The following is a 60541-nucleotide window of genomic DNA, read 5'->3' on the forward strand; positions in this document are numbered from 1 at the left end:
CGAGTTCCAGGCCGAGTTGCAGAAGGACCCCTCCCTGCGGAAGCTAAGGGGCCTGGCTGACCTCAGTGTGGTACAGACCATGAGGAGAGGATGCAAGGAGAGGTTCCTGTGGGAGAAGGGGTTCCTGTACCGAGAGTGGGCTCCCCCAGGGGAAGTGGAGTCGTGGGGGATCAGGAGGCAGCTGGTGGTTCCCCAGAAGTTTCGCCACAAGCTACTGTACCTGGCCCATGACATCCCTCTCGCAGGGCACCAGGGGATCCGGCGCACCAGGCAGAGGCTGCTACAGAACTTTTACTGGCCCGGGGTCTTCACCAACGTCCGGCAGTACTGCCGATCCTGTGACCCCTGCCAGAGGGTGGGGAAGGCCCGGGACAAGGGGAAGGCAGCATTGAGACCTTTGCCCATCATAGAGGAGCCTTTCCAGAAGGTGGCCATGGACATAGTGGGACCTCTCAGCAAGACGACCCGGTCTGGGAAGAAATACATCCTGGTGGTGGTAGATTTCGCCACCCGCTACCCCGAGGCAGTGCCCTTATCGTCCATTGAAGCAGACACTGTGGCGGATGCGCTGCTGACCATTTTCAGCCGAGTGGGGTTCCCCATGGAAGTCTTGACGGACCAAGGGTCCAACTTCATGTCGGCCCTACTCCGGTGCTTGTGGGAGAGATGTGGGGTCCGGCACAACTGGGCCTCAGCATATCACCCCCAATCCAACGGGCTGGTGGAGAGGTTCAATGGGACGCTAAAAATGATGCTGAAAACATTTATGAATCAGCACCCGCAGGACTGGGACAAGTACTTACCTCACCTGCTGTTTGCGTACAGGGAGGTACCCCAGGAGTCTACCGGGTTTTCGCCTTTCGAACTGCTATATGGAAGGCGGGTGAGGGGGCCCCTGGACCTGATGGGAGACGAATGGGAGGGGAAGGCCACTCCTGATGGAGAGTCGGTGGTGGAGTAAGTCCTGACCTTCCGGGAACGACTTGGCGAGCTCATGGGCCTGGCCAGGGAGAGTCTGGCCAGAGCCCAGAGGAAGCAGAAGGTCTGGTATGACCGCACAGCACGGGCCCGCGCCTTCGCCACTGGGGATCAGGTGATGGTGCTCATTCCCGTGAGGAAAAACAAACTCCAGGCCGCCTGGGAAGGGCCCTTCAAGGTTGTCAAGCAACTAAATGAGGTAAACTATGTGGTGGAGCTGTCGAACCGGGCACACCACCACCGGGTGTACCATGTGAATATGATGAAGCCATATTATGACAGGGGGAATGTGGTGTTGGCCGTGTGTGGACAATGGGAGGGGCAGGGAGATGACCCTTTAGTAGATCTATTCCCTGGGACAGGAGCTGGCTTCCCCCTGGAAGCAATTCCCCTCTCTGATCGGCTAACCCCTGCCCAGCGAGCTGAGATCGGAGGGGTGCTGCATCTGTACCAACAGCTGTTTTCCAACCAGCCTGGACGCACTAATCTGACTGTCCACCGGGTGCAGACAGGATCGCACCCGCCTATAAAATGCTCCCCCTTCCGAGTCACAGGGAAAACTGCTCAGGACCTGGAAAGAGAGGTCAATGACATGCTGGCTTTGGGGGTGATCCAGCCGTCTTCCAGCCCTTGGGCCTCGCCGGTGGTGCTGGTCCCCAAAAAGGACGGGTCGATCCGGTTCTGTGTGGACTATCGGAAGCTCAATGCCATCACTGTAGCCGATGCCTACCCCATGCCCAGGCCGGACGAGCTCCTAGACAAGCTGGGAGGTGCTCGGTACCTTACCACCATGGATCTTACAAAGGGCTATTGGCAAGTGCCGCTGGATGCAGATGCCAGGCTGAAATCGGCCTTTATCACCCCTCTGGGGCTCTATGAGTTCCTGACCCTGCCCTTCGGCCTCAAGGGAGCGCCGGCCACCTTCCAGCGCCTGGTGGATCAGCTACTGAGGGGGATGGAGAGTTTTGCCGTGGCATATATCGATGACATCTGTGTCTTTAGCCAGACCTGGGAGGACCACATGTCCCAGGTTAGACAAGTGCTGGACCGACTCCAGGAGGCTGGGCTGACCGTAAAACCGGAGAAGTGCAAGGTGGGGATGGCTGAGGTATCCTACCTAGGCCACCGGGTGGGAAGCGGCTGCCTAAAGCCGGAACCAGCCAAAGTGGAGGTGATCAGAGACTGGCCCGCTCCTCAAACCAAAAAGCAGGTCCAAGCCTTTATTGGGATGGCAGGGTACTATCGGAGGTTCGTGCCCCGCTTTAGCGCCATAGCCGCCCCCATCACTGAGCTGTGCAAGAAGGGGAAGCCAGACAAGGTGGTCTGGACTGAGGAGTGCCAGGAGGCTCTCCGGGCGCTGAAGGAGGCTCTGGTCAGTGGCCCAGTGCTGGCAAACCCAGACTTTGACAAGCCCTTTATGGTGTTCACCGACGCCTCAGACACAGGACTGGGGGCGGTGTTAATGCAGGAGGATGAAAAGGGGGAGAGACACCCCATTGTGTACCTGAGCAAGAAGTTGCTACCCCGGGAGCAGAACTACGCGGCCATCGAGAAGGAATGCCTGGCCATGGTGTGGGCCCTCAAGAAACTAGAGCCATATCTCTTTGGGCGACACTTCACCGTGCACACCGACCACTCTCCCCTGACCTGGCTGCACCAGATGAAAGGAGCCAACGCCAAGCTCCTGAGATGGAGCCTGCTCCTGCAGGATTATGACATGGACGTGGTCCATGTGAAGGGACGTGACAACCTGATAGCGGACGCATTGTCCCGGAGAGGGAGCCCTGAACTTTCCCAGGTCACTGGTCAGAGTGACCCCGCTCAGTTCAGTCTCGAAGGGGGGAGAGATGTGACGGAGCAGGGAGCAGGGCAGATTTGACCTGGGAATGTTGCAGGGGGGTTGCAGTGGGGATGTGGGACTTCCCTTGAAGGAAGCTACCTGAGCTGTAACCTGAGCCAGGAACGGGGGTGGGGAGAATTATCACCTTCTGCCCGGGAGACCGAACAAAGGAGAGGAGGAGCTGCGGGGAGCAGGAAGGGAGGAGCAGCAGGAGGAGTTTTGGGTTTAGTTTCAGGTTGGGCTGGGTGGTGCAACACAGGGAACCCCAAGCTGGGGTCTAAGCTCCCTGAACCTCCCAGAGGGACCTAATTGAGGGGGTCTGGTCGTACCTACACGCTCTGCTTGAGACTGTGTTCCTGTCCTTGAATAAACCTTCTGCTTTACTGGCTGGTTGAGAGTCGCAGTGAATCTCAGGAAGAGGGGTGCAGGGCCCTGACTCCCCCACACTCCGCAACAAACGCAGATTAACTTTCTTTTTATCTCTGGACCAAGCTGAATTTCAAATTAACCCGTTCCTTTCCTCAATAGACAAATTGCTCCCATTGTGTGTCAGAAGCTTTTTGTGATTAAAGCTTCTCTGAGATGTATGATCTTATCTAGATTGAAGGTACCTTCTAGTGGGCATTGTTTAGATGAATTTTCACACATGTAATGATTCCAATTCTCTAAATACCTGCAGGTTTTAGTACCATAATGTACGTACATGAAATAAGCTGGGGTACCCTTAGTGGGTGAGAGGGAATCCTTAGACTGTCCCCCACCCATTTTCCAATCACACACACAGGGAGGAGGATGCCCTGTCCGCGCTAGCGGCACATAAGCTAAGGATCTCTCCCTACAGGGTATTCACACAGGAGAGACTAACGAGGATGGCCACGACCCTCCTACACCTCCCTTCAGCAAAGAGCGTCGGCTAATCTCAGAGAGACAGCGCCGCTTACTCTGTTGCATCCAGTGAGATGATCAGACTGTCAGTGGCTCACACGGAGAGGAAAAGGGGGAGGGAAGATGGGTTCACACACTCCTAGACCCAGGTAGTCTCCTCGCCGGACGATGCCAGGCCGAGTTAGCCCACCGTGGGTCGGATATCCTAAAAGATCCTCTAGTTACCGGGCTTGCATTAGAGTAGTTCTGGTCACGAGCCAAAAGACTTCGCAGAGTACTCTGGGCGTCTTCCGGTAACACTCAATTCACACTGGTGTACACACACACACACACACACACACACACACACACACACCAAGGCCTTATTCCAGGTACTATTCCCAAGTACCTCCAGGTACTATTCCCAAGTACCTCGATGCATCACTCGAGGCGGTAAAAACCCCTCCTGAGGCGGTAACAACCCCTCAACACCGGTGCATACCTATGCACCTAGCATATGCATACAGGGGGCGGCAACAATTCCCCTAAGCCGCTCAGCATCTGACCTTGCTGCACAGTCAATAAGTTCGGATGGCGTGAGCCCAACAGGGACAGATGGCCCCACGGACAGTCCTCCTCCGACACCCCAATAGAGATTTCAAAAGGTCTCCTACCTCTATTGTGGCGCCACGGGGTTCGAAGGGGAACGATCCGTAGCAGCTGCCGGTGCCTCTGTGGGCGTTGCCATCCCGGACGAGCCCCCAAATTGTCGGAGAAAAACAGAGTTCTCACTCTTTTGTTTGGGTACAGCAAGTCAGATGCTTTATTAACTCTCACAATTGCGCAGAGGGAGAGAGCTAAGCAGGTCTCTCAACAGGTAAACAATTACAGCAAGCATTTATACCTTTTGTTACAGACAATAATGAGCAACAGTTGCATTGTTTATACATAGGTCATTCTGATATCTTGTTTTGCTCACTAATGTAGACTCTTAGTCTACATTCCATATTATCTACACAAGGTCGCAACAACTTCTCACACAGTTCTTTCCCACTCGCCTCACACATTCCTCGCTTCTACAAATCTCACGTTATCAGGGTTACAGTTAGCCTAACTCTTGCTAACGAACTGTCATGCATTGCATCCCCTTCCTGTGAGCTCTTTCTCTGCTTCCACACCTGCCTGCCCCACCACTGTTCAGTCTGCAGTTCTACCCATTGTCTCCACCCCCCAGCGCTGCCCTGCAGGTCATGGTCCTGCCCCCAGCCCCCGCTGGTATTTCCAGGACTCTCTCCCTGGTGCTGTTAGTTCTGTTACCCCAGCCGGGCCCAGAAGGGAGCTTTGCAGGGCAGTAATCACCAGGAGCGCTCTCCTGGCCTCTCCTGAAGGGCAGCACCACGTCTCTGGGGCCCTCTTCCCACCCCCGTCATGGAGCCAGAGCTGCCAAGGCCAGAAGGCACCATTCAGAGCACCTGGTCTGAGCTCCTGCAAACACAGGCCAGAGAATCGCACCCGGGGATCCCAGCATCCAGCCCATATCTGGTAGTCGAGCTAGAGCGGGTCTGTTAGAAAGAGACGTCCCAGCCTGATGTACAGACTCCAAGTGCTGGCGACTCCACCACATCCCTGGGTCGGCTGTTCCAATGGTTAGTGCCCCTCCCAGTTAAACGTATGTCCCTTAGTTCTCGTCTGAAGTTGTCTCACTTCAGCTGCCAGCCACTGGCTCTTGTTCTGCTTTGTCTGTGCGATTAAAGAGCCCCCTGCTCCCAGACATCTCCCCAGAAACCTTCCCTTGGATAAACTACAGAGCTCGGATAGAACCCAGGAGTCCTGGCCCCTTCCTTAGCCCTTCTACCAAACTCCCGTAACTCCCAGTATAACCAGTGCCCCTGGACAGACTGCGGCGGGGCTGGGATAACACAGGCTGCCGCGGGCACGGCCCAGACTGACCAGATTTTAAATCAGGATCAAAAACTCAGAAATGTCCCAACCCACTTTATTGCTGTTAGCAAAGCTGCAGAGCGAGATCAGGGCAGCCGGGCTGTGACACACACGGGGCGCAGGGCGGGGGGGGGCAGGGCTGTGACACACATGGGGCGCAGGGCGGGGGCTATACAGGGACTGGGCCCATCCCACACAGACCCCGCGCTGGGCGCTGGGCTCAGCAGGGCTGGACCCCGGGGGAGCCGCACACAGGCACGATGGGGCCTTTAGCCGGGCGTTGGGGCTGCCCCACCCCCAGCCATGGGCCCGATCCCGCCCCACAGGGACCCCATTGACCGGGAATGGCCGAATCTGGCCCAATGCCTGCTGGGTAATGGCTGGAGGGGCTTTACCTAGAGTGACTGACAGCAGCCTCTGGCCAATAGGGGCCGGGCTCGGGGCCCAATCCAGTCCACTGGAGTCAAGAGAAACCTTCCCCATGACGGCAATGGGGTTTGGATCAGCCCCGTGGGCCCTGCTGCCCCCTGACGAGGGGTGACCCCCATTCCCAGCCCCATGGGCAGCAGCCCTCCCCCCTGCTGCCCCCTGACGAGGGGCCACCCCCATTCCCAGCCCCATGGGGCAGCAGCCCTCTCCCTAGATAGGTGCCCCCCTCCCAAGCCCAGCAGAGGGGGGAGGGGGCAGCCCGAGGGGCCGGCTCCCCAGTGAGTATCTAGCAGGTTGGCTCATCGTGGTAACGGAGCTGGGGGGCTCCTGCCCGGGCACAGCAGCTGGCACTGATGGGAGCAGAGCAGGGACGTTGGGGGCAGTGTGTGTGTGTGTGTGTGCGAGTGGGTCCCACGAAGGCACCTGGGGGATTCGGGGGCCCCAGCTCCTCCCCGCGTTTATCTGAAAGGCAAAGAGGGTCAGTTACCAGGAGCCCTGGGCCCCGACGCGAGGCTGGCAGGAATCAGGGCCGTTCCCCAGCACCCCCGGAGAGTCTCCCATTGATGCATGGGGGGATGGGTGGGGGGTGGGTTGGGAGGGGCACAGCGGGTGGGGGTTTCCCCAGTGGGTGCTGGGTGGGCCCAAGGGCTGTGGCTGGCTGGGGGCGGTATCCCAGTGGGTGCGGGGGGGCAGGGGCTGGGGAGCACTGGGGGGGCACAGCAGGTGGAGGGTCTCCTCAGTGGGTGCTGGGAGGGGGCCGGGGCCGTGTGCTGGTAGAACGCCACCTGGGAGAGCATGTTCTCCGCTGTGGGGAGACGGGCGTCAGCACCACCAGCACCAGCCCCCTGCGAGACAGGGTCTCTGAGCGCTTCCCCTAAGGCCACAGCCCCCGCACCCCACCCCCAGCTCCCAGGCCGTGGCATTGTCACTAGGACTCCCCGGTGTGAGGGGAAAGCAGCTGCAGGGAGCACAGGGACCCCTGGTATCGTGCTGGGGCAATGGGGTCAGCCCTGCCTGGGGGGGACAGCGCCCCCTACTGTGCTCCCTCCACCCGCTACCGCTCCCACTCATTGGTTCCTCCAGGTCTCCCATCTAAGCAGTGACCAGGCCTCTACCCATGTAGCTTGTGAAGGCAGACATGACCCCAGCCCAAAGCGGCTCCTGGGGGGAGCTGGGAGCTGCAGGACATTTCATTCTCCCGTCTGTGCGTGGGGCTCGTTCTGTGTCCCGGTGTCACCAGGACCTGGTTCTTGGGGCGATTTCAGTTCCTGGCCCCCGACACTCACACCCCAGGGCTGGTCACTGGGAGACCCGGGAACCCCCCGGCCAGAGACATGAAAGCTGCGCTGGGGGGTCAGACACACTCCGGGGGCGGGGGAGGGGTCTGGCTGGGGGCTGAGGCTGGGAGTCCCCAGGGCCAAAGGGAGTTGGGCACCTACATCCTAGGGAATCGTTCGCTGACCCCAGCTCGCCCAGCAGGATCTCACCGAGCGACTGCAAAGGAGGGAACCTGTCACCACTAGCTGAGGAGAGAGTCGGCCCCACAGAGCCCCCCCATGGGCCTGAGCCCTGGGGAGACAGGGGGGACACATTATTGATATAATCTGGGACCGTATAGATCATTGTTGCAACCAAGGTCCTGTAGTGGCACCTAGATCTTGTATAAAGGGGGTCAATGGGGTGTCTAAGGGCAGGTCTACACTTACCCCCCAAGTCGAACTAAGGTACGCAACTTCAGCTACGTGAATAACGTAGCTGAAGTTCGAAGTACCTTAGTTCGAACTTACCTCGGTCCACACGCGGCAGGCAGGCTCCCCCGTCGACTCTGCGGTACTCCTCTCGCCGAGCTGGAGTACCGCAGTCGACGGCGAGCACTTCCGGGTTCGACTTATCGCGTCCAGACAAGACGCGATAAGTCGAACCCAGAAGTTCGATCGCTCACCACCGAACTACCGGGTAAGTTTAGACCTACCCTAAGACAAGGTTATGGTTTGCTGGGTATGATTATGCTGTCTATATGTGTGTATCAATTTTGTAGTTGAAGTTATGAATATTGGCTCTATACTGTCTGTATTTCAAACTTGTGCTATGCTTCTGGGTGACATCCCAGACAAGCTGAGATTAGCTCTGCCTAGCCTGCTTGATGGCCCATTAAGGACCATCAGCTATACAATGGGTCCATTGAGAGAAGGCAGATACGCCTTGTAACTCAGCAAAGTATGCAGGGGCTGGCCCATGTGACTCCAGACTCCATTTTGCTGTAATTTTCCACAGTAAGGACAAAGAGGTGTTCTTACACCTGGAAAAGACTATATAAGGCTGATGCCTGATCTCCATCTGGTCTTCAATCCTGCTTCTTACCTCTGGAGGAACTTGGCTACAAACTGAAGCTCTGAACAAAGGACTGAGGACCCATCCCAGCGGGGGATGTATTCCAGAGACTTGATTTGAACCTGCAGTTTATTCCATCACTGCTGCAAGCCTGAACCTAGAACTTTGCCATTACTGTATGTAATTGATTCCATTTAACCAATTCTAACTCTCATCTCTATCTTTTTCCTTTTATGAATAAACCTTTAGATTTTAGATTCTAAAGGATTGGCAGCAGCGTGATTTGTGGGTAAGATCTGATTTGTATATTGACCTGGGTCTGGGGCTTGGTCCTTTGGGATCAGGAGAACCTTTTTCTTGTACTGGGGTATTGGTTTTCATAACCATTTGTCCCCATAACGTGTGGCACTGGTGGTAATACTGGGAAACTGGAGTGTCTAAGGAGATTGCTTGTGAGACTTGCGGTTAGCCAGTGGGATGAGACCGAAGTCTTAGTCTGGCTGGTTTGGTTTGCCTTAGAGGTGGAAAAAACCCCAGCCTTGGGCTGTAACTGCCCTGTTTTAGCAATTTGTCCTGAGTTGGCGCTCTCAGTTGGGTTCCGCCAGAATCGCATTGTCACAGTGGCGTAGTCGTGCTTGGATCCACAGAACCAGGTCAATTAAGCTTTGGGTCAGAACCCCACGCTATCCAAATTTGAATTTTGGGATTGAGAGTTTTGTTGGTTAAAGAGCTGCTGCAATGGCTGAGCAAAGAGCATATGAGGGACTTGGCAAAAAAGCCCTGGAAAATTTGTGTTCAGAAAAGAGGATAAGCTTTAGAAAGAAAGCTACAAAGGAAGAACTGAGAAATCTGCTAATAGCCAGTGATCAGGGGGCAAGAGCACAGCCCTTACCTGAGGCTGCAGAAGATGCAGAAAAAATTAGGATGCAAAGGGTGACAAGTAAACTGCAATTTGAGCATGAACAGAAGCTAGCAGATCTTCGATTGCTGGAGAGGCAAAAAATAGCAGAGTTAGAAAGAGAGAGAGAGAAAGAGGCTGCTGAGAGAGAGAAAGAAGCTGATCAAAGAAAGAAGGAGGCTGATGAGAGAGAAGAGAGAGCTCGTAAGGGACGTCTAGAGCTGCTCGCTGCTGAGCAGGAGACTCACAGGATGGAACAGGAAACGGCCAGACTTCAGCTCCAAGTAATGGAAGAGCGGAGAAAGTCATCCCCGCCTGGTACTCCACTTCCCCCCCACCATGAGAAAAACTGGGAAAGGATGTGTCCCATTTACAATGATACTGAGGATATAGAGGAGTTTTTGTCTACCTTTGAACGCCTCTGCAATCTGTACCAGATCCCTGAGGGTCAGCGAATGCCTGTCCTGCTGACCAGACTGACTGGAAAAGCCAGGGAGGTGTTTAATGACTTGGGGGAACAAGAAGCCTTAAATTATGAGCGGTTTAAAGATTCTGTGTTAAGGCGATTCAAGGTTACTCCTGAATCTTACAGAGTTAAGTTTAGAGAGTTTAAAATGTCTAAGGATTGTACTTTTGTAGAATGTGCTCATAAGCTGATGGGTTTTGTTAAAAAGTGGGTTATGGGAGCCAAGGTTCATGGGAGTTTTGAAAAACTGCTGGATTTAATAACTTTGGAACAGTTCTTAGACATTGTGCCTGACAATGTGAGAGCAGCTGTGTGTGACAGGGACCCTGAGTCAGTCCTACGGGCAGCAGAGATTGCGGATGCCCATACCCAAAACAGGGCTCGAGAAGGGTGTAAAACCCCAGGGAAAACTGATCACCATTCTCCCCAGTTCAAGAGGAGGGAAGGATTTAAAAATAAACCTGACTCTTCTAAAGGAGTTCAAGGGGGCCTGGAGGGTAGGAACTCACATCCCAGGACGGAACAGGTTACATGCTATCGCTGTGGTATGCTGGGCCACATGAGACCAGACTGCCCGACACTGAAGGGCGGCCCAAAACCAGCAACCCCAAATGCCACGGCCAATGCTAACCCTGTTGTTGTAAACTCACAGGCAAGCCACACAGAGCCCAGCATTGGTGCCCTGTGTGCAAATGCTGTTTCTGTGGTCTCGGAAGAATTTGACCTTAAAACGCACATTAAAGCTAAATATGGGGGAAATAATGCAGAGTTTATTAGCAGTGCAGAAGTGAATGGAGTGAGGTGTATGGCATGGAGGGACACCGCAGCAGATATTACTCTGGTTAAAGCAAGTCTTGTCAGGAAGGAAGATTATTTGCCAGGTGAAGATGTAACTGTTGTAGCCTTATCTAAGTGTTTTGTCAGGGTGCCTTTGGCTAAAATCCACCTGAAATGGAAGGGATTGGAGGGCACCATGGTTGTGGGAATAAAAGACATAATCCCTAAGGATATTATGATTGGAAATGATATTAAAGCTATGGTCAGTCAAGTTAATACAAACCAGGCACAAGAGAGGATTGATCCTAAGGTTGTGGCTATGGAGGGTTTCTCCAAAAGTTTGTCTTTGGAAAGTAGCTGTTTGGCTGTGAATGAAGTTTCTGAATGTCTATCTAATGTCTCAGAAGTAAATCTGGAATTAGATCAAGCGAAGGGAGAGGAGAACAAGGAGATTTTGGATGAGCCTAGGCAGTCTTGTGAACTGATGGCTTTATCTAGTCAGCAGTTTGGAAAGGCAAGGAGAGTGGAAGATGAGAGTCCCTATACCTTATCTGTTTTCTGTGCGAAGAATAGTGACGGTGAAGGAAATGTGCCTGTGTCTGTCAGGGGTATTGACTTGCCTATGGAGGAAGCTACCCCAGTCTCCAAGCAAAAAGAAGAACAGGAGGACTTGTGGCACCTTAGAGACTAACAAATTTATTAGAGCATAAGCTTTCGTGGACTACAGCCCACTTCTTCGGATGCATATAGAAAAAGTCTCCAAGCAGTTGTCTGTGAATAGCCCGGTGTGCTGGGACAAGGGAAATGAAATCCCAAACCGTATGTCTAGTAAAGGAAAATGCGTCTCCAACTCTTTTTTGTCTGTGGAGCAGACAGAAGGTGCCTTTCGGCCTGTGATGGTTGAGAATAATTTAGTTGTCTCAGAGTTGGTTCTGGATTCAACTAAAGCCCAGGAAGGGAATGGTCCTAAGTTTGCATCTGCTGGGGAGAATGGCACCGTAACTAGGTTGCATCCAGTTAGTGTCTTAGCAAAATCCCAGAGACCAGACAATTCTGGTGCTTGTATTTTGCCTGTTGCTCATGTGTGGTTGGAGAAGGGTGTAACAACTCTGTCTGATCAGGGTGATGCCCTAGCCAGGGCACAAGGAGAGCAGAAAGGTAATTTGGTTGTGTTACCTACGGACAGTTTAACAACTTGTAGCAAAAAGGAAAAAATTCCTAAGCTTGTGTGTGGCAAAGAGAAGGGAAATATTTCTAACCTTTTATCTAGGAAGTCTATGGGTTCGCCTAAAAGGGGATTGTGTAGAGATCTGCCTGATGGGCCAGAGGTGATCCTGAATGTAAGTAAGACCCAGACAGAGTCTGTTGTTGCTCAGGAAAGTGTTCCTTTAGAGCAAGCCCTAGGTGAAGAGGGTAAGGGCAGAATTTCTGTGAGGGGTGAATTGCTGCTTAGAAAAGCTCCTGGAGAAAGGAATCCTCATGGTACTCGGTGCAAGCAGTTCCCTGCAACTGAAGGGTGTGAGAGTGATTTAATCAAGGAAGTTTCAGTTCCTAGCAGCCAAAAATTGTCTGTTGTGAATGGATCCACTGACTTTCCTTTTAAAAGATCCAGTGTGGGTAGCTTTGAGAAGGTCTCAGAGGAAGTAAAAGTTGTTAAGGAATTGAGGCATCCCTATAACCAAGTGGCTGTGTGGGGCCAACTTGTTGGGGGAGACAATGGTGTTAAAACAGGAATGTCTCCTTTCTGATTCTTTAAATGAGCAGTTTGTGCTTCAGGGTTTGAGGACAGATTTGGTTACTGATGTGTCAGAGCAGAGCAGTTTTATGGCTAAATTCTTGAGGATGCGGGGGAGAGCAAGCAAACTCTCACCCGCAGACTCTTTGGATTTGTGTGGTATCTCTTTAAGACAGAGTCCAGCCTTGGAGATGATAGCAGTTACGAATATGAAAATTGGTGGGCTGGCTCTGGTCTGGGGTAGTGCAAATTACTTGCCTGGCTGGGAAAGGGAGGACTTGCTAATAGCTGTTAGCACAGGGGACCCACCCCATCAGCCAGTGAATTCTGTTAAGCAAGAGAAATCAGGGTTTGATCCTGCAGGACAAGGAGGAAAGAGAAAACTGAATTTGGCAAAGGGAAGCCACAGGTTAACCCTAAAATGCCCAAACTCCAATGGTATTGAGCCAAAGGTGTGGCATGACAAACATGATTGTAGATGGACACTTGCAATGAACTTGTTGTTATTGCTAAATTTTGTAATGAATGTGTTGCTATTGCCACAAACTGTAAAAATGTACAATGTGCCTAATCTTTTGGAGAATCCCTTGAACGTGTTAAAAGGAATACATGAAAACACACGTTATGTTAAAAGGCCTTGTTACACTGGGGTTTCACAATTCATGCCTATAAACAATATGGGAACTTTTCACAGGGGAAAAGACATTCCAGACCTAATGTGCTGTATGAAAAGGAAGACTGAGGCACACTACCATATTGCTTTCATGGCTAAATGCCAAGATTCCTGGACTATGAAGAACATTAATATCTGCATTTATTCGATGTTAACGGGGTTCCAAACATTTGCCCGAGCTTGTATGGATAAAGTAGCTGTTTTCTTTAGCTCTTGGCAAGATCACATGGCACATACAGGAACCATGCTGCCAGAGCAGATCCAATCCACTATTGTTCTAACTAAGTGTTACCTTGAGTTTGTAAAGAGGTTCAATCATGTGGTTGAACATGATTTTGATAAACCATTTCTGTTATACACTGGTATGGCTTCTAACCCAATACTAGCTGTAGTGAGACAGAACCCAGGATGGGGAGCTCTTGGGATGCAGTCAGTGATGTTTGTGTCATCCCTTCCTGCATCAATTTTGCGTTGGGGGTGTGACGTTATTGACATAAACCAGGACCGTATAGATCATTGTTGCAACCAAGGTCCTGTAGTGGCACCCAAATCTTGTGTAAAGGGGGTCAAATGGGGTGTCTAGGACAAGGTTATGGTTTACTGGTTATGATTGTGCTGTCTGTGTGTGTATCAGTTTTGTAGTCGAAGTTATGAATAATGGCTCTATACTGTCTGTATGGCAAACTTATGCTATGCTTCTGGGCGACATCCCAGACAAGCTGAGATTAGCTCTGCCTAGCCTGCTTGATGGCCCATTAAGGACCATCAGCTATACAATGGACCCGTTGAGAGAAGGCAGATACGCCTTGTACCTCAGCAAAGTATGCAGGGACTGGCCCATGTGACTCCAGACTCCATTTTGCTGTAATTTTCCACAGTAAGAACAAAGAGGTGTTCTTACACCTGGAAAAGACTATATAAGGCTGATGCCTCATCTCCATCTGGTCTTCAATCCTGCTTCTTACCTCTGGAGGAACTTGGCTACAAACTGAAGCTCTGAACAAAGGACTGAATGACCCATCCCAGCGGGGGATGTATTCCAGAGACTTGATTTGAACCTGCAGTTTATTCCATCGCTGCTGCAAGGCTGAACCTAGAACTTTGCCATTACTGTATGGAATTGATTCCATTTAACTAATTCTAACTCTCATCTCCATCTTTTTCCTTTTATGAATAAACCTTTAAATTTTAGATTCTAAAGGATTGGCAGTAGCGTGATTTGTGGGTAAGGTCTGACTTGTATATTGACCTGGGTCTCGGGCTTGGTCCTTTGGGATCAGGAGAACCTTTTTCTTTTACTGGGGTCTTGGTTTTCATAACCATTTGTCCCTGTGACAGGGTAGTAGCTCACCGCTGTGGCGCTTCCTCCTGGTCATCTCGGGGAATTAGCTCGAACCAGTACGGCACCCCTTCAGGTGGCATCCCGCCTGTCGTTCCACCTGCGTTGGGTGCACAGACTTGCATCACCCTCAATGTAGAGAGTCCTCTTCCGGAGCACTGTCCTCCGACAGTGTCCCTTTTGTCCCTTCACACCCCCTTCCAGGGTGGGGGGGGGGTAAACAACAGCCCCACACCTTCAAGTCCGATCCTCACAGTCCAGGACCTGGCGTGGTTCTGGCCGGCCCCTCCCTGCGGCCTGTGCGTAGGGCAGCACAGCAAAAAAGGGGGGGAAAGGGGGGAGGGGAAGACTCAGGCCCACCCACTACTCTGAGTCCCAGGCCAGAGGCCCTCGGGTGTCAGTCTTGCTGTCTTCCTTCTCCTTCCTCCTCTGACTATCCCTCTGGACCGCTTCCTCAACAGCCCTTCACTACGCTAGGCCTCCTCCTCCCAGGCCTGCCGCCTGGCAGGCTATGGAGTAGGGCCTTCTCCCACTCTCTCAAGCTGGCCTGCACTGTGCTGTCCATGGTGCTGGACTCCCAGCTCTGGAGACAGACCTTCCCCTCTGAAGGCCTGGGACAGACTAACTGCCCCTGCTCTGGGCAGTCTTTTATATGGCTAAGCCGGTCCCTGATTGGCTGGCTCCAATCTGCCTTCTGATTGGCTCTCTGTAAGCCCTTCCCTGATTGGCTAGGCATCTGCGCAGGCGTCTAGGCCTGCTGCAGCCCACTCTCTCTGGGCGTGGGGCAATCGCCCCACCACAGTCCCCATAACGAGTGGCACTGGTGGTGATACTGGGAAACTGGGGTGTCTAAGGAGATTGCTTGTGAGACTTGCAGTTAGCCAGTGGGGTGAGACCGAAGTTCTCTTAGTCTGGCTGGTTTGGTTTGCCTTAGAGGTGGAAAACCCCCCAGCCTTGGGCTGTAACTGCCCTGTTTGAGCAATTTGTCCTGAATTGGCGCTCTCAGTTGGATCCCGCCAGAACCACATTGTCACAGGGGGACAATGGGGACAGGCCGGGGGGCGGGGCCAGGGGCTCCCTGCTCTGCACAGACACACTCACTGCTCAGCAGGGTCTGGTCCTGGCGCGGCTCTTTGGGGAACATTCCCCCATCCCCCCTGTGCCTGGCACCCCCTGGAGGGATCAGCCCCTGAGTCCCTGTGGGGGAGGGGGGCTGCACCCCTAGGGCAGGGCTGTGTCGTACCCAAACGACAGCGACTTCCCCACGATCCTTCTGCTGCCCCTGCACCAGCCTCCCCTCCCCCCTCCCTGCCACGGGGGTGAGACCCTCCCCCCTGCAGCCCCCACCCCGTCCAGATCAGCCCCCTGACCCCTCCCTGCCCACCCCATCCCCTCCCTGCCATGGGGTGAGACCCTCCTCCTTGCAATTCCCACCCTGTCCATCCTCCTCCCTGCCCACCCCATACCCTCCATAAGAACACAAGAACGGCCACACTGGGTCAGACCAAAGGTCCATCTAGCCCAGTATCCTGTCTGCCGACAGTGGCCAATGCCAGGTGCCCCAGAGGGAATGAACAGAACAGGGAATCATCAAGTGATCCAGCCCCTGTCGCTCATTCCCAGCTGCTGGCAAACAGAGGCGAGGGACACCATCCCTGCCCATCCTGGCTAATAGCCATTGATGGACCTATCCTCCAAGAACTTGTCTTGGGTTACTTATCTAGGAATTTATCTAGGGGTTATAGTGGACCACAAGCTAAATATGAGTCAACAGTGTGATGCTGTTGCAAAAAAAGCAAACCTGATTCTGGGATGTATTAACAGGTGTGTTATGAGCAAGACACGAGAAGTCATTCTTCCGCTCTACTCTGCGCTGCTTAGGCCTCAGCTGGAGTATTGTGTCCAGTTCTGGGCACCGCATTTCAAGAAAGATGTGGAGAAATTGGAAAGGGTCCAGAGAAGAGCAATAAGAATGATTAAAGGTCTTGAGAACATGACCTATGAAGGAAGGCTGAAAGAATTGGGTTTGTTTAGTTTGGAAAAGAGAAGACTGAGAGGGGACATGATAGCAGTTTTCAGGTATCTAAAAGGGTGTCATAAGGAGGAGGGAGAAAACTTGTTCACCTTAGCCTCTAAGGATAGAACAAGAAGCAATGGGTTTAAACTGCAGCAAGGGAGGTCTAGGTTGGACATTAGGAAAAAGTCCCTAACTGTCAGAGTGGTTAAACACTGGAATAAATTGCCTAGGGAGGTTGTGGAATCTCCATCTCTGGAGATATTTAAGAGTAGGTTAGATAAATGTCTATCAGGGATGGTCTAGACAGTATTTGGTCCTGCCATGTGGGCAGGGGACTGGACTCGATGACCTCTCGAGGTCCCTTCCAGTCCTAGAATCTATTAATCTAGTTCTTTTTTGAACCCTCTTATAGTCTTGGCCTTCACAACATCCTCTGGCAAGGAGTTCCACAGGGTGACTGTGCGTTGTGTGAAGAAATACTTAAACCTGCTGCCTATTAATTTCATTTGGTGACCCCTAGTTGTTGCGGATTGTGGGGGAGTTAGGGCCCTGCACCCCTCTTCCCGAGATTCACTGCGACTCTCAACCAGCCAGTAAAGCAGAAGGTTTATTTAAGGACAGGAACACAGTCTCAAACAGAGCGTGTAGGTACGACCAGACCCCCTCAATTAGGTCCCTCTGGGAGGTTCAGGGAGCTTAGACCCCAGCTTGGGGTTCCCTGCGTTGCACCACCCAGCCCCAACCGAAACTAAACTCAAAACTCCTCCTGCTGCTCCTCTCCTTTGTTCAGTCTCCCGGGCAGAAGGTGTTAATTCTCCCCACCCCCGTTCCTGGCTCAGGTTACAGCTCAGGTAGCTTCCTTCAAGGGAAGTCCCACATCCCCACTGCAACCCCCCTGCAACATTCCCAGGTCAAATCTGCCCTGCTCCCTGCTCCGTCACATCTCTCCCCCCTTCGAGACTGAACTGAGCGGGGTCACTCTGACCAGTGACCTGGGGAAGTTCAGGGCTCCCTCTCCGGGACAATGCGTCCGCTATCAGGTTGTCACGTCCCTTCACATGGACCACGTCCATGTCATAATCCTGCAGGAGCAGGCTCCATCTCAGGAGCTTGGCGTTGGCTCCTTTCATCTGGTGCAGCCAGGTCAGGGGAGAGTGGTCGGTGTGCACGGTGAAGTGACGCCCAAAGAGATATGGCTCTAGTTTCTTGAGGGCCCACACCATGGCCAGGCATTCCTTCTCGATGGCCGCGTAGTTCTGCTCCCGGGGTAGCAACTTCTTGCTCAGGTACACGATGGGGTGTCTCTCCCCCTTTTCATCCTCCTGCATTAACACCGTCCCCAGTCCTGTGTCTGAGGCGTCGGTGAACACCATAAAGGGCTTGTCAAAGTCTGGGTTTGCCAGAACTGGGCCACTGACCAGAGCCTCCTTCAGCGCCCGGAGAGCCTCCTGGCACTCCTCGGTCCAGACCACTTTGTCTGGCTTCCCCTTCTTGCACAGCTCAGTGATGGGGGCGGCTATGGCGCTAAAGTGGGGCACGAACCTCCGATAGTACCCTGCCATCCCAATAAAGGCTTGGACCTGCTTTTTGGTTTGAGGAGCGGGCCAGTCTCTGATCACCTCCACTTTGGCTGGTTCCGGCTTTAGGCAGCCGCTTCCCACCCAGTGGCCTAGGTAAGATACCTCAGCCATCCCCACCTTGCACTTCTCCGGTTTTACGGTCAGCCCAGCCTTCTGGAGTCGGTCCAGCACTTGTCTAACCTGGGACATGTGGTCCTCCCAGGTCTGGCTAAAGACACAGATGTCATCGATATACGTCACGGCAAAACTCTCCATCCCCCTCAGTAGCTGATCCACCAGGCGCTGGAAGGTGGCCGGCGCTCCCTTGAGGCCGAAGGGCAGGGTCAGGAACTCATAGAGCCCCAGAGGGGTGATAAAGGCCGATTTCAGCCTGGCATCTGCATCTAGCGGCACTTGCCAATAGCCCTTTGTAAGATCCATGGTGGTAAGGTACCGAGCACCTCCCAGCTTGTCTAGGAGCTCGTCCGGCCTGGGCATGGGGTAGGCATCGGCTACAGTGATGGCATTGAGCTTCCGATAGTCCACACAGAACCGGATCGACCCGTCCTTTTTGGGGACCAGCACCACCGGCGAGGCCCAAGGGCTGGAAGACGGCTGGATCACCCCCAAAGCCAGCATGTCATTGACCTCTCTTTCCAGGTCCTGAGCAGTTTTCCCTGTTGCTCGGAAGGGGGAGCATTTTATAGGCAGGTGCGATCCTGTCTGCACCCGGTGGACAGTCAGATTAGTGCGTCCAGGCTGGTTGGAAAACAGCTGTTGGTACAGATGCAGCACCCCTCCGATCTCAGCTCGCTGGGCAGGGGTTAGCCGATCAGAGAGGGAAATTGCTTCCAGGGGGAAGCCAACTCTTGTCCCAGGGAATAGATCTACTAAAGGGTCATCTCCCTGCCCCTCCCACTGTCCACACACGGCCAACACCATATTCCCCCTGTCATAATATGGCTTCATCATATTCACATGGTACACCCGGTGGTGGTGTGCCCGGTTCGACAGCTCCACCACATAGTTTACCTCGTTTAGTTGCTTGACAACCTTGAAGGGCCCTTCCCAGGCGGCCTGGAGTTTGTTTTTCCTCATGGGGATGAGGACCATCACCTGATCCCCAGTGGCGAAGGCGCGGGCCCGTGCTGTGCGGTCATACCAGACCTTCTGCTTCCTCTGGGCTCTGGCCAGACTCTCCCTGGCCAGGCCCATGAGCTCGGCAAGTCGTTCCCGGAAGGTCAGGACATACTCCACCACCGACTCTCCCTCGGGAGTGGCCTTCCCCTCCCATTCATCTCTCATCAGGTCCAGGGGCCCCCTTACCCGCCTTCCATATAGCAGTTCGAAAGGCGAAAACCCGGTAGACTCCTGGGGTACCTCCCTGTACGCAAACAGCAGGTGAGGTAAGTACTTGTCCCAGTCCTGCGGGTGCTGATTCATAAATGTTTTCAGCATCATTTTTAGCGTCCCATTGAACCTCTCCACCAGCCCGTTGGATTGGGGGTGATATGCTGAGGCCCAGTTGTGCCGGACCCCACATCTCTCCCACAAGCACCGGAGTAGGGCCGACATGAAGTTGGACCCTTGGTCCGTCAAGACCTCCTTGGGGAACCCCACTCGGCTGAAAATGGTCAGCAGCGCATCCGCCACAGTGTCTGCTTCAATGGACGATAAGGGCACTGCCTCGGGGTAGCGGGTGGCGAAATCTACCACCACCAGGATGTATTTCTTCCCAGACCGGGTCGTCTTGCTGAGAGGTCCCACTATGTCCATGGCCACCTTCTGGAAAGGCTCCTCTATGATGGGCAAAGGTCTCAATGCTGCCTTCCCCTTGTCCCGGGCCTTCCCCACCCTCTGGCAGGGGTCACAGGATCGGCAGTACTGCCGGACGTTGGTGAAGACCCCGGGCCAGTAAAAGTTCTGTAGCAGCCTCTGCCTGGTGCGCCGGATCCCCTGGTGCCCTGCGAGAGGGATGTCATGGGCCAGGTACAGTAGCTTGTGGCGAAACTTCTGGGGAACCACCAGCTGCCTCCTGATCCCCCACGACTCCACTTCCCCTGGGGGAGCCCACTCTCGGTACAGGAACCCCTTCTCCCACAGGAACCTCTCCTTGCATCCTCTCCTCATGGTCTGTACCACACTGAGGTCAGCCAGGCCCCTTAGCTTCCACAGGGAGGGGTCCTTCTGCAACTCGGCCTGGAACTCGGCGGCTGGGGAAGGGATGGGGACCTGCTCCCTCTCGTCGGCTGGGTTGGAAGCCCCAGCCACCCCGAGCCTTGTCCTTGGGTGTTCCCTCCCCACCCGGGAAGGGTTCGGTGCCTCCGGTGGGACATCCTTCCCAAGGTCAGGGCGTAGTGCCCCTCGCCGGCTCTGGCTACGGGTCACGACTAAGGCGGTCTGGGGGCTGCTTGGCCAGTCCTCTAGGTCCCCCCACATCAACACCTCAGTGGGCAAATGGTGGTGCACTCCCACGTCCTTGGGGCCCTCCTTGGCCCCCCATTTCAGGTGTACCCTCGCTACGGGAACCTTGAATGGGGTCCCGCCCACCCCGGTCAGGGTCAGGAAGGTGTTGGGCACCACCCGATCTGGGGCCACCACCTCGGGCCGGGCCAGTGTCACCTCTGCGCCCGTGTCCCAGTATCCATAAACTTTCTTCCCATCCACCTCCAGGGGAACAAGGCACTCACTCCGCAGGGACAGCCCCGCGCCCAACCTGTAAACGGAGAACTTTGAGTCCGGAGCATCTGGCCCCCCAGAGAAGCTGGCCTGGGGCCCTTCTCTCTCTTGAGCAGTTGATAAGCTGCCAGCCCCTCTTGCATGAGAAGCCTGCCCCTCGTCCGTCTGGGCCTCTACCAAGTTAACCCGGTGCAGGTTCGGTCTGCTCAGTCTGTCCTTGAGCTTGGGGCACTGGGCCCGAACGTGGCCTCTTCGGCCGCAGTAATAGCAGTTCATGTCCCGTGGGTCCCCTTGAGCCGGTCAGCTGTCCCTGACGCTGGGCATTCCCCTTGGGAGGGGATTCCCCATATTCCCCCTTTGGGAGGTACCCGGGTGACTCTCTCTCTGCATTGCGGCGGGCCTGTTCCTTTGGGACTCCTCCCTGCCACCCCCTGACCGGCTCTTCACAAACTCATCGGCCAGCCGCCCTGCGTGTCGCGGGTTCTCTGACTTTCTGTCCACCAACCACAGCCTCAGGTCGGATGGGCACCGCTCATACAGTTGCTCCAGTACCAGCAGTTTAACCAGGTCCTCCTTCGTCTGGGCCCCATCTGCCCACTTGCTGGCGTATCCCTCCATGTGGACGGCTAGTTGCAGATATGAGATCTCAGGGGTTTTATCCTGACTCCGGAACCTTTCCCGGTACATCTCAGGAGTCAGCCCAAACTCACGTAGCAGGGCCTTTTTGAATAGTTCGTAGTCCCCTTTCTCCGCCTCTTCCAGTTGGCGGTACAATGCCACGGCTTTGGGGTCCAGTAAGGGGGTGAGAACCCGGAGTCTGTCCGCGGCATCAACCCAGTGCAGCTCGCAGGCCGTCTCAAAGGCATCCAGGAAGTCATCCATGTCCTCCCCCTCCTTGCGTGGGGCCAGGATGCACTTATCAAAGCTCCGTGCAGTCCTGGGTCCCCCCTCACTCACCGCAGCCGGGGGTTCGCTGCCCCTCAGTCTCGCCAGTTCCAGTTCATGCTGACGCTGTCTCTCTTCATGCTGTCTCTGTCTCTCTTCATGCTGACGCTGTCTCTCTTTCTCCTCCCGTTCATGCTGCCTCCGTTTCTCTTTCTCCTCCCATTCATGCTGTCTCTGTTGTTCACGATCCTCCAGCTCTCTCCGTTTTAGCTCTTTCTCCCATTCCAGCCATTCCCGCTCCATGGATGCCGAGCGTCGCCGGGAGGATCCCCTGCTGGCCGGGGGGTCTCGGTATTTGCTGGGCTCCTCCCCACCCTTCCCCTAGGCATAGGAAGGAGGGGTCTCGGGAAGCCCTCAGCAGCCGGCTGACCACTCCCAGCTGGGACAGATGTAAGCGGGGGAATGGTCCCGCTATTGTGGGGAAATTATCTGACTTCTGCACTACCCCGGTGAGGTGGGCTAGCGAAAGGATTTGAGTCCCCGCTCCCACTTCCTTTACCCAGAGGCCTTCCTGCCCTTGAGGACGCCCCTTTCACTTTTCTGTCTGGCTGAGTCCTCGTAACCCCAACAAGGCTGGGCCCAGGATTTCTGGGGGGCTCGACCCCCAACCCTGCTGTGGTCACCTAGGACAGGGGCTAGGGTGTCCCCACTTTGGGGTACTTTTTTTGCACTGGGCACCTCCCTGACCCACTGATTATTCCATACAATTTAAAGCAAATACAAGTTGTTTAATTAACAATTAATCTAAAGAAAAGAACAAGGAAAAATGGGAAAGGTTAAAGGAAAACACATCACCCCGCTCTGTGGCAGGGAACATCACAACCAGTGTCTCTGGAATGTCAGGGCAGGTCACAGTCTGCTTCTTGTAGGTCCCAGGCTCCTTCTCAGGCCCTGGCCGTGCTGCAGAGACGCTGCGGGTTGGACACTTGCAATGGTGGTGGCCACACACCTCCGGGCTTTGAGTGGTGGGACCCTTCTTCCCAGCGTCAGCCCCCCGTAGGGTTAAGGTCCCCCTCCCAGTCTGGCCTGCAAGGGTCCTTGTCTGGGGGTGTCTTTCTGTGCTGGGCCCTTTGCCCAGGTTCCCCCTTGGCTGGCCCCACTTGCTCACCACACCTGGCTCTGTGGCTGCAGCTCTGCTCCCAGCACAGGATCTGCTCTCCCCGGGCTGCGTCTCTGGCTCTGTGGCTGCAGCTCCGCTCCCAGCACAGGATCTGCTTCCTGGCTGCTTGTCTGGCCCCTCTGGCTCTGGTTGCTGCAGCTCCGCTCCCAAGGCAGCTCTGCTCTCTCTGGGCCGTGCTCTGGCTCTGGGGCTGCAGCTCTGCTCCCAGCAGCTCAGCTCGGGCCCCTGCTCTCTCCTTAGCTCGGCCCCACCCTGTGTGACCCAGGCCATTCCAGCTCACATGGAGGACGGGACCCCCTCTGGCCTCCTGACTCCCTGATTAGCTGCCCGCCCTGTCAATCAGGCTGATCTGGAGCATTGGCCTCTCCCCATTGGGGACTGTCAATCTCAGGCTCCTGATTTGCCCTCGACCCTTCCCCTTTTAGTGCTGGGAGGTAGCCACCAAACACCCCCACTGAATGTTAGTAAGGGGGCAACAGTCCCCTTACATTCCCCCTTGCTAAAATACTGCCACATCCACAATATTCACACCGGTACATCCGGGCCCCATGGTAACAACATAACCCATGTCATTGTATATCAACAACCCATTAGCAATTATCAAAAGAACATTTAACATATTTAACATTCCACATCTACTTCTTAATACCATACATAACAATATTTATTAAAACACTACATAGAACCAATAACATAATTATTTTTAAGTTTAACAGGAAGTACGCCCTTATTAGCCCTCTGGGACCTTTTTAAGACTGGTGGTTTGTTACCCATATTTTCTATTTTTCTATTCTCGGGTAATACTGGGTCAGTTTGAAGGATCTGGCCATTCTTGTTAGGGTTTGGGTTTGCCCCACTCTGTCCCCCTCTGTATTCGGTTTGTGGGACTAGAACCATTTCCCAATTGGTTTCAGCCTCCTCGGGGTGTACTGATCTACGCCTCCTATGGTCCCTGTCTGGACTAAGGTGCAATGTTTCAGCTGGTCCCTATGTACTACTATCCCAGGACCTCCTCGTTCAGGCTGGTTAGCGTACACTGGTAGCTCAGGATTGTTGTGAGCGACTACAATGTGGGGATTTGACTCCCATTTGTCCTGTATTTTATTACGCCCCCGGTGTCTATGGTTACGAACTAGTACATGGTCACCAGATCTGATGAGAGCCCCACTGGACTTGCTATCATAAGTCCTTTTCCTACTTTGGGCTGTGTCTTTAGTTGTACTGAGAGCAACTTTCCAGGCTGTCGTCAGCCTGTCATGGTGACCTTTGACCTGGTCATCATAATTGGTCACCTCATCCTTAGAAAAGACTTCTTGATGCTTCTCTGGCAACGCCCTTATGTTAGCCACATGTGCAAGAATCAGCCCTTGACGTGCCGCTTGAACTGGAACGGGCAGTCTCCCATCACATCTTTCTTGAAGAAAGGTAACTCGTCCTCCCTTCTCCCTCGTCACCTGCAGCTCATTTCCTGGTACACAGCTGTGTTCGTCAAGGATCTTCCCTCTCCAAGGAGGAATAATGGTCTTCCGTTCTCTGCCCACTTTACCATTTCCCATATGCCTTGTGGGGCCCAGGGAAAGACTCTGCCTCTCCTCTCGAGCCAGTACTTTACTCAGCACAGCATTCTTCCTAGAGCGCTCGTGACAGTTCATCCTCCTGGTTCCTTCTCCTGGCAGCAGTAGCTCCTTCAGCTCACTAATGATGTTCATCCCTAGAATCCCGGGGACTCCTTCTCCTATATGGCTCCCTTTTGAGGCTTTGTCTTTCAGGATGAAGATGCATTTTCCTGGCAGTGTCTGGCCCATATACTCTATGTCTGCTTCAAGGCACCCCACCACTGGGATTGCCAGTCCATTAACAGCTGTTAGACGTACAAACCGTGTGCTGTGCATGGTCAGGTCCTTGTCCTTCAGATATTTTTGAAAATGCGACTCAGTAATGGTGGTGACTTCTGAGCCAGTATCTAACAAACATCTGGTCTTCACCCCTGCTATACATACTTCAGCAGTTGGACAGTCTCCAAATGCTCGCTTACAGAAGTCGCTAGATATGCTGGCACTGCCCATGTTCCTCTCAACACTGTATGCAGAGGGATTTTCCACGAAGGACAGGCCTAGGAATCCTTCTGCCACTGCTTGGCCTTCTACTGTACATGGACCACTTGCTCCTGGTGCCCCATTGGGTTCGAGTGCCTGGGACTCTGTTCTCCTTCTCAGTGGACATTCTCGGCTAGTATGCCCTGGCCTTTCACAAGTGTAACAAATGTATCTTCCCAGCTCATCCTTCAGTGGGGCTCTTCGGGATCCCGGTGCCCTTGGATACTTTGGCATACTAATGGGATTCTTTTCTTTCATCAACTCAGTCATCACTTTCAGCATCTCCCTCTGTTGGACCGCCAGTTTTTGGACAGCTTCACTTAAGCTTTCCAATGTTAGCGCTGTTTGGGGCAGGACCTTTTCCCCAGCAGCTGCATTCACTAGGCCCCCACTTCGTGTATGGGGATTAGGCTTGGCCGCCTCTGCCACAGGAACTTCCTCTTCTTCTGACCACATCATGGCAGCCTGCATGAGTTCATGGAACTTCTTACTGGGCTCTTCTTTAAACCTCCTTTTCATTTCACGTCGGAGGGAGTCATCACGGAGCCCCAGCACCAACTGCTCTTTCAGAACCGTATCTGGGTCTGGAACTCGCTGAGGGTCTCGCCGTTCCACTTTGTTCATTCTCTCCTGGAGGTCATATGCGTATGCCCGGACAGTTTCACCAGGCTCCTGCTTTCTCTCAAAAAACTCCTTTAGTCGGGTTCCAATAGGTACCTTGTCTCCATACACTTTTAGGAGGAGTTCAAATACCTTTTCCACATCTTTCTTGTCTGCCACTGCCATGAACTTTACTGTGGCCTTGGCCTGGCCCTTGAGGTGCTCCTCTATGAAGTCCACATGATCTTCTTCAGGTACTCTTAGCACACGCAGAGCCGCCTTCACAGACTTGACCCACTCCTCTACTGTAATGTCTCCTGGTCTAGTCGGGAAGCCACCAAACTCCGTGACCTTCCGCTCCCGTGGGACATAAATAGGAGGGGGTTTCTTAGCTTCTGCTGTCTGTTGGTCTATTACTGCCTTGGCCAGCGATAAGGCTTCTCTCTGTTCAGTTCTAGCTTGTTGTAATGCCTCTGCTTGGTCTGATAATGTGCGCTGAAGTTCAGCAAACTGGGTTCGTAGTTCTTCAATTCCAGCCATGGTAGGGTGCTCAACCAGGCCCGGACCGTGCTACTAGAACTTAACCAGAAAACCAATGGGATGGACCCTGTGGATAGGATCCTGTTCGTGACGCCAATTATGTAAGCGGGGGAATGGTCCCGCTATTGTGGGGAAATTTTCTGACTTCTGCACTACCCCGGTGAGATGGGCTAGCGAAAGGATCTGAGTCCTCGCTCCCACTTCCTTTACCCAGAGTTCTCCCTGCCCTTGAGGGCTCCCCTTCCACTCTCCTGTCTGGCAGAGTCCTCGTAACCCCAACAAGGTTGGGCCCAGGATTCCTGGGGGGCTCGACCCCCAACCCTGCTGTGGTCACCTAGGACAGGGGCTAGGGTGTCCCCACTTCAGGGTACTTTTTTTGCACTGGGCACCTCCCTGACCCACTGATTATTCCATACAATTTAAAGCAAATACAAGTTGTTTAATTAACAATTAATCTAAAGAAAAGAACAAGGAAAAATGGGAAAGGTTAAAGGAAAACACATCACCCCGCTCTGTGGCAGGGAACATCACAACCAGTGTCTCTGGAATGTTAGGGCAGGTCACAGTCTGCTTCTTGTAGGTCCCAGGCTCCTTCTCAGGCCCTGGCCGTGCTGCAGAGACGCTGCGGGTTGGACACTTGCAATGGTGGTGGCCACACACCTCCGGGCTTTGAGTGGTGGGACCCTTCTTCCCAGCGTCAGCCCCCCGTAGGGTTAAGGTCCCCCTCCCGGTCTGGCCTGCAAGGGTCCTTGTCTGGGGGTGTCTTTCTGTGCTGGGCCCTTTGCCCAGGTTCCCCCTTGGCTGGCCCCACTTGCTCACCACACCTGGCTCTGTGGCTGCCGCTCTGCTCCCAGCGCAGGATCTGCTCTCCCTGGGCTGCGTCTTTGGCTCTGTGGCTGCACCTCTGCTCCCAGCACAGGATCTGCTTCCTGGCTGCTTGTCTGGCCCCTCTGGCTCTGGTTGCTACAGCTCTGCTCCCAGGGCAGCTCTGCTCTCTCTGGGCTGTGCTCTGGCTTTGGGGCTGCAGCTCTGCTCCCAGCAGCTCAGCTCGGGCCCCTGCTCTCTCCTTAGCTTAGCCCCACTCTGTCTGGCCCAGGCCATTCCAGCTCCCACAGAAGGTGGGACCCCCCTGGCCTCCTGACTCTCTGATTAGCTGCCCGCCCTGTCAATCAGGCTGACCTGGAGCATTGGCCTCTCCCCATTGCCCCTGGGGACTGTCAGTCTCAGGCTCCTGATTTGCCATCGACCCCCCCCCCCCTTTTAGTGCTGGGAGCCAGCAACCAAAACACCCCCACTGAGTGTTAGTAAGGGGGCAACAGTCCCCTTACACAGACACTGGTGCCTGCGCTGCATTTGCCAGGCTGCTTCCCTGAGACACAGGGATCAGTTCATTCGCGCGATCTTCCGCCTCCAGCCGGGCAATGAGCTGTTCTTTGGTGAGCCTCCCACTGCGCAGCCCCCTCTGCTTGCACAGCTCCACCAGGTCGCTCTTAAGCCGCTTGGCATACATCTTCCTGCTGGCCACTCACCGGCCTGTGTGCTCACAGCTCCCCACAGTTCCCAGGGGGACCCCTAGTGTGCCAGCCCTTCTCGAGGTCACCGCCTCTCTGCCAGGGTCGAGCTGCAGACTCCTCCGCCCCTGGGACCACTCGCTGCGATCCCCCCGGGGGACCCTGTTACTGCAAAAGTCCTTCTCGCTGGTCACACACTCCCAGGGGTAATAACCGTCTCTCTCTCACTCTTCAGCACGCCTGGTCCCCGTCAATCCCCCTTCGTTTTACTGCTCCCCAGTCACTTACTGCAGGAAGCGCCGTCCACGGGGTGCAGTAGATCCCGCCACTGCCACCAGTTGTCACGGAGTGTGGGGGAGTCAGGGCCCTGCACCCCTCTTCCTGAGATTCACTGTGACTCTCAACCAGCCAGTAAAGCAGAAGGTTTATTTAAGGACAGGAACACAGTCTCAAGCAGAGCGTGTAGGTACGACCAGACCTCCTCAATTAGGTCCTTCTGGGAGGTTCAGGGAGCTTAGACCCCAGCTTGGGGTTCCCTGCGTTGCACCACCCCGCCCAAAACTGAAACCAAACCAAAACTTCTCCTGCAGCTCCTCTTTTCCCCCTCCCCCCAGCTCCTCCTCTCCTTTGTTCAGTGTCCCTGGCAGAAGGTGTTAATTCTCCCCACCCCATCCTGGCTCAGGTTACAGCTCAGGTAGCTTCCTTCAAGGGAAGTCCCCCACCCCCAATGCAACCCCCCTGCAACATTCCCAGGTCAAATCTGCCCTGCTCCCTGCTCCGTCACAGTAGGTGCTCAATATAAAAGGCAAAATGCGACCTTGTACCTAAAGCACATGTGCTGTCTGCTGTGAATTGCTTGATTCACTGTGAAAGAGTCTCCCTTTTGTTCTCAGAAATGTATCATCTTAAAATTAACTCTCCCTTTTTATTCCCCCACAGGTGCAAATGTTTCTATGCTCCCCCTACCATCTCCATACCTGAGGTTATCGCAGATTAGAAGGCGAAAAAAACGCACTCACGATTACATGTTTTCCGAGCTCATGCAGTCCTCCTGCACTGATAGGGCACAGCTGAATGCATGAAGGCATTCAGTGGCAGAGTCCAGGAAAGCATTAAGTGAGCGCGATGAGAAGGGGCAGGATGCAATGCTGAGACTAATGGGGGAGCAAACGGACTTGCTCAGGCATCTGGTGGAGCTGCAGGAAAGCCAACAAGAGCTCAGACCGCCGCTGCATCCACTGTACAACCACCTGCCCTCCTCCCCAAGTTCCATAACCTCCTCACCCAGACACCCAAGAACGCAAGGGGGGAGGCTCCGGGCACCCAGCAATTCACTCCAGAGGATGGCCCAAGCAACAGAAGGCTGGCATTCAAACAGTTTTGATTTGTAGTGTGGCTACAATAAGCAATGTGGCCTTGTCCTTCCCTCCTCCCCTCCTCCCCCACCCCACCCGGGATACATTATCAGTTATCTCCATTTTTTTTTTAATTAATAAAGAAAGAATGCATGGTTTCAAAACAATAGTGACTTTATTTCCTTTGCCAGCTGTGATCGAAAGGGGGAGGATGGTTGGCTTACAGGGAGTTAAAAATCAACAATGGGGGCAGGTTTGCATCAAGGAGAAACACACACAACTGTCACACCGTAGCCTGGCCAGTCATGAAACTGGTTTTCAAAGCCTCTCTGATGCACAGCGCACCTACCTGTGCTCTTCTAACCGCCCAGGTGTCTGGCTCTTCAAAATTGGCAGCCAGGCAATTTGCCTCAACCTCCCACCCCATCATAAAGGTCTCCCCCTTACTCTCACAGATATTATGGAGCACACAGCAAGCAGCAATAACAATGGGGATATTGGTTGCACTGAGGTCTGACCTACTCAGCAAACAGTGCCAGCGAGGTTTTAAACATCCAAAGGCACATTCTACCACCATTCTGCACTTGCTCAGCCTATAGTTGAACTGCTCCTTAATACTGTCCAGGCTGCCTGTGTACGGCTTCATGGGCCATGGGAGCAAGGGGTAGGCTGGGTCTCCAAGGATAACTATTGGCATTTCAACATCCCCAACAGTAATTTTCTGGTCTGGGAAGTAAATCCCTTCCTGCAGCTGCTCAAACAGCCCAGAGTTCCTAAAGATGCAAGTGTTATGCACCTTTCCCAGCCATCCCACGTTGATGTCTGTGAAACATTCCTTCTGATCCACCAGTGCTTGCAGCACAATTGAGAAGTACCCCTTGCGGTTTATGTACTGGTTGGCAAGGTGGTCCGGTCCCAAGATAGGGATATGGGTTCCGTCTATCGCCCCACCACAGTTTGGGAATCCCATTGCAGCAAAGCCATCCACTATGGCCTGCACGTTTCCCAGAGTCACTACCCTTGATAGCAGAACATCAGTGATTGCTTTGGCTATTTGCATCACAGCAGCCCCCACCGTAGATTTGCCCACTCCAAATTGATTCCCGACTGACCGGTAGCAGTCAGGTGTTGCAAGCTTCCACAGGGCTATCGCCACTCGCTTCTCAGCTGTGAGGGCTGCTCTCATCTTGGTATCTGGCGCTTCAGGGCAGGGGACAGCAACTCACAAAGTTCCAGGAAAGTGGCCTTACGCATGCGAAAGTTTCACATCTACTGGGAATCATCCCATACCTGCAATACTATGCGGTCCCACCAGTCTGGGCTTGTTTGCTGGGCCCAGAATCGGCGTTCCACTGTATCAACCAGCCCCACTGCCGCCATGATGTCCCAGTTGCCACAGCCGGTGCTTTCAGGAACATCTGTGTCCATGTCCTCATCAAAATTGTCTTTGTGCTGACATCTCTTAGCCCGGTTCTGCATATACTCCAGGATATACAAGCAGGGTGGGTGAGAAACATATTTCTTTCTAATGGTCAGGCCAAATTCTGGGGTCTGCTGTGGAGTCACTCTTTCTTACATTTCCCATATCAGAAATGTACCAGTTATCAATCTAGTCCGACAGCTACACCCTGTCCAGACGCACACCTCACCACACCACACTCTGGGCAGTGCCCTGAGCCCAAGACCCTGCCAACTTCTGTCTCTGGGCCCCTCCCCAGACCCTGTTGGCACCGTGCTCTGCCCTCCCCACCACTGTTCAGTCTGTAGTTCTCCCCACTGCCACCCGCCCTACCCCCAGTGCTGCTCTGCAGCTCACAGTCTTGCACCCCCTCGGTATTTCCAGGGGTCTCTCCCTGGTGCTGTTAATTCCCATACCCCAGCCGGGGCCCAGGAGCGAGCTTTGCGGGGCAGTCATTGCCAGGAGCTCTCTGCTGGCCTCTCCTGAAGGTCGGCACCACGTCCCTGGGGCCCTCACCCCACACCCCAGTCCTGGAGCCAGAGCTGCCAAGGCCAGAAGGCACTGTTCGGAGCACCTGGTCTGAGCTCCTGCATGACCTAGGCCAGAGAATCGCACCCGGGGAATCCCAGCATCCAGCCCATATCTGGTAGTCGAGCTAGAGCGGGTCTGTTAGAAAGAGACGTCCCAGCCTGATGTACAGACTCCAAGTGCTGGCGAATGCACCGTGTCCCTGGGTCGGCTGTTCCAATGGTTAGTGCCCCTCCCGGTTAAACGTGTGTCCCTTAGTTCTAGTTTGAATTTGTCTCACTTCAGCTGCCAGCCACTGGCTCTCGCTCAGCTTTGTCTGTGTGATTAACGAGCCCCCTGCTCACAGACATCTCCTCCGCAGAAACCTTCCCTTGGATGAGCTGCACAGCCTGAGCTCCTTCCATCTCCCACTGAATGGCAGGTTTTTCCAGCCCTTGACTCATCTTTGTGGCTCCTCTCTGAACCCCACCAACATTTCAGCCTCTTTTCTGCAGGGCAGAGCCCGGAACGGGACACGGCAGCCAGTGATGGTCTCACTGGTGCTGTATATGGAGGTGTCACCATCTCCCTGCACCTGCCTGATATTCCCGTTCCTACAGCCCAGGGTCACATTCACCCTCTTCGGGTACGTCTACACTGCACTGCACATGCGTGGCTGGCCCGTGCCAGCGGACTCGGGCTCCGGCTGCAGGGCTGTGGCTGTTTCGTTGCAGTGTCGACTGCCAGGCTCGGGCCGGAGACCAGGGTCTGAAGCCACCTGAGATGGGAGGATCCCAGAGCTCTGGCTCCAGCCCCAGCCTGGAAGGCGACACTGCAATGAAATAGCTGCACAGCCCGAGACTCATGAGCCTGAGTTGGCTGGCCCAGGCCAGCCAGGGTGTCTGGTGGCAGGGCAGACACACCCCAGCCTCAGCAATGCACTGGGAGCTCGTGTTCAATTGGGTTCTGCCTTGACCCCCACGTCCAGTCCAGTCGCTGCTTCCCAGGGTACAGCCCCTCCTGCCCCTCCTGTGGGGCCTGTGTCCTTGATCCCAGATGTACAGCCTGACTGGAGTATTTGTAGATGATCCCAAGGCCAGAAGGGACCATTGTGACCGTCTCATCTGACCCCTGGTCCAGCACAGGGCAGAGACCTGCCCCACGACAATTCCTAGAGAAGATCTCGGAGAAAAACAGCCAATCATGATCCAACTATTGCCGGAGTGGAAAATCCACCACAGTCCTGGGGAAACGGCTCCAGTGGTTCGTTCCCCGCACTGGTAAAAACTGCACCTTAGTTCCAGCCTGAACATGGCTGGCTTCAACTTCCAGCCGTCGGATTGTGTTCGACCTCCCGCTGCTGGGCTGAAGAGCCCATTAGTGAGCATTTATTCCCCAGGTATCTTGCCCCTGGCTGTGTGAAAACACGTGTGATGGGCCCAGCTCCCCGTGTGTTCCAGCTTGCTGCGTGTAACTGACCCGTCCCAGCATTACTCCCCACTGCCCAGCCTGGGTGTCCCTGCAGACGCACCCCATGGCGGGTTACATCGTCTCTCGGCTCACCCAGCTACTGACTAGCCCTGGCCCCAGGGCCCAGCCAGACCCCACTGGAAACAGCCCCCCCCCCAGCCAGCCGTGCGCCCATCCCCCCAGGGCCTCCCCAGCCGGCAGGAGCCCAGGGCCTGTGTCTGGAGCTGCCTAAAGGGAACTGGGAACATTCCCCCAGGGACAGCTGTACGGCGGCAGCCAATGGGAACACACAGGAGGCTGGTCCAAGGCTCCAGCGGCCAATGGGAGAGCTTGGTCGGTTGGTGGCGTTATTGGCTGGTTGGAGAATCCAATCGCTGCTGGTGGGAGCTGGGGGTGGGGGGGGTCTCTCAGCATGTGCCAGGGAAGGGGTGCGAGGAAGCTGGGCTGGGTCTCGGTGCCATGGTCCGGGGGGGGGGGATCTGCCCTTTGCGTCACAGTGACCCCAGCCTGGGGGACGTCACCGCAGCCCCCAGACAGGCCAGCGTCTCTCGGCAGCCACTCGCCCTGCGGGGTTCAGTCCCGAGGGAGCCCGGCCCATGAACCCTGCCCTGCTCCTGGGCTCCCGGCCACGGGCCGAGCTCAAAGTGCTCCATGGACCATCTCTCAGCCCCAGAGCCCCCACCTCCGCCCCAGGACGAGACTGGCCACATTTCACACAAGGGGAAACTGAGGCACAGAAAGCCTCACAGCTTGCAGCAAGTCAGTGTCAGCGACAGGAATAGAACCCAGGAGTCCTGGCTCCCAGCCCCTCCTGCTCTAACCCACCAGCCCCCACTCCCCTCCCAGAGCCAGGGAGAGAACCCAGGAGTCCTGGCTCCCAGCCCCCACTCCCCTCCCAGAGCTGGGATAGAACCCAGGAGTCCTGGCTCCTTCCTTAACCCTCATACCAAACTCCCTGAACTCCCGGTATAACCCAGTTCCCTGGACAGACGGGGGCTGGGCTGGGATAACACAGGCTGACGCGGGCATGACCCAGACTGACCAGATTTAAAATAATGATCAAAAACTCAGAAATGTCCCAAACCCACTTTATTGCTGTTGGCAAAGCTGCAGAGCGAGATGGGGGAGGGGGGACGGGCTGTGACACACATGGTGCACAGGGCCGGGGGGGGTCAGGGCTGTGACACACATGGGGCACAGGGCTGGGGGGGCCGGGCTGTGACACACACGGGGTGCAGGGCGGGGGGGGGCAGGGCTGTGTCACACACGAGGCGCAGGGCTGGGGGGACAGCCGGGCTGTGACACACATGGGGCGCAGGGTGGGGGCTATACAGGGATTGGGCCCGTCCCACGCAGACCCCGCGCTGGGCTCAGCAGGGCTGGACCCCGGGGGAGCTGCACACGGGTGCGATGGAGCTGCCCCCCCACAGCCATGGGCCCGATCCCGCCCCACAGGGACCCCATTGACTCGTATCTGGCCCAAAGCCTTCTGGGTAATGGCTGGAGGGGCGTTACCTGGGGTGACTGACAGCAGCCTCTGGCCAATAGGGGCCGGGCTCGGGGCCCAATCCAGCACCCACTGGAGTCAAGAGAAACCTTCCCCATGACGGCAATGGGTTTGGATCAGCCCCGTGGGCCCTGCTGCCCCCTGACGAGGGGCGACCCCCATTCCCAGTCCCATGGGGCAGCAGCCCTCTCCCCTGCTGCCCCCTGACGAGGGGCGACCCCATTCCCAGCCCCATGGGGCAGCAGCCCTCTCCCCTGCTGCCCCCTGACGAGGGGCGACCCCATTCCCAGCCCCATGGGCAGCAGCCCTGTCCCTTGCTGCCCCCCGATGAAGGGTGACCCCCATTCCCAACCCCATGGGGCAGCAGCCCTCTCCCCTGCTGCCCCCCAACAAGGGGCGATGACATTCCCAGCCCCATGGCAGCAGCCCTCTCCCTGAATAGGTGCCCCCCCCCCAAGCCCAGCACAGGAGTGCGGAGAAGTGGGGGGAGCCCAAGGGGCTGGTGAGTCTCTAGCATGTTGGCTCAGCATGGTTACAGGGCCAGGGGTCTGGGTACAGCAGCTGGCACCGAAGGGAGGGGAGCAGAGACGCTGGGGGCAGAGCTGTGGGGGGTGCGAGTGGGTCTCACGAAGGCACCTGGGGGATTTGGGAGCCCCAGCTCCTCCCCGTGTTTATCTGAAAGGCAAAGAGGGTCAGTTACCAGGAGCCCTGGGCCCCGACGCGAGACTGGCAGGGATCGGGGCCATTCCCCAGCACCCCCAGGGACTCTCCCATTGACACAGGGAGGGCTGGGTGGTCCCAGGGGCTGTGGCTGGCTGGGGGGGCACAGCAGGTGGGGGGGTCTCCCCAGGGGATGCTGGGTGGGGGAGGGGCTCTGGATGTGTCTGGGGGGAGCACAGCAGGGGGGGTGTCTCCCCAGGGGGTGCTGGCTTGGGGAGGGGCTGTTGCTGGCTGGGGGGGCACAGCAGGTGGGGGTGGTTTCCCCAGGGGGTGCTGGGTGGGTCCAGGGGCTGTGGCTGGCTGGGGGGGCACAGTGGGTGTGGGGGGTCTCCCCAGTGGGTGCTGGGTGGGCCCAGGGGGTGTGGGTGCAGCGGGTGCCCTCCCCGGGCAGCGGCTACTCACAAGGGGCCCCGCGGGTTGCGGGCGGCGTTCATCTTCATCCCCTTGATGATGAGGATGGTGCCCGCGATGATGCCGATGATGCCCACGGCCAGGCCCAGGGCGCACACCAGGGTTTCTGTGGTCTCAGGGACGGGGGTGGGTACCTGGGCTTCTGGAGAGAGAGGGAGAGGGACAGGGCATGGAGTGAGGGGGGCTGTTCCCACCCAGCCCCACTCCCCTCCCAGAGCCAGGGAGAGAACCCAGGAGTTCTGGCTCCCATCCCCCCGCTCTAACCACTAGCCCCCACTCCCCTCCCAGAGCCAGGCGTCCTGGCTCCCAGCCATGTGCCCAGTGGGGTCTCCGGGTGCCCCGGCCTTACCCCAGTGCTTCGTGAAGGGCTCGGGCAGCCCCCAGTGCTCCACCTGGCAGTCGTAGAAGTCGCCCTGGCTGGGGACAAAGGGCAGGTAGGAGAACTTGCGGAAGGCGTAGTCCTGGCGGGGGTAGAAGTCGGTCTCGTAGACGCCCTCGGTCACCTCCTGCCTGTTCTTCAGCCACGTCACGTTGAGCACCGGCGGGAAGAACTTGTCCACGAAGCAGATCAGGACGTTGGGCTCACCCAGCTCCACGGGGACTTCGGGGAACACGGTCACCTCAGGGGGCTCTGGGGAGACAGGGGTTAGTGGGTCCCATTCCCCGCCCCCCTGAGCCAGCCAGTCCCTGCCCTGGGGCCTGTGATGAAGTGGGGGATTTTCTTGTTTTTCTGTGAGTTTCAATGGTTTGCATGCAGAGGGGGTGAGACTCAGTTTCCCTGGGTGTTACTGGTTTAACGAGGTGAGGGGAGAGGGAGTGTGTTTTGCAGAGGACCGGAGAGGGGACTTGGGACCCCAGCCAATGGCCTAGAGGACGGAGATCCCAGCGACGGGTGACCTGATGACCCAGAGACTCAGCTCAGGAGTCGCAGCCGGTTCTGGCTAGTGGGCGGACAACGGGCTGCGGGGAGAGGACCCTGGTGACCTGACCAGCCAGTTCCAGAGGGAGCCAAAGGATGGTGGAGAGGAGAGGAGGCCCAGACGACCCTGTTTCCCTGGAGAGAAGACAATGGACAGAGGTGGGGCCTGGGGCCGGGGATCTCAGATGCCCAGCTGGGAAGCAGGGGGGCTCGGGGCTGGAGAGGGGGAGCAGGCAGAGCCCACCTGGATGCAGAGAGACTGGGATGTGCTGGGCTGAGGGAGGCCAGGCCTGAGGCCCTGAGAGTTTCCTGTGCTGTGTTCAACTCTCAATAACCCTCCTGTTTCATGCTGGCTGAGAGTCACTCCGGTCTAGAGAACAGGGTGGCATCAACCCCTTCGGGGGGTGGAGGCCCCGGGGGTCCAGAGCGAGGGGACTCCCTGAGGGGGCCCACGGCAGAGACAGACGTGCTAAGGCTCAGAGAGGTGCGGCTCCAGGAGGTGGAGGGGCCTGACCCCGAGAGAGAGTGGACCCCCGAGAAGGGCTGTCGCACTAAAAGGGGCACCCCCCACGGACTGCACAGGGCCAAGAGTGGGCACGACCTGTAAGTCTGTGACAGGGCCAGATCGGAGCCAGCACCCCCTAGAGGGGACAGGCCCCGTGTCTCATTCCCTGCCCCCCTGAGCCAGCCAGTCCCTGGTGCTCACGCTCCAGCTCAGGGTCTCTCCCCAGGACTGTGGGGGCATCGCCAGGGCCGTCCCAGCTCCCTGCACTGACGGCTCATGGGGCACCAGGGGCAGGGGAGAGAATCCCTCAGGGGCAGGGCCTGGCGCAGGGCAGGGCCACGAACAGCCCTCGGCAAAGGAGCTGCCCTGGGCCCCCAACCTGTGAACTGCCCGGCCCCCTGCCCTGCAGAGCCCTGGCCCGGCTGACTGGCTCCCCGGAGCCCTCCAGGGGCTGGGAGGGGGCTCTCAATCTCTGGTGGGGGCTGGTACTGGGCCCGCATGTGGGGGGTGGGGAAGAGAAAGGTCCACTGCTGAGCCAGGTGGGGAGGGGGACTAGGAAGGGGTGCCTGGTAGGGAAGGTGCCCCCCTGTCCCCGTATCGTACTGTTCTGGGCCCGCGTGTGGTTGGACCTCTGGATCATGATCTCCAGGTTGTTCTTCAGCACGGCGATGTCGCCCAGGGCGCCCTGCGCCTCGAAGCTGGCGAACTTGCCGAAGTCGGGCAGGCGCCAGACGGTCTCCTTCCTCTCCAGGTCCACGTGGAAGATCTCGTCCTGGTCGAACTCGAACATGTACTGCCCGGCCTCCCGCTGGGCTGGGTCCGTGCGCTGGTAGAAATCCACCTGGGAGAGCATGTTCTCTGCTGCGGGGATACAGGCATCACCACCAGCTCCCCAGGGACAGGGTCTTCTCAGCACTTCTCCTAAATCCAGCGCCCCCTCCCTGACCGTGACATTCAGACTAGGACTCACTGGTGTCAGGGAAAGTGGGTGCAGGGAGCACAGGGACCCCTGGCACCACCCTGGTGCATGGGTGTCAGCTCTGCCTGGGGGGACGGGGGACAGCACCCCCTACTGTGCTCCCCCACTCAGCTCATTTGATCACAACAGTTCTCCCATCCAACTAGTGACCAGGCCTCTACCCACTTAGCTTGTGAAGGGGGACACAACCCCTGCCCTAAGCGGCTCCTGGGGGGAGGTGGGGGCTGTGGCTGCAGGACATTTCAGTCTCCCGTCTGTGCGTGGGGCTGGTTCCATGTCCCGGTGTCACCATGACCTGGTTCTCGGGGCGATTTCAGTCCCTGGCCCCCGACACTCATACCCCAGGGCTGGTCACTGGGAGACCCGGGAACTCCCCAGCCAGACATTAAAGCTGCACTAGGGGGTCAGACACACTCCGGGAGGGGGAGGGGTCTGGCTGGGGGTCCAACCCAGGGCCCAAGGGAGTTGGGCACCTACATCCTAGGGAGTCGTTCGCTGACCCCAGCTCGCCAGGCAGGATCTCACCGAGCAACTGCAAAGGAGGGAACCCACCATCACTAGCCAAGGAGAGAGTTGGCCCCACAGAGCCCCCCCCCCCCCCCCACGTGGGTCTGAGCCCTGGTGGGGACGGGGGACAATGGAGCCAGGCTGGGGAGCGGGGACAGGGGCTCCCTGCTCTGGACAGACGCACTCACTGCTCAGCAGGGTCTGACCCTGGTGCGGCTCTTTGGGGAACATTCCCCCTCTCCCCATGTGCCTGGCGCCCCCCTGGGAGGGGTCAGCCCCCGAGTCTCTGTGGGGAAGGGGGGCTGCACCCCTAGGGCAGGGCTGTGTCGTACCCAAACCTCAGCACCTTCCCCACGATCCCTCTGCTGCCCCTGCCTCCCCTCCCCCGCTGGCATGGGGGTGAGACCCTCCTCCCTGCAGCCCCCACCCTGCCCAGATCAGCCCCCATCCGCCTCCCTGCCCACCCCATCCGCTCCCCACTTTGGGGTGAGACCCTCCTCCCTGCAGCCCCCACCCCAATCCGGCTCCCCCACATACCCCTCCCTGCCCCCCATTGTCCCCTCCCTGGGGGTGGGAGCCGGGCGCTATGGGGGTGAAGCCGCCCCCCAGGCCCAGGTGTCCCAGCCCTCGCCCCGCCCGTACCTGTCACCGCCCTGGCGCCCGGCAGGGCCAGCAGGGTGAGTAGGGCCAGCTGGGCCATGGGGACGCCCCGTCCTGCGCCCATCTCCTCTCCCCGGGCACTGGGCTGGGCGTGGGGCCGGCAGCACTAGGGGTCCAGGGGGGCACATGTCACACCCCGGGGGGGGGCAGGGCTGGGGGCAGCACCCGGCATTGGCCAGGGGAGCCCGGCCCAGGGGCCTGCGCCCAATGGCAGAAATCCCTGCGCCGACCAGGCTGTTACCGGGCAGAGCAGCAGCGCTGAGCCTCGCCGAGAGGAGATGGAGAAATTCCCGGCCTGGCGCCAGGTCCTGGGGCTGGGGCTGCACGGGGGGGCCTAGAGAGGGGCGGCCCTGCCCAGCCCAGTGTGGGGACAGGGCTGCCAGGGGGTGTTTGTCCCCAGTGCGCATAGGGAACTAGGAGTCTAGGGGGTGTTGCAGCACGCCCAATTTTTGCAAGGGGTCCTGGCCACCAGTCCTGCGCCCAGGACTCTGGTCCCACCCCCAGCTTTGGTCCCAGCCTCAGCCCCCTTACCCCTAGCCATGTCCTCCCTCCCCCCCCCCCCCCCGAGCCACGGCCCAGTCCTGGCCCCAGCTCTGGGGAGAGGGGGCATGGATGGGGTAACGGAGGGGTGTGAGGTAAAAAGTTTGGGGATCCCTGACTGCTCAGGGTTTAACTGAACGCCATATTTGGGGCGGGGAAGGAATTTTCCTCAAGAGCAGATTGGCAGAGGCCCTGGAGGGTTTTCGCCTTCCTCTGCAGTGTGGGGCACGGGTCACTTCCTGGAGGATTCTCTGCACCTTGAGGTCTTTAAACCATGATTTGAGGACTACAATAAGTCAGGCATAGGTTAGGGGTTTGTTACAGGAGTGGGTGGGTGAGATTCTGTGGCCTGGTTTTGTGCAGGAGGTCAGACTAGATGATCATAATGGTCCCTTCTGACCTTATAATCTATAATTCTATGATTCAGCACCACCACTGTAAAAATTGTTCCAGCACCACTGCCGGTGTGGACGCAACACTGCTGGGGGGGGGGGACGGTTGGGGTTATCCCCAGTGTGGTGACTGCGCCTCCCCGCACGACACTCACCCGGTCCACACCTGCCCTGTTCTGCAGAACGACTGTGTGCACATGGGGGGCTTGGCTGGCACAGCTCTGCACTGCTGGGGGTGGGGGTGTCACACCCCTGACCCACAGAGCTCTGTAAAGAGTAGACCAGACCACAGACAGGTTTTGGGGGATCATCCATGGCAGACTGGGATACTGGGCCCTGCGTGGACACGTTAGTCCCTGGCCCCTGCCCCCCCGGCACTAACTCACGCCTCCCCTGCAGCGAACGTGCTGGATGTTCACACTGCGCCCAGCAGGAGGGGTCAGGCGCTGGAGGGGCCGGAGAGGAGCTGGCTCAGCAGTTGGGGCACTGGCCTTAGGGTGACCAGATATCCTGATTTTATAGGGACAGTCCCGATTTTTGGGTCTTTTACTTATCATAGAATATCAGGGTTGGAAGGGACCTCAGGAGGTATCTAGTTCAACCCCCTGCTCAAAGCAGGACCAATCCCCAACTAAATCATCCCAGCCAGGGCTTTGTCAAGCCGGGCCTTAAAAACCTCTAAGGAAGGAGATTCCATCACCTTCCTACGTAACCCATTCCAGTGCTTCACCACCCTCCTAGTGAAATAGTTTTTCCTAATATCCAACCTGGACCTCCCCCACTGCAACTTGAGACCATTGCTCCTTGTTCTGTCATCTGCCACCACTGAGAACAGCCGAGCTCCATCCTCTTTGGACCCCCCTTCAGGTAGTTGAAAGCAGCTATCAAATCCCCCCTCATTCTTCTCTTCTGGAGACTAAACAATCCCAGTTCCCTCAGCCTCTCCTCATAAGTCATGTGCTCCAGACCCCTAATCATTTTTGTTGCCCTCCGCTGGACTCTTTCCAATTTTTCCACATCCTTCTTGTAGTGTGGGGCCCAAAACTGGACACAGTATTCCAGATGAGGCCTCACCAATGTTGAATAAAGGGGAATGATCACGTTCCTTGATCTGCTGGCAATGCCCCTACTTATACAGCCCAAAATGCCGTTAGCCTTCTTGGCAACAAGGGCACATTGTCGACTCATATCCAGCTTTTCGTCCACTGTAACCCCTAGATCCTTTTGTGCAAAACTGCTACCTAGCCATTCGTTCCCTAGTCTGTAGCAGTGCATGGGATTCTTCCGTCCTAAGTGCAGAACTCTGCACTTGTCCTTGTTGAACCTCATCAGATTTCTTTTGGCCCAATCCTCTAACTTGCCTAGGTCCCTCCGTATCCTATCCCTACCCTCCAGCATATCTACCACTCCTCACAGTTTAGTGTCATCTGAGGGTGAAGTCTACGCCATCCTCCAGATCATTAATGAAGATACTGAACAAAACCGGCCCCAGGACCGACCCTTGGGGTACTACTCCACTTGATACCGGCTGCCAACTAGACATGGAGCCATTGATCACTACCCGTTGAGCCCGACGATCTAGCCAGCTTTCTATCCACCTTACAGTCCATTCATCCAGCCCATACTTCTTTAACTTGCTGGCAAGAATACTGTGGGAGACCGTATCAAAAGCTTTGCTAAAGTAAAGGAATAACACGTCCACTGCTTTCCCCTCATCCACAGAGGCAGTTATCTCCTCATAGAAGGCAATTAGGTCAGTCAGGCATGACTTGTGTCATGGAGTCCCCGGGCGATGCTGGAGCTGCTCCCCACAAAGCCAGTCAGGACTTTGGGGAGCCTCCTCTGCCTCGGAGCAGACTGTCTTCAGGGCAAGAAGCTCACACGGCTTCACCTCCTGGGTCTGACCTTGGAGCAGTCAGCATATGCCCCTCCGTGCGCTTCCCACAGCGAGTCCGCCCAGGCGGGGTCCTGGGGCAGCCAGAGGGTCCTGCACCCCCACTTCGCAGTCAGACGTGACTCTCGGCCAGCCAGTAAAACAGAGGTTTATTAGATGACAGGAACACAGTCTACAACAGAGCTTGTAGGTACAGTGGCGAACAGGACCCCTCGGTCCATTATGGGGTTCAGAGAGCCAGATACCCCCGTCTGCCCTCACTCCTAGTCCCCAGTGAGCACCCAACTGAAACCCCCTCCAGCCCCTCCTTCTCTGGGCTTTGTCTCTTTCCCGGGCCAGGAGGTCACCTGAGCTTTTTGTTCACCTTTAGCTATTTTCTTGCAGGGGGGGAAGGGCCCTGGCCATTTGTTGCCAGGGAGACAGAGTGTCAGTGATTTATGCACACTGGCCTTTCCCCACCACCTAGAGACTTAAGAAATGCACAGGGGAAACTGAGGCACTCACACAGTATTCAGAGGAAATATTAAGAACAGTCCCACTTTGTCACAACTTCCCCTTGGTGAATCCATGCTGACTGTTCCTGATCACTTTCCTCTCCTCTAAGTGCTTCAGAATTGATTCCTTGAGGACCTGCTCCATGATTTTTCCAGGGACTGAGGTGAGGCTGACTGGCCTGTAGTTCCCCGGATCCTCCTTCTTCCCTTTTTTAAAGATGGGCACTACATTAGCCTTTTTCCAGTCATCCGGGACCTCCCTCGATCGCCATGAGTTTTCATAGATAATGGCTAATGGCTCTGCAATCTCATCCGCCAACTCCTTTAGCACCCTCGGATGCAGCGCATCCAGCCCCATGGAGTTGTGCACGTCCAGTTTTTTTAAATAGTCCCGAACCACTTCTTTCTCCACAGAGGGCTGGTCACCTCCTCCCCATGATGTGCTGCCCAGTGCAGCAGTCTGGGAGCTGACCTTGTTCGTGAAGACAAGAGGCGAAAAAAGCATTGAGTACATTAGCTTTTTCCACAGCCTCTGTCACTAGGTTGCCTCCCTCATTCAGTAAGGGGCCCACACTTTCCTTGACTTTCTTCTTGTTGCTAACATACCTGAAGAAACCCTTCTTCTTACTCTTAACATTCCTTGCTAGTTGTAACTCCAATTGTGATTTGGCCTTCCTGATTTCACTCCTGCATGTCTGAGCAATATTTTTATACTCCTCCCTGGTCATTTGTCCAATCTTCCACTTCTTGTAAGCTTCTTTTTTGCGTTTAAGATCAGCAAGGATTTCACTGTTATATAGGCTCCTATTACCCCCACCTCCTGTCCCAATTTTTCACATTTACTGTCTGGTCGCCATAGCTGGCCTGGGACCCAGGAGCCCCGGGGTCATTCCCGGCCCTGCCACAGACTGTGTGACCCTGGGCCAGTGTCACGGAGTCCCCGGGCGATGCTCTGGAACTGCTCCCCACAAAGCCAGTCACGACTTTGGGGAGCCTCCTCTCCCTCGGAGCAGACTGTCTTCAGGGCAAGAAGCTCACATGGCTTCACCTCCTGGGTCTCTCCTGGGAGCATTCAGCATATGCCCCTCTGTGCGCTTCCCACAGCGAGTCCGCCCCGGCGGGGTCCTGGGGAAGCCAAAGGGTCCTGCACCCCCTCTTCGCAGACAGACATGACTCTCAGCCAGCCGGGGAAACAGAGGTTTATTAGATGACAGGAACACGGTCTAAAACAGAGCTTGTAGGTACGGCGGTGAACGGGATCCCTCGGCCGGGTCCATTATGGGGTTCAGAGAGCCAGACACTCACGTCTGCCCTCACTCCTAGTCCCCAGGTAGCTCCAACTCTGAAACCCCCTCCAGCCCCTCCTTCTCTCAGCTTTGTCTCTTTCCTGGGCCAGGAGGTCACCTGATCTCTTTGTTCACCTTTAGCTATTTCCTTGCAGGGGGCGAAGGGGCCCTGGCCATTTGTTGCCAGGGAGACAGAGTGTCAGTGATTTATGCGCACTGGCCTTTCCCCACCACGTAGAGACTTAAGAAATGCATAGGGGAAACTGAGGCACCCACACAGTATTTAGAGGAAACATTAAGAACAGTCCCACTTCGTCACATCTCTCCCCCCTTCGAGACCGAACTGAGCAGGGTCACTTTAGCCAGTGACCTGGGGAAGTTCGAACCCAACAATGTTCCCATGGATGCCCCATCATCTCTCCTATTCCTTGGTGGGAGTTACACCAGGCCCTTCCCGCTTCACACCGTCCCGTGGGTCTGTTGTGGTTGATGGCGCTTGCAGGCTGCATGTGGGAAGGTTTATGCGGCCTGTACCCTTTTGCCACCCCAATACCCCTGGGGTCTAAACTGAGATTGGGTCTTTTCCCAGCGCTCCAGTTTGGAGGGCTGCAATTCGAGCTCTCGGTTAAGAGCCCCCATCTTGACCTTGGCCACCCTCTGAACAGGTGTCTCTGTCCCCAGCAGCTCGGCATCAGCCCCTTGCATGTGACGCCGCCCAAAACAATACAGCTGCAGCTTTCTAAGGGCCTGCCCCATGGCCAGGCATTTCCTCTCTGAGGCCGCACAGTTCTGCTCCCAGGGCAGCCGTTTCCTGCTCAGGTACCCGATGGGTTGTCTCCCCCCCTCAGCATCGGCTTGCATCAGCACCGTGCCCAGCCCTGCGTCTGAGGCGTCGGTGAACACTGCAAAGGGCTTGGCAAAGTCTGGGTTAACCAGATTTACTGGGCCCTGGATTAGAGCCTCCTTCAGTGCACAGAGAGCCCTCTGGCCCTGCTCGGTCCAGACCACCTCGTCTGGCTTACCCCTCTCACATAGCTCAGGATGGGGGCAGCTAGGGGGCTAATGTGAGGTACAAACCTCCGGTAGCACCCCACCATCCTGATAAAAGCCTGGACTTGTTTCTTGGTCTGGGGAATGGGCCAATCTCTGATCATCTCCACCTTGCACTTCTCGGCTTTTACCGTCAGTCCCACCTCCTTGAGGCAGCCCAGCACCCTCATCACCTGGGAAACCTGTTCCTCCCCGGTCTGGCTAAAGACACACACGTCATCGATGTACGCCAGGGCCAAGTTCTCCCTCCCCCTCAGCTTGTCTAGAATCTCCCCAGGCCTAGGCGTGGGGTAGGCATCGGACACGGTGACGGCTTTAAGCTTCCGATAGTCCCCACAAACCAGATCATCCCGTCTTCCTTGGGGACCAGTCCCACGGGTGAGGCCCAGGGGCTGTTGAACGGCTGGATCCCATCTAAAGCCAGCATGTCCTTGACCTCTCTCTCCAGGTTCTGGGCTCCTTTCCCAGTGACTCTGAACGGGGAACACCTGATGGGGAGATTGGCTCCCACCTCAGGGAAGAGATCCACCAGGGGTCTTCCCCCTTCTCCTCCCAATCCTCCCCTTCCGGGTCCAGGGGTCCCCTCACTCTCCTCCCTACAGCAGCTCGAACGGGAAGAACCCTGTGGATTTCTGGGGCATCACCAGCTGCCTCCCGATTTCCCCCAGTTCTACTTCCCCTTGGGGAGCCCATTCCCGGTACAGGAATCCCTTCTCCCACAGGACTCTGTCCCTGCAGCCGTCCCCAAGGGGGTTTGCAGCGCTGTGGCCAGCAAGTTCCCTCAGCTTCTCCAAGGAGGGATCCTTCTGCAGCTCAGGCTGGAAATCAGCTGCTGGGGAAGGGAGTGGGACCTGCTCCCTCTCGCTGGCTGGGCCTGGGGTCACAGCCCCCTGAGCCCTGTCCCTGGTCGCTCCATCCCTGCTGTGTAATCACTTCCCAGCAGCACGTCTGGACCAGGCAAACCTGGTTGGCAGCCGACCTGCCCTGCCTGTGTCCCCCCACTCAGCTGGGGTCTCAGCTCCCACCGTGCCCAGCACTGTCCTTGTTGTCCCAGTGGGGACAGGCAGCGAGCTCTCTGCTCTGGTCACAGCATCAGAGCCAGCGTGAGCCCCCTCTCCGGTGTGCAGGGGGGCGGGGAGCATCTCTCCCCCCACTCAGCCCCAGGGGTCTGGTTACAGGTGGGCAGGTATCCTGAGCCCAGCAGCCCCTCCCCCCGCCAGCCAGGTCATTTGCATTTTCACTGACCATTTCCCTCTTAGCCAATTGGTTCCCTGGATTCAAATTCAAATCCTCGGCCGTTTCAGGAGCAGGGCCTGGATCCTGTCCCAAAGAGACACAGTCACCCCCCAACAGGACCTCACAGCCGAGATCCTGGAGAACCCCAATGGCCAGCCAGCCCGACCCCTCCTGGGTCTGCACAGGGATCCGGGCCATAGGCAGGGCGAGGGGCTTCGTCCCGGGGACCTTCACCCAGGTCACACAGCCCCTCAGCATCTGCGGCTGCACCACCCAGGGCCTGACAACAGTTCTCTCTGTTCCAGGGTCTCGCCACCCCAGGCATGTCCCCCCATTGACCGCCACCTTCTGCTCCCACTGGGGGTCCGAGGGGCCTGAGCCCAGGAGACTCCACGCCAACATATAGGCCAGGGCCAGGAGTGGGAGCCTGTCCACCATCCCACCCATCTGGCTGACAGCGTCTATGGCCTTGGGACCCAGCAAGGGAGCTAGATACCGGGGCTTTTCCACAGGGTCCCCCTGGTTCAAATCACCTGCCTGCTCGAAGGCCGTGTGGTGAGCATCCACATTCCCCCCCCCCCCCCAACCAGGGGCAGCAATTTAGTGTCGAGGCTCCCTGCGGAACTGGCAGCCCGGGGTCTATCCCCACTCACCCCTGGGGAGCCCCCTATGCCTCTCCGCTCCACCAGCGCCCGTCCATGCTGCCGCTGCTTCTCCTGCCGCTTTTCCTCGGGCTCTCGCTCTCTCTCACGGTCCTCTCACTCTCTCAGACTCCGCTCCAGTCCCATCTGTCTCTGATCCCGATGGGGAACCCGAGTGTGAAGACCCCCGTCTGGTTGGGGACAGGACTCTTGGGGATGCCTGGCTACTGCTCCAGCTGCTCCCAGATCCTCTTGTAGCCCCATCTCAGTCAGGAATCAGCTCCTTAGAGCGGTCCTCGTCCTCCAGCTGCACGATGAACTGGGCCTTGGGGAACTTCCCAATGCGTCACCCTCTCTTTGCACAGGATTACAATGTCCTTCTTGAGGTGATGGTGATAGGCCAGCACTCCGCTCTTCCCAAGTTGCTTTGGACTCAGAGGCCCGTGTGCTCTCAGCTCCCCCACAGTTTCCAGGAAGAACCCCTAGTGTGCCAGCCCTTCTCGTGGTCACCACCTCTTTGCCAGGGTCGAGCTTCAGACTCCTCCACCCCGGGACCGCTCGCTGCAATCCCCAGGGGAACCTGTTACTGCAAACGTCCTTCTCTCTCCCAGGTCGAGCGGCAAGCTCCTCCGCCCCTGAGACTGCTCACTGCAGTCCTCAGGGGGACCCCGTTACTCCAACAGTCCTTCTCACTGGTCACACACTCCTAGGGGTTAATCGCCCCCTGAAACCGTCCCTCTCTGAGCTTCAGCACGCCTGGTCCTCGTTATCCCCCCTCTGTTTTACTGCTCCCCAGTCACTTACTGCAAAAAGCGCCATTCACGGGGTGCAGTACATCCCACCGCTGCCACCAGTTGTCACGGAGTCCCCGGGCGATGCTCTGGAACTGCTCCCCACAAAGCCAGTCAGGACTTTGGGGAGCCTCCTCTCCCTCGGAGCAGACTGTCTTCAGGGCAAGAAGCTCACATGGCTTCACCTCCTGGGTCTCTCCTGGGAGCATTCAGCATATGCCCCTCTGTGCGCTTCCCACAGCGAGTCCGCCCCGGCGGGGTCCTGGGGAAGCCAAAAGGTCCTGCACCCCCTCTTCGCAGATAGACGTGACTCTCAGCCAGCCGGGGAAACAGAGGTTTATTAGATGACAGGAACACAGTCTAAAACAGAGCTTGTAGGTACGGCGGTGAACGGGATCCCTCGGCCGGGTCCATTATGGGGTTCAGAGAGCCAGACACCCACGTCTGCCCTCACTCCTAGTCCCCAGGTAGCTCCAACTCTGAAACCCCCTCCAGCCCCTCCTTCTCCCAGCTTTGTCTCTTTCCTGGGCCAGGAGGTCACCTGATCTCTTTGTTCACCTTTAGCTATTTCCTTGCAGGGGGCGAAGGGGCCCTGGCCATTTGTTGCCAGGGAGACAGAGTGTCAGTGATTTATGCGCACTGGCCTTTCCCCACCACATAGAGACTTAAGAAATGCATAGGGGAAACTGAGGCACCCACACAGTATTTAGAGGAAACATTAAGAACAGTCCCACTTCGTCACAGCCAGTCACTGAGTTCTCTGGGCCTCCCTCCCCAGCTGGGCCGTAGGGACACTGGCCCTGCCCTACGGGATGGGAGGTGAATGCAGCAGAGAGGGGGAGGGGCTCAGAGACTGGGGGCCAGAGAAGCCCCTTAGGGAAATCGATGGTGGGAGCAGCCGGGAGGCCGAGCTGTGCCTGACCCATGGACACTGAGCCCCCTTCTCTGGTGGGGTCCTGGGGGGGGCAGGACTCAGGCCCGTGGAGGTGGGGGAGGGGGAAGCTCAGAACTTCTGCCTGTGGGGCCAGCCCCGAACCTTCCCCTGGGACTAAATTTACCACCAACAAACCAGAGCCCCCGACACACACACACACACACCCGGCCTGCTCCAGCCTGCAGCAGAGGGTCAAGGCACCGGGGAAGGGGATGGAGGGTTCCAGGTCCATTGCTGGGGGCCCTGCTCTGGTGGGGGCTGGTCCCTGGGCTGGCCCCACTCTCCAGCTGCCCCGGGACCATGGCAGGTGCCGGGCGAGTCCTGCAGCCCGACCCCAGGCCAGGGCCGGCTCCAGTATTTCTGCTGCCCCAAGCAGCAAAAAAAAAAAAAAAAAAAGCCGCGATCGGCGGCGGCAGTTCGGCGGCAGGTCCTTCGCTCCTAGAGGGAGAGAGGGACCTGCTGCCCCCGAATTGCCGCAGGTGCCGCCCCTCTCCCTTGGCCTCCCCAAGCACCTGCTTGTTAAGCTGGTGCCTGGAGCCGGCCCTGCTCTGCCCCCTACGAGGGAGAAGTAGGGAACCGAGCCCTGCTGGGGCCGGCTCTGCCTGGCGACTGGTGATGCTGCCCAGACCCGGTGCTGACTGGCCCCTGGGCTGGGGGCGCCCAATCCCCGGGGCCGTGGGCAGCATCCCGGGGCTGGTGCTCGGAGCTGGACATAGAAGGTCTCAGGCTGGGGGTCCCGACGCCTTTCCAGGTCTCTCCCTCTGGAGCAGCGATGGGGGCGGGTCGGATCCTGGGGGCCGGGAGCGGCTGGGCTGGGGCTCTGCTAGTGACACTGGCGGTGCTGAGAACCCACCTGGCTCATTGCACGGAGCCCGAAGGTGAGCAGAGACCCCAGCGCCCTGGGGAGCCCCGTCCTGGGCAGCGCTGGGTGTATCTGGGGGGATCAGACCCCAGCACCCCGGGGAGCCCCGTCCTGGGCAGCCCCGGGTGTATCTGGGGGGATCAGACCCCAGCGCCCCGGGGAGCCCCGTCCTGGGCAGTGCTGGGTGTATCCGGGGGGGTCAGACCCCAGCACCCCGGGGAGCCCCGTCCTGGGCAGCGCTGGGTGTATCCGGGGGGGTTGGACCCCAGCGCCCCGGGGAGCCCCGTCCTGGGTAGCGCCGGGTGTATCCGGGGGGGTCGGACCCCAGCGCCCCGGGGAGCCCCGTCCTGGGCAGCGCTGGGTGTATCCGGGGGGGTTGGACCCCAGCGCCCCGGGGAGCCCCGTCCTGCCTTCCCCTGTGTCCCCCCACGCTCAGTGTCTCTGCCCTGAGTCTGCGTTGCACTTGCCCCCGGTCTGGGCTCGGTGTGACTGTCCTTGCCCGCCCACCGGGCTCCCCGGGGTCTGGGAGGGGTTTGGGGCGGGGGCTCATGGGGCTCCGGCTGTTCCCCGCCCCCCCGCTGGGCTCCGAGCCCCGGGGCAGGCGGCGGCAGGGCCGCCGAGGGGGGGGGGAAGTGGGGCAATTTGCCCCGGGACCCGCACGGCCCCCGAGAATTTTCCGGGGCGTCCGGAGCGAGTGAAGGACCCGCTGCGGAAGACTCCAGGCCCCCGAATCCTCTGGGCGCCGGGTCCCTGAGCGCAGCGCATCTCCCCCGCAGCGAGTTTCGTGTATCAGGCGAACGCGGAGTGTCACTTCACTAACGGCACCGAGCGGGTCCGGCTCCTGCAGCGCTACATCTACAACGAGCAGCAGATCGTGCACTTCGACAGCGACCTGGGGGTGTATGTGGCGGACACGGAGCTGGGGCGGCCCGACGCCGAGTACTGGAACAGCCAGCCCGAGACACTGGCGTACATGCGGGCTGCGGTGAACACGTTCTGCCGGCACAACTACGGGGTAGCGCAGACGGGGAAGGTGGTCGGCCGCCGAGGTGAGCGGGGGCGGGGCTCTGGGGGCGGGGCCCAGAGCGGTGAGCGCGGGGGGCGGGGCCGCAGCAGGACACGCCCTGCCCAGCGCCCCCCCCTCTATGGGCGCGGTCCGCCAGCTGGGCGGGGAGGAGGTAACAGAACGTCTCGAGCTACGGGGGGGGGCAGCAGGCGCTGGGGCGGGGTAACGGGGGGACGGACTCTCCCTTTCTCCCCCCCTCCCCCCACCACCCCCGAGTCTGGCTGCGGCGCCCCCTGTCTGCAGGGAGCAGAGCCCACCCGGGTCAGCCTTTGGAGGCTGACCTCTCCCCCTTCCCAGCCCCCCACCCCTCTGAGGGGTTCAGCCCCCAGCGCCCCCGACTCAGACCCCCCGGAGCAGGCGGCTGCTGCAGCTCCTACCCCCCTTCCTGCGATGGGGCAGAACTTTCCAACCCTGCCCCTTCCCCCTCGGAGTACCCCTGGCAAGGGGGTGGGGGCAGCCCCTGGTCCCTGGGCTGAGACCCCGTCTCCCTGGGCCCCGAGCATCAGACAGTCCCTGGCTCTCTCCGCATGGGAGTGACAGGACACGACCCCTCCTCGGGCCCTTTCTGCCGGATCCTGCCCAGGGCAACGGGGGGCAGGAGAGAACCAGCCCCACCCCGGGGCAGTGAGGGGGGAACGGGGTGGCTGGGGAATCAGATCCCACACACCATGGGGAGCCCTGTCTGTCCTGGACATGTACTGGGGAACGGGACCCACATATTCAGGGTGCCCTGCCCCAGGCACCTGCCAGGTGTATCGGGGGGGTCAGATGCCCTGTCCTGGAAAGGCGCCGTGTGTATGGTTGTGGGGGATTGGACTCCACACACCCTGGGGAGCATCACCTTAGGCAGGTGCTAGACATATGGAGGGGGGGGAATATTTCCCTGGGAGAGCACCTGTTCTCTCTGAGCCCCCCTCCGTCTCTGGACCCTTTCCCAGCCCCACTCTCTCTCTCCCCCCAGTTGAGCCCAAGGTGAAAGTTTCCCCCACAAAATCGGGGTCCCAGCTCCACCCCGACCTGCTGGTTTGCTCGGTGATGGGGTTTTACCCCTCGGGGATCGAGATCAAGTGGCTGAAGAACGGGCAGGAGCAGACGGCCGGGGTGGTGTCCACGGAGCTGCTCCAGAACGGAGACTGGACCTTCCAGATCCTGGTGATGCTGGAGATGAGCCCCCGGCGCGGGGACGTCTACACCTGCCAGGTGGAGCACATCAGCCTGCGGGAACCACTCGCCGTGCACTGGGGTAAGAGTGCTGGGTCACCCAGCCCCCACCAATACCAGCCCAAGACAAGACTTCAAAGTGCTGTCTACTGTCGCCTTTTATTCTATTTAATGTTAATTATATTCCAGTGGGCTCAGCTCTGGGCTACAGCCTCAAGTTCAACAACAGATTTCAGAGTAGCAGCTGTGTTAGTCTGTATCCGCAAAAAGAACAGGAGTCCGTGTGGCACCTTAGAGACTAACACATTTATTTGAGCATAAGCTTTCGTGGACTACAGCCCACTTCTTTGTTCTGGATTTAGAGCCCATAGGAACACATGGAACCATAGGCACCTAACACATACAAGAGCACCTGTCTTTTAGCAGTTTTATTAAGGTTACCAACAAAGTTATAAATGTCACAGCACATACAACCCCTAGTTACACCTACACCTAGTACCACGTACTAGTCACATCCTCCTAGAGATGCTGTTAGAGTCTGTTGCCCTGTCATGGATTGACCATCAATCTACGGGAGTGGTTCCTGCTGGAGTTTTCCGTAGGAAGCTCGATTTCCCTGCTCTGAGCACTGTGAAGTATTTATTGATAACTTTGGTTTTATTTAAAACTTTAATTTCACGTCCTGGTTTTTATACTCCGTGTGCGGAGTGGAAATCCAGGGTGCTGCTTTAGTTACTACTGCAATGGGTTGAGGTGGGGTGTGCTGACTGCTCAATATCATGGAATTCATTTGCTGCTGTATTTCTTACATTTCAACGCTCATGAGAATTTAGGTTCGGGGTAAAGTACTGATGCATGTCCACCCTGGGAGCACTCTTCCAGAAGTGCTGATCTCATTATCTAAAGCGTATAGTTATATTCAAACCCAACAGGTGCCAATGGTAGAAAACCATTTTGCTTTGGGATTTACAGATTAATTAGATTAGGCATTTTGGAAACAACAGCTGTAACAGCTGGAGACACTTCATGTAATTTTTGATAATCAGTACTAAGATGCCATGATCCATCTGGGCTTTGTACTGGCCAGATTGGAGAATTGCACATGGAAGTACACGCACGAATGATTTCCTGTTACAGCAGAGATTCAATGGTTTTAGCAGTATAAGGTTTGGCCGATTTGGAAAAGGACACTGCTTTTGTGGGGGGAATTTTTCTTCTACAGTTTTAACAGTTACATCCATATTTTTACATTTATGCTTGTGCTTAGCAAAAGCAGCAACCCTACTCACCATAGGTGCCGACTTTACGCAGCGCCGGTGGGTGCTTGCCCTGCCCCAACTCTGCCCCTTCCCTGCCCCCATTCCAACCCCTTCCCCAAATCCCCAGCCCCGCCTCCTCCCCCGGGCGTACCGCATTTCCCCTCCTCCCTGGCAAGCCTGGGAGGGAGGGGGGAGAAGCGGAGTGGCAGCGGCGCACTCAGGGAAGGAGGTGGAACAGAGGAGGGTGGGGGTGGCACAGGAAGTAACCCTTGGGTGGGGGCAGAGGAACCGCTCCCTGCCCCAGCTCAGCTCTGCTCCACTCCGCGGGGAGCTGCCGGTGGATGCAGAGCACCCACCAATTTTTCCCTGGGGGTGCTCCAACGCCGGAGCACCCACGGAGTTGGCGCCTATGCTACTCACAATTTTTAGAGCACTTGTACGAGCCCTGCTAACCCAAATCTATTGACCTGGGCTGGGAGCGTCTGTTCTCCCTGTCTCACAGCACAAGGACAAGGGGACACTCGATGGAATGGAAATGGGGCAAATTCACACCTGGTAAAAGGAAGGACGTTTTCCACACTCTGTGTAGTTACTCTGTGGAACTCACTGCCACAGGATATAACGGACCCAAGAGCTGAGCAAGGTTCACAAAGGGGTTGGCCATTTCTGTGGCTCACAGGTAGGGTGACTAGATGTCCCGATTCTATAGGGACAGTCCCGATTTTTGGGTCTTTTTCTTATATAGGCTCCTATTACCCCCCACCCCCGTCCCGATTTTTCACATTTGCTGTCTCATCACCCTACTGACAGGAGTATCCAGGGCTAGACCATTTCACGCTGACAATGGGCAGGGATCTCAGACCTCGCACTGCAGGGCCTGAGCCGATCTCTGACAATCCCAGACCAGGAGGAGCCCGGACGTGGGGCAGATTGTCCCATAGCTGCTCCTGTGGGCTCTGGCCCCTGGCTCTGTCCCGGCCGGTGCCGGTCACAGGCACAGCCGGGAGCCTGGCCTGGAGGCTCCTGGCTCTGCCCCGGCCGGCGCTGGTCACTGGTGCGGATGGGAGCCCGGCTTGGAGGCCCCTGGCTCTGACCCGGCCGGCGCCGGTCACTGGCACAGACGGGAGCCCGGCCTGGAGGCCCCTGGCTCTGACCCGGCCCGTTCCATGTCCCTGTTTCAGAGGCGCAGTCTGACTCTGCCAGGAGCAAGATGCTGACGGGGGTCGGGGGCTTCGTGCTGGGGCTGATCTTCCTGGCGCCCGGACTCCTCATCTACCTGAAGAATAAGAAAGGTGAATGGCTCCGGGCGGGGGCGAGGCACCAGGGGGTCTCTGGGGGTATGTGGGGGTGGGGGGCTCAGGGGAATCTGGGGGCTGGAGGGGGCTGGGTTCCTAGTGAGGGGAGTTCCATGCCATGGGGCAGGGGCTGGAGCTCTGACCCCCAGGAACCGGCTCCCCCTGCCCAAGGCTCTGACCATGTTTCTCTTTGTTTTTCAGGGCGCCCCGTTCCCCAACCTGCAGGTAATTTCAATCCTCCTCCCCCCGTTAAACCCGCCTCCCCCCACACTGAGCACAGGCTGCCTGGGGTTCCCATGGGGCGGCTGCTTCTGCCCCTTGGCCCCTGACCCCCGCCCGGCTCAGCCCCTGGGCAGCTGGGCAATGGGGCGCTGGCCCCACGGAGGAGGAGTCTGCGGCTCCCTTGGTCGATCCCCGAGCTGCTCCCGGGGGCAGAGGGTCCTGGGTCCTGCCGAGCATCGCCCAGCCCTGCGGCTTCCGGGCAGAGTCACTGGGGCGCCCTGGGGCCTGGCAGAGAAAATCCCCCATCCGTCCCACTAGCCCCACAGCTGATTTCTCTCCCCTCTCCCTGCAGGGCTCCTGACTTAGATCCTGGGCGTCGGATCCCTCGGCCGGCAGGAGTTTCCGTCCGTCTCCCCCAGCCCCTCGCCCAGCCCGGAGAATGCAGAACCTGGGGCCGGTCCCTTCCTGTCCCCGTCTGCTCCCCGCGCTCTGCCCGGCTCCAGCCCGCGCTGCCCCCGCCTGGGGACCCGTCCCTGCCCCTCAGTCCCAGCAGGGCCCTGGGGGTGACCCCTCCTGCGTTAACCCTTTCCCTGCCCCAGCCCAGCCCCATGTTCCCTCTCACTGACCCTGCTGCCCTCGGGGAACCTTTGGGGGATGCTGCTCCGCAACCTGGGGGGAAGCCGGACCGAGGCCGGGCGCTGTTAGAACTGCTGCACCCTAATAAACCATCCCCAGCCCCCCCTCTCCTTGGCTCCATGCTCACTGCTCCCCTGGGGCCGGGACAGGGCTGGGGGCTCTAGGCCCTCTGGGCTCTGGCTGCGGGGAGGGGACGCAGGGCACAGAGCAGCTGCCCTGGGGGGGGACTCCCCAGACACACCATGGGGCCATTTAGAGGCTGGAGGGATCAGGGTTGTTGTGCTGGGGAGGGGCCTGGGCAGGGCTGGATCTGACTGGAGGAAGGAGGCAGGACCCCAGAGGGGGCTCTGGGGGTGGGAGTGACTCCTGGGGGGGCTGTGGGTTACCAGTCCCAGTGCAGACCGGTTCCTTCCCCAGGGGTGGGGGCAGCAGGGAGGAGGCCGTGGGGAGCGGGACCCCCAAGCCCCTTTCCCAGGGAGAGGCAGCTGCATGGGGGAGATGCTCCCGCCCCCTGGAGAGCCCAGGCTGCAGCCCCACAGCACGGACACCCCGGCCTGGGGGGCAGCGACAGGCCCAGCCGGGCTGGGATGGGGGGGGGCTGTCAGTGAGCTGGGCTATGGGCAGGGCTGGCTGCATGGTTTTTGCCGCCCCAAGCGGCGCAAAAAAAAAAAAAAAAAAACCACGATCGTGATCTGCGGCGGCAATTGGGCGGGAGGTCCTTCGCTCTGAGTGGGAGTGAGGGACCGTCCGCCGAATTGTCGCCGAATAGTTGGACGTGCCGCCCCTGTCCGGAGTGGCCGCCCCAAGCACCTGCTTGGCAAGCTGGTGCCTGGAGCCGGCCCTGGCTATGGGGCAGGGCAGTTGTTATCCAGGGGTCCAAACACCCCAGGGGCACAGAGACTCACCAGTGACAACGGAGCCCCATCCCAGTCAGAGTCCCACATCCCGCTTGGGGGGTTGACTGTGGGGTCCCAGCTATGTGGGCTGGGTGCTCACATTCCCCCTCCCCCGTGGCTATTAACGCTCCCGTGGCCCTTCCCCCCGCTCCTTCCATTGGGTACTGGAGTTGCTGTCACTTCCTGTCCCAAAGTGACATGTGCTGTTTCCCAGCTGCCAGGCCCCACCCCAGAGGTGGTTGCATTTCTGGGGGGGAATTGGCCCCACTGCTATCGGGTGCAATGAGCTCTGGGATCCTGGTGGGGGAGCGTTCCACAGAGTGGGGAGACGAGGCCTCAGTTGCTCCCATGGGCTGTCTCCGCGGGAAGGGGGGAGGGGACAGGACGAGGGCGTGAATCTGGGTGAGTCACTCAGCGACTGGCCTGCTGCTCCTACTGCTGGCCAACGGCCCCCCCCAGCCCTGGAGTCTCCTCTCTCCAGCGCCCCACACGGACCATCCGGCCCTGCCCCTGCCCCTCCCCCCGCCATGGAGTCTCCTCTCTCCAGCGCCCCACACGGACCATCCTAGCCCTGCCCCTCACCCCACCCCCCAGCTATTCACCGTCCTGCCGCTGTGCTAACCAAAGTCTGTGTCACAATGTAACTATCATGGAGCTACGGCAGCCCCACGGCGTCAGGACTCCTGGGTTCCAGCCCAGCTCTGAGTCCGGGCCCTGCTGACTCCAGCCCTTGAGCGCGGCCCCCTCGGCTTTCCCTGCGCAGGCTCCGTCTGGGGGGCAAGTGGATGGGGCTGCACTGACGGGCCGGGTGGGGGGCTGCACTGACGGGCCTGGCTGGCTCAGGGGGTCGGGGATGGGACACGGGGCTGTCACAGAGTGTTGGGGGACACCAAGCCCTGCACCCCCGGCTTCCTGCAATTCACCATGACTCTCAGCCAGCCAGTAAAGCAGAAGGTTTATTTAGACGACACGAACACAGTCCAAGACAGGTCTTGCAGGCACAGACAACAGGACCCCCTCCCCCAATTAGGTACATCTTGGGGTCTCAGGGCACCCCAGCCCCCTTGGGAGGTCAGAGCCCCGTCTGCCTCCCAGCCATGTCACTAGCCAGCTCTGAAACTCCCTCTCCTCTTTGTTCGGTTTCCCGGGCCAAGGTGTCACCTGGCCTCTAACCCCTTCCTGGGTTCTCATGTTACACGCTCAGGTATTCTCCGTCGGTCAGTCTCCCATCCCCCAATGCAGACTATCCTAGCCACACTCCCCTGTCAGCATTCACAGACCACCGTAAGAACAGTCCCAGTTTGTCACAGGGGCCTCTGCCCTTTGGGGGCTGGGGGCTCTGATCCAGCCTCAGGGCAGGGACTGGCTGGCTCAGGGGGCCGGGGCCGGGACATGGGGCCTTGGCAGTCCAGGGCCGTCAATCCGGGGTCAGCGTGAAAGTCCCCGTGCAACTGCCCACAGCCCAGTGGAGACGTTTCTCCAGCCCCGCGACCCAGAAAGGGTTAATGCTCTACGTCGTTTCACACCCCATCCGCCTGTGGGTGGACAGACGGACAGACTGATGTCTGCTTTCCCCTCACCTGGTTTCACTTCCTCCCCCACCCCCCACGGGATGGTTCTGAGCCCTCCAGCCCCGGGCCCCAGCAGCATCCACCACACTCTGCTCCCTGGGCCTCCTGCCCCGACTCTGCCCAGCACCCGGTGATGCCGGGTTGATGCCGCGCTGCCACTGACCGAGCCCCGGAGGCGCTAACCCTGGCCCAGCGTCACTGCCTGTTTGTGCGTCAGTGAGACACCAGGTCCCAGGGGCGGGCGTCATTTCGGTGCCAGGGACTTTCCACCCAAAACCCCCTGGGCCTGCAGCCTGGCTGGCACCCGGGGGCCTGGCCCAGCCCCACACCTGCACTGGAGAGGAGTAAACTGCGAGTGAAATGCAGCCCCGGTCGGTGTCCTCACCCCACGGTACGGGGGGGGACACTGAGAGTAAGGGACTTGTCAGACGCCACTGAGCCACCCAGCCCCCCCTGCTCTGATCCACCAGCCCCACTCCCCTCCCAGAGCCAGGAGAGAATCCAGGAGTCTGGGCTCCTAACCCCCCCTGCTCTGACCCACCAGCTCCCACTCCCCTCCCAGAGCCAGGGAGAGAACCCAGGAGTCCTGACTCTCAGCCCCCCCTGCTCTAACCCACCAGCCCCCACTCCCCTCCCAGAGCTGGGGATAGAACCAAGGGGTCCTGGATTCCCAGCTCTAACCGTTACACCCCACTCCCCTCGCAGAGCTTGGAATAGGACCCAGGAGTCCTGCCTCCCAGTCCCTACGCACTAGACCCCACTCCCCTCCCAGAGCCAGGACAGAACCCAGGAGTCCTGGCTCCCAGCCCCCCCTGCACTGATCCACTAGACCCCACTCCCCTCCCAGAGCTGGGGAGAGAACCAGTGGCGTAGCCAGCTTCTAAGAGCAGGGGGAGCAAACATAAAAAAGGCTCCCCCCCCTTGTCTCCTCCTCTGGCCACGCCCCCCCTGGCTTCTCCTCCGGCCACACCACCCCTCCCCCCGCCCATGGCTCCTCCGGCCCTGCCGTACCACCCCTGCGGCCCCCCCCGCTCTTCTGGCTGTGGCTGCCGGCCGCCATGCTGCGCCCCCCCCCCCACCGCTTCTCCGGTTGCGCCTGCCGCCCCCACACACCCTGGCTGCCGGCCGTGCTGCGGCCTACCGGCGGCCAGCCTGCGACCCTCCGCTCCTCCGACCATGGCTTCGGGCCGCATGCTGCGCCCCCCCACTCCTCCAGCTGCGCCCCCCCACTCCTCCAGCCTTGGCTTCGGGCCGCATGCCGTGCCCCCCCTCCCCCCCCCGCTCCTCCGGCTGCGCCCCTCCGGTCGCGCCCCCCCCCCCCCCCATGGCTGCTGGCCGTGCTGCAGGCGGCCAGCCTGTGCCCCCCCTCGCTCCTGCGTCCGCCTTTGGAAATTTGCTGAGGGGAAGCAGCTGCTTCCCCTGCAGCCTGCTAGCTACACTACTGGATAGAACCCAGGAGTCCTGTCTCCCAGGCCCCCTCCCCCGCATGCTAGAGACAAGCATGGGTCTGTCCATCTGGGGTGCTCACTCAGAGGCGTGGAGCTGGCGCGGAATGAGGGGTCCTGGCTGAGGATGGGGGGGTTGGGGGTGCTCAGGCTCGGGGTGCAGACGGAGGGACAGGCTGCGGGTCATGGATACAGACACCCCTGCGCAAGTGGGACCCTGTGTGGCCGGCTTCCCTGCGGGCGGGTTCTGGGGGTGTGGGGCGCGTGTGGGTGTATGGGGGGGGTCTGTGGGACACGTCCCCTCCCTCATGGGTGAGGCGCTTCCCAAGAAATCCGGCCCATCCTGCACTTCCCCCGCTGGATCCCCCCCCCATGTTCCCGCTCCCCGCCCCCCCCCCCCCCTCCGCAGCTCTATGGAGCGGGTGCTGCTGTGGGTGTGAACGGAGCCCCCTGGTGACGCTCTCAGAGACAGACACGGGTCTCCCTCTGGCCCCACGGTGTCATCAAATTCTGCTCCCTGCAGAGATCCCCCTGCCCAAGGGACCCCCTGCCCCGTCCCACCTGGCACAGACCCATAGCGAATCCCATCCCAGAGCTGACAGCCTGCCCCACGGGGCTCCAGAGAGCAGGACAGGGGGTGAGCAGCCGTGGGGTGAATCCAGGGGCTCTGCAAAGACCAGCTGCTCCCCCTGGTGCAGGGCGTCAGGCGCTCTCCCCCCTGCCCACCCAGCTCACACCTACCCAGCAACGGAGGGCTCTGGTGGGGGCAGGCTGAGCAGTGGGAGGCCGGGTCCCAGGGCAGTGCCGGGCGGCTGTAGGGCCTGGCTATGGAGGGCCGGGTCCCCAGACGGGGTCACTCGGCACTGAACTCGTGCAGAACCCCCCCCAAGTTTCCATGGGGTGAGACCAGCTACGGGGCGGGGGGGGACGACATTCTCCCCAGATGATTGGTCGAACCCAGGGCAGGGGTCTCCACAGCTTTACCAGCTCCTGTCTGGCTCTGGGGCTGTCTCCGGCTCAGCATGGGGGACCCTCCCCCACTCCATGGGGACCAACCAGCCCCGATTCCCTCTGACCTCTCCCCCCGCAATCCCCACACCGGCCTGTGGATGGGGGGACGCCGGCCGGGCCCCTCCTGGCACCACAGAGCTGGCTGAGACTCCAGCAGAGCCTAGCGATGGGGGGGCCAGGCAGCGCCCCGTACGAGGGGCTGGGCCATCACGCGGACATCGGGGCTCCTCAGGGCGTCCTAGGGGGTGAGATTGTTGCAGAGCAAAGGGCCAGTGCACATAAATGGCCGACACTCTGTCTCCTGGCAACTAATGACCGGGGCCCTTCCCCCCTGCAAGGGGATGCTAAAGGTGTTGGAGAACAAAGGGATCAGGTGACCTCCTGGCCTGGGAAAGGAACAAAGGTCAGAGGAGGAGGGGCTGGAGGGGGTTGGAGCTACCTGGGGATGGGAAGGGCTGTCTGGCTCGAGGGACCCCAGAATGGACCCGGCCGAGGGGTCCCGTTCGCTGGACCTACAAGCTCTGTTTTAGCCCGTGTTCCTGTCATTGAATAAACCTCTGTTTTACTGGGTGGCCAGAGTCACGTCTGACTGCGAAGTGGGGGTGCAGGACCCTCTGGCTGCCCCAGGACCCCGCCTGGGCGGACTCGCTGTGGGAAGCGCACGGAGGGGCAGATGCTGAATGCTCCAAGGTCAGACCCAGGAGGTGAAGCCGTGTGAGCTTCTTGCCCTGAAGACAGTCTGCTCCGAGGGAGAGGAGGCTCCCCAGAGTCCTGCCTGGCTTTGTGGGGAGCAGTCCCAGAGCATCACCCGGGGACTCCGTGACACCCCCACACCCAACACCCCCCGACTCCCTATGGCCAGAGCTCCCCCAGACCCACCCACAAATGCCCAGCGCCCTGCACAACACCACGCTGCCCACTGCCCTGCCACAACTGCCCAGCACCCCCCACAGAACCCCCACTCCCTAGTGCCCAACACAAACAACTTCCCCGCCCCCTCGCAGCCCCACAGACCCATTGCCCCAAGCCCTGCCTCCCGGCCACACTCACCGGCCCTGCTGGGAGGTGACTGTGGGGCGGGTGGAGCCGGCAGCACAGCCAGGGCTGGTCCCAGGGCCGGGAATCGCTCCGGCCCCTTGGGAGCGGTGTGATCAGCCAGGCCAGGGCCTGCCCCAGCCAGGCTCCTTCAGGACCCACTTGCCTGGAGGAGCCCAGCCAAGCCGCCCCCCGCCCCCGTCCCATCCCCCCCTAACTGCCTGAGACCGGCCAGGCTTCTGCCCCAGTCCCAGACGGCTCAGCTCCGGGGACACGGGGGGGCCCCACAGGTGGTGGGAAGCAGAGACTGCCCGGAGCCAGAGGTGCACTGGGGTCCGGCCAGGGGGCAGAGAGGAGCCAGCAGATGGGGCCAGGGGGTGAAAAGGAGCCGAGAGGAGCAAGTGGTGGGCGGGGGGAGCCAGCGGGGTCTCGGGGCACAGTGCAAGCAGACCAGGCCGGGGCCCCTTCTGTGCATGGGCCCGGCTCC

At 58.2% G+C, this 60541-nt stretch overlaps 2 protein-coding genes across 8 annotated transcripts; one reads left to right on the plus strand and one right to left on the minus strand.

Annotated features, from left to right (window-relative positions):
• Window positions 1-5665: 5665 nt before the first annotated feature.
• LOC101944018 (HLA class II histocompatibility antigen, DR alpha chain-like) lies at window positions 5666-47321 on the minus strand. 7 transcript variants are annotated; one of them, XR_010591948.1, is made up of 7 exons: window positions 38320-38477; window positions 36795-37052; window positions 35117-35398; window positions 34759-34909; window positions 34083-34311; window positions 33342-33545; window positions 5666-5762 (listed from the first exon to the last, which is right to left on the minus strand). XR_010591948.1 is itself a non-coding variant. In XM_065563941.1 (5 exons), exons 1-5 carry the CDS (start codon window positions 38399-38401, stop codon window positions 6511-6513), a joined length of 777 nt encoding a protein of 258 aa, XP_065420013.1. In that variant the 5' UTR covers window positions 38402-38477; the 3' UTR covers window positions 5666-6510. The 7 variants fall into 7 exon arrangements, 5 of the variants coding, with proteins under 5 accessions (XP_065420013.1, XP_065420016.1, XP_065420012.1 ...); XR_010591947.1 differs by having other exon boundaries at window positions 33342-34311; XM_065563941.1 differs by lacking the exons at window positions 33342-33545; window positions 34083-34311 and having other exon boundaries at window positions 5666-6514.
• A 956-nt stretch (window positions 47322-48277) lies between these two features.
• Window positions 48278-54204, plus strand: LOC101946852 (H-2 class II histocompatibility antigen, E-S beta chain-like). The gene is made up of 6 exons (XM_065563935.1): window positions 48278-48473; window positions 49234-49506; window positions 50485-50766; window positions 53125-53235; window positions 53440-53463; window positions 53813-54204. Exons 1-6 carry the CDS (start codon window positions 48368-48370, stop codon window positions 53824-53826), a joined length of 810 nt encoding a protein of 269 aa, XP_065420007.1. The 5' UTR covers window positions 48278-48367; the 3' UTR covers window positions 53827-54204.
• The last annotated feature ends 6337 nt before the right edge of the window (window positions 54205-60541 follow it).

The sequence above is a fragment of the Chrysemys picta genome, chromosome 12 (genome assembly GCF_011386835.1).
Source record: "Chrysemys picta bellii isolate R12L10 chromosome 12, ASM1138683v2, whole genome shotgun sequence".
In the NCBI taxonomy this organism is placed as follows: Eukaryota; Metazoa; Chordata; order Testudines; family Emydidae; genus Chrysemys; species Chrysemys picta.

Coding starts and splice junctions, on each gene's coding strand:
- LOC101944018 (XM_065563941.1), bottom strand. CDS start 38,401: ATGGGCGCAGGACGGGGCGTCCCCATGGCCCAGCTGGCCCTACTCACC. Junction 35,399..36,794: donor CCACACGCGGGCCCAGAACA/GTACGATACGGG, acceptor CTGTCTCCCCAG/AGCCCCCTGAGGTGACCGTG. Junction 34,910..35,116: donor GCCCTTCACGAAGCACTGGG/GTAAGGCCGGGG, acceptor CTCTCTCTCCAG/AAGCCCAGGTACCCACCCCC.
- LOC101946852 (XM_065563935.1), top strand. CDS start 48,368: ATGGGGGCGGGTCGGATCCTGGGGGCCGGGAGCGGCTGGGCTGGGGCT. Junction 50,767..53,124: donor ACCACTCGCCGTGCACTGGG/GTAAGAGTGCTG, acceptor TCCCTGTTTCAG/AGGCGCAGTCTGACTCTGCC. Junction 53,236..53,439: donor CTACCTGAAGAATAAGAAAG/GTGAATGGCTCC, acceptor TTTGTTTTTCAG/GGCGCCCCGTTCCCCAACCT.